The sequence below is a fragment of the Coregonus clupeaformis genome, chromosome 6 (genome assembly GCF_020615455.1).
Source record: "Coregonus clupeaformis isolate EN_2021a chromosome 6, ASM2061545v1, whole genome shotgun sequence".
NCBI lineage: Eukaryota > Metazoa > Chordata > Actinopteri > Salmoniformes > Salmonidae > Coregonus > Coregonus clupeaformis.
In genome coordinates this window covers 11,550,974-11,623,062 of record NC_059197.1, presented here as the reverse complement: position 1 = coordinate 11,623,062, position 72,089 = coordinate 11,550,974, and the positions used below count along the sequence as shown (strand labels likewise).

The following is a 72,089-nucleotide window of genomic DNA, read 5'->3' as shown; positions in this document are numbered from 1 at the left end:
TATTTTGCATCTTCAAAGTGGTAGGCATGTTGTGTAAATCAAATGACACAAACCATCAAAAAATCAATTTTAATTCCAGGTTGTAAGGCAACAAAATAGGAAAAATGCCAAGGGGGGTGAATACTTTCACAAGCCACTGTAAGTGATGGCACTACGGTCTGCAACACCTGGGTAGCATCTAGAATATCCACACACATCCATCCTCATTACAGACCAGTGCTACGGGAGTGTTTGGAATGGGTCATTTGGGCAGACGAGAGGAGAGCAGAGAAGAGTGTGGAGGCTATGGCTCATTTCTGCCAGGAAGCTTTATAACTTGAATTAATCTCCTCACTCCGCATCTCAGTGATGGGTACAGGCAAACCCATACACACACAAGTGCACACACACACACACACACACACACAAGTGACAAATTAGCAGTGGTTTACACAGGCATTAACACCAGGGAACATGTTTGACTGGCCATTAGGGGGGCAAATTCACTGTTAAAACTGCTACACTGCACAGGGTCTGCTCTCTTTTTCTCTCTCTCTCTCTCTCTCTCTCTCTTGATCTCCCTCAATCTGTGCATAATAATAATGACGGCAGATATTTATACCGGTTGTAAAGCGCTGGTAGAACATTCCTATGTCATAGCCTAGGGCAAGCCGTAGGTCAAACAAACACATGCACAATTCTATAAATCAGCACTGGTAAGGTCAGATATACCAGATAGTAAACTGACTGCATTCATGATTATCCAATGTGCATGGTGTTACTTATTTTTACATCAATGGGACTGGATTGGGTAACACTTTATTTTGATAGTCCATCTGTAGACGCTCAACAGACTATCAGTAACATTTCAACTTTCTACTAACCCTAACTCTAGCTCTAACACTAAACTTAACTCTAGCCGTAACCATAACCCTAACCCTTACCCTAACCCTTATTCTAAACCTAACCCTAACTGTAACTTGCTAACCTTAGCAAGCAGTTGCTTATCAACAGATATATGGATTTCACATGACTGGGAATACAGATATGCATCTGTTGGTCACAGATACCTTTAAAAAAAGGTAGGGGCGTGGATCAGAAAACCAGTCAGTATCTGGTGTGACCACCATTTGCCTCATGCAGCGCGACACATCTCTGTCGCATAGAGTTGATCAGGCTGTTGATTGTGGCCTGTGGAATGTTGTCCTACTCCTCTTCAATGGTTGCGCGAAGTTGCTGGATATTGGCGGGAACTGGAACACGCTGTCGTATACATCGATCCAGAGCATACCAAACATGCTCAATGGGTGACATGTCTGTTGAGTAAGCAGGCCATGAATGAACTGGGACAATTTCAGCTTCCAGGAATTGTGTACAGATCCTTGAGACATGGGGACATGCATTATCATGCTGAAACATGAGGTGATGGTGGTGGATGAATGGCACAACAATGGGCCTCAGGATCTCGTCACGGCATCTCTGTGCATTCAAATTGCCATAGATAAAATGCAATTGTGTTGGTTGTCCATAGCTTATGCCTGCCCATACCATAACCCCACCGCCACCATGGGGAACTCTGTTCACAATGTTGACATCAGCAAATTGTTCGCCCACACGAAGCCATCATACACGCTGTCTGTCATCTACCTGGTACAGTTGAAACCGGGATTCATCTGTGAAGAACACACTTCTCCAGCGTGCCAGTGGCCATCAAAGGTGAGCATTAACCCACTGAAGTCGGTTACGACGCCGAACTGCAGTCAGGTCAAGACCCTGGTGAGGACGACGAGCACACAGATGACCTTCCCTGAGACCGTTTCTGACTGTTTGTGCAGAAATTCTTCGGTTGTGCAAATCCACAGTTTCATCACCTGTCCGGTGGCTGGTCTCAGACGATCCCTCAGGTGCAGAAGCCGGATGTGGAGGTCCTGGGCTGGTGTGGTTACACGTGGGCTGCGGTTGTGAGGCCGGTTGAACGTACTACCATATTCTCTAAAACGACGTTGGAGGCGGCTTATCGTAGAGAAATTAACATTCTCTGGCAACAGCTCTGGAGGACATTCCTGCAGTCAGCATACCAATTGCACGCTCCCATTTAACTTGAGACATCTGTGGCATTGTGTGGCCTTTTATTGTCCCCAGCACAAGGTGCACCTGTGTAATGATCATGCTGTTTTGATCAGCTTCTTGATATGCCACACCTGTCAGGTGGATGGATTATCTTGGCAAAGGATAAATGCTCACTAACAGGGATGTAAACAAATTTGTGCACCAAATGTTTGATAAATTCGCTTTTTGTGCGTATGGAACATTTCGGGGATCTTTTATTTCAGCTCATTAAACATGGGACCAACACTTTACATGTTGCGTTTATATTTTTGTTCAGGATAGTTTGTTGATAGTATAACCATCTGTAGACCATCTTCAGATGGAAAATCCGGACTATCCAAATAAAGTGTATCCCTGGATTGTTTATAGGCTACCTTTGGTCAACAGCAATGGCCTAAATTCAACATAAATAGTCTCTATTAGAATATTCAAAGAAATGTACTACCTTAACCAAACCGCAACCCTTATTCCTAACACTAACCTTAAAGGGCGACTGCACTTCCTGATTCGGACTGATTTTAGATTTGATTCATTAAGAAATGCTAGTGGCTATGACTGAATTCTAACACGAGTTGGTTTCGGGGTGTGGTTTGATGTGGGAGTCTTGTGTGTTTGTTCGCAGGTGGGTAGAGTTAGAGAAATTATTTAGACAATTAGCTTCAGTCGGCTGGTGTGCGACCGTGGCAAATAAGCTTTTATTTTGGATAGGCTATCTCTGGGGCTAGTCAGGAACCGTCAATAAATTACACAATGTAAATGAGACAACCTTTTAGTTTTCTCATTAAATGCTTTCAATATTTAAATTTGAATTTCTACAATTTAAAGTTGGTTTGAGGTTTTTAGTTATTGAAATTGAGCTATTGTAATTTAAAAAATATTGTCCCATGTACACAGTGTAAATTACCGATGGTCCGTAACTAGCCGCATAGGGATATCCAAAATTAACCCACATTTACCACAGGCATTATGATCGAGTTGCCAAAGAGGCGAAGCAAGAGGGTTTACCCCACACAAAATCTGTCCATGTTAAGAGATCATTATTATTAAGTGAGGAGTTTTTGCATGGGGAGCAGTGAGAGAGTGTTGAATTTAGTCAAGATAAAAAGGAATCGCTATTTGATATGTGAGGCTTGATCTAATAGAAGTTTCTTAATGCTTAGGTTGTTACGAGTGTACTGATATAAGTGACATCCCGGCTATGGCTCATTTCTGCCAGGAAGCTTTATAACTTGAATTAATCTCCTCACTCCGCATCTCAGTGATGGGTACAGGCAAACCCATACACACACAAGTGCACACACACACACACACACAAGTGACAAATTAGCAGTGGTTTACACAGGCATTAACACCAGGGAACATGTTTGACTGGCCATTAGGGGGGCAAATTCACTGTTAAAACTGCTACACTGCACAGGGTCTGCTCTCTCTCTCTCTCTCTCTCTCTTAATCTCCCTCAATCTGTGCATAATAATAATGACGGCAGATATTTAAACAGGTTGTAAAGCGCTGGTAGAACATTCCTATGTCATAGCCTAGGGCAAGCCGTAGGTCAAACAAACACATGCACAATTCTATAAATCAGCACTGGTAAGGTCAGATATACCAGATAGTAAACTGACTGCATTCATGATTATCCAATGTGCATGGTGTTACTTATTTTTACATCAATGGGACTGGATTGGGTAACACTTTATTTTGATAGTCCATCTGTAGACGCTCAACAGACTATCAGTAACATTTCAACTTTCAACTAACCCTAACTCTAGCTCTAACACTAAACTTAACTCTAGCCGTAACCATAACCCTAACCCTTACCCTAACCCTAACCCTTATTCTAAACCTAACCCTAACTGTAGCTTGCTAACCTTAGCAAGCAGTTGCTTATCAACAGATATATGGATTTCACATGACTGGGAATACAGATATGCATCTGTTGGTCACAGATACCTTTAAACAAAGGTAGGGGCGTGGATCAGAAAACCAGTCAGTATCTGGTGTGACCACCATTTGCCTCATGCAGCGCGACACATCTCTGTCGCATAGAGTTGATCAGGCTGTTGATTGTGGCCTGTGGAATGTTGTCCTACTCCTCTTCAATGGTTGCGCGAAGTTGCTGGATATTGGCGGGAACTGGAACACGCTGTCGTATACATCGATCCAGAGCATACCAAACATGCGCAATGGGTGACATGTCTGGTGAGTAAGCAGGCCATGAATGAACTGGGACAATTTCAGCTTCCAGGAATTGTGTACAGATCCTTGAGACATGGGGACATGCATTATCATGCTGAAACATGAGGTGATGGTGGTGGATGAATGGCACAACAATGGGCCTCAGGATCTCGTCATGGCATCTCTGTGCATTCAAATTGCCATAGATAAAATGCAATTGTGTTGGTTGTCCATAGCTTATGCCTGCCCATACCATAACCCCACCGCCACCATGGGGAACTCTGTTCACAATGTTGACATCAGCAAACTGTTCGCCCACACGAAGCCATCATACACGCTGTCTGTCATCTACCTGGTACAGTTGAAACCGGGATTCACCTGTGAAGAACACACTTCTCCAGCGTGCCAGTGGCCATCAAAGGTGAGCATTAACCCACTGAAGTCGGTTACGACGCCGAACTGCAGTCAGGTCAAGACCCTGGTGAGGACGACGAGCACACAGATGACCTTCCCTGAGACCGTTTCTGACTGTTTGTGCAGAAATTCTTCGGTTGTGCAAATCCACAGTTTCATCACCTGTCCGGGTGGCTGGTCTCAGACGATCCCTCAGGTGCAGAAGCCGGATGTGGAGGTCCTGGGCTGGTGTGGTTACACGTGGGCTGCGGTTGTGAGGCCGGTTGAACGTACTACCATATTCTCTAAAACGACGTTGGAGGCGGCTTATCGTAGAGAAATTAACATTCTCTGGCAACAGCTCTGGAGGACATTCCTGCAGTCAGCATACCAATTGCACGCTCCCATTTAACTTGAGACATCTGTGGCATTGTGTGGCCTTTTATTGTCCCCAGCACAAGGTGCACCTGTGTAATGATCATGCTGTTTTGATCAGCTTCGATATGCCACACCTGTCAGGTGGATGGATTATCTTGGCAAAGGATAAATGCTCACTAACAGGGATGTAAACAAATTTGTGCACCAAATGTTTGATAAATTCGCTTTTTGTGTGTATGGAACATTTCGGGGATCTTTTATTTCAGCTCATTAAACATGGGACCAACACTTTACATGTTGCGTTTATATTTTTGTTCAGGATAGTTTGTTGATAGTATAACCATCTGTAAACCATCTTCAGATGGAAAATCCGGACTATCCAAATAAAGTGTATCCCTGGATTGTTTATAGGCTACCTTTGGTCAACAGCAATGGCCTAAATTCAACATAAATAGTCTCTATTAGAATATTCAAAGAAATGTACTACCTTAACCAAACCGCAACCCTTATTCCTAACACTAACCTTAAAGGGCGACTGCACTTCCTGATTCGGACTGATTTTAGATTTGATTCATTAAGAAATGCTAGTGGCCATGACTGAATTCTAACACGAGTTGGTTTCGGGGTGTGGTTTGATGTGGGAGTCTTGTGTGTTTGTTCGCAGGTGGGAAGAGTTAGAGAAATGATTTAGACAATTAGCTTCAGTCGGGTTGGTGAAGCGACCGTGGCAAATAAGCTTTTATTTTGGATAGGCTATCTCTGGGGCTAGTCAGGAACCGTCAATAAATTACACAATGTAAATGAGACAACCTTTTAGTTTTCTCATTAAATGCTTTCAATATTTAAATTTGAATTTCTACAATTTAAAGTTGGTTTGAGGTTTTTAGTTATTGAAATTGAGCTATTGTAATTTAAAAAATATTGTCCCATGTACACAGTGTAAATTACCGATGGTCCATAACTAGCCGCATAGGGATATCCAAAATTAACCCACATTTACCACAGGCATTATGATCGAGTTGCCAAAGAGGCGAAGCAAGAGGGTTTACCCCACACAAAATCTGTCCATGTTAAGAGATCATTATTATTAAGTGAGGAGTTTTTGCATGGGGAGCAGTGAGAGAGTGTTGAATTTAGTCACGATAAAAAGGAATCGCTATTTGATATGTGAGGCTTGATCTAATAGAAGTTTCTTAATGCTTAGGTTGTTACGAGTGTACTGATATAAGTGACATCCCGGCAACTTTGAGAAAATACACTTTATATCGGAGTTGTCCTTGTTGAAAATCGAGATGGTCTATGCATATTCATGAGGCTAGCATCTTACTCTCCATTCAATACAGGCGGTTGATGTCAACACCCCTCATCGAATATACAAAAAGTATTCAAATAACGAGATGTATCCACCAATCCAGAGGGGAATGGGCGGACAATGAATCCCACTGTTAGGGCGGAGATCCAAGCATTTTGTCATTTTATCAGCGAGGAAGAGGCGAAGTGACAAGGATAACTGGGCCCAAAATCTGTCTTCTCCAGCAGGTGGCGTTTATTCACATTTCTTTAGTTCACCAAGCGAGGAGTTTTGAGAGAGGTCAATGAGAGAGTGTCGAATTTGGTTAACAAAAAATGTAATGGCTTATTTGCTACGTGTAGCTTATTTGATGAAAATAAGTTTCATAATGCTTAGGTTGTTACGAGTGTACTAATATAAGTAGGACACATGACATGCCGGCAACTTTGAGAAAAAACACTTTATATCTGAGTTTTGCCTGTTGATGCAGCGCTCCTAGTGGCCGGGGACTTTAATGCAGGGAAACTTAAATCCGTTCTACCTAATTTCTACCAGCATGTCAAATGTGCAACCAGAGGGAAAAAACTCTAGACCACCTTTACTCCACACACAGAGACGCATACAAAGCTCTCCCTCGCCCTCCATTTGGCAAATCTGACCATAACTCTATCCTCCTGATTCCTGCTTATAAGCAAAAACTGAAGCAGGAAGCACCAGTGATTCGGTTAATAAAAAAGTGGTCAGATGACGCAGATGCCAAGCTACAGGACTGTTTTGCTAGCACAGACTGGAACATGTTCCGGGATTCTTCAGACAGCATTGAGGAGTACACCACATCAGTCACTGGCTTCATCAATAAGTGCATCGATGATGTCGCCCCACAGTGACCGTACGTACATACCCCCAACCAGAAGCCATGGATTACAGGCAACATCCGCACTGAGCTAAAGGGTAGAGCTGCCGCCAAGGAACGGGACTCTAACCCGAAGCTTATAAGAAATCCCGTATGACCTCCGACGAACCATCAAACAGGCAAAGAGTCAATACAGGTCTAAGATTGAATCATACTACACTGGCTCTGACGCTCGTCGGATGTGGCAGGGCTTGAAAACTATTACAGACTACAAAGGGAAGCACAGCCGCGAGCTGCCCAGTGACACAAGCCTACCAGACGAGCTAAACCACTTCTATGCTCGCTTCGAGGCAAGCAACACTGAAGCATGCATGAGAGCACCAGCTGTTCCGCGGACGACTATGTGATCACGCTCTCCGTAGCCGATGTGAGTAAGACTTTTAAGCAAGTCAACATTCACAAGGCCGCTGGGCCAGACGGATTACCAGGCGTGTACTCCGAGCATGTGCTGACCAACTGGCAAGTGTCTTCACTGACATTTTCAACATGTCCCTGACCGAGTCTGTAATACCAACATGTTTCAAGCAGACCACCATAGTCCCGTGCCCAAGAACTCTAAGATAACCTGCCTAAATGACTACCGACCCGTGGCACTGACGTCTGTAGCCATGAAGTGCTTTGAAAGACTGGTCATGGCTCACATCAACAGCATAATCCCAGAAACCCTAGACCCACTCCAATTTGCATACCGCCCCAACAGATCCACAGATGATGCAATCTCTATCGCACTCCACACTGCCCTTTCCCACCTGGACAAGAGGAACACCTACGTGAGAATGCTATTCATTGACTACAGCTCAGCATTCAACACCATAGTGCTAAGCTAAGGATCCTGGGACTAAACACCTCCCTCTGCAACTGGATCCTGGACTTCCTGACGGGCCGCCCCCAGGTGGTAAGGGTAGGTAACAACACATCTGCCACACTGATCCTCAACACGGGGGCCCCTCAGGGGTGCGTGCTCAGTCCCCTCCTGTACTCTCTGTTCACCCATGACTGCATGGCCAGGCACGACTCCAACACCATCATTAAGTTTGCCGACGACACAACAGTGGTAGGCCTGATCACCGACAACGATGAGACAGCCTATGGGAGGAGGTCAGAGATCTGGCCGTGTGGTGCCAGGACAACAACCTCTCCCTCAACGTGACCAAGACAAAGGAGATGATTGTGGACTACAGGAAAAAAAAGAGGACTGAGCACGCCCCCATTCTCATCGACGGGGCTGTAGTGGAACAGGTTGAGAGCTTCAAGTTCCTTGGTGTCCACATCACCAACGAACTATCATGGTCCAAGCACACAAGACAGTCGTGAAGAGGGCACGACAAAGCCTATTCCCCTCAGGAGACTAAAAAAGATTTGGCATGGGTCCTCAGATCCTCAAAAAATTCTACAGCTGCACCATCGAGAGCATCCTGACTGGTTGCATCACCGCCTGGTATGGCAACTGCTTGGCCTCTGACCGCAAGGCACTACAGAGGGTAGTGCGTCGGCCCAGTACATCACTGGGGCAAAGCTCCCTGCCATCCAAGACCTCTATACCAGGCGGTGTCAGAGGAAGGCCCTCAAAATTGTCAAAGACTCCAGCCACCCTAGTCACAGACTGTTCTCTCTGCTACCGCACGGCAAGCGGTACCCGGAGTGCCAAGTCTAGGTCCAAAAGACTTCTCAACAGCTTCTACCCACAAGCCATAAGACTCCTGAACAGCTAATCATGGCTACCCGGACTATTTGCACTGCCCCCCACCCCATCCTTTTTACGCTGCTGCTACTCTGTTAAGTATTTATGCATAGTCACTTTAACTCTACCCACATGTACATATTACCTCAACTACCTCAACTAGCCGGTGCCCCCGCATCATTGACTCTGCACCGTTACTCCCCTGTATATATAGCCTCCCTACTGTCACTTTATTTTACTTCTGCTCTTTGTTTTTCTCAACACTTTTTTTTTTTTTTTTGTTGTTTTATTCTTACTTTTTTTGTTTAAAATAAACGCACTGTTGGTTAAGGGCTGTAAGTAAGCATTTCACTGTAATGTCTGCACTTGTTGTATTCGGCGCATGTGACCAATAAAATTTGATTTGATTTGATTTGATTTGATACACACGTATCTGCCCTCTCATTGGCTAGAATGGTACCACCTGATCTTGCCTCCTCCCAACTGCCTTCAATTTTTGAAGGCATTTATTTTCATTGTTATAGCGGCCACTTAAGTATTTGGTCAATATAATAGATAATCTGTAATTATATCCAGTATCTCTGGTCGCATGCAGCTGCACTCCGAAATGATGGTTAATTGTGTGCTGCCAGCTGTGGGAAGGTTTGAAACAAACCCAACCTTAATTTTGTTTTGATGCAGTCACAACCACAAGTCTCATAAAACTCAGTTTTGGACGAGACTGACTTCATGACCAACATTATCCTATTTACAGTGCAATCGGAAAGTATTCAGACACCTTGACTTTTTCCACATTTTGTTACGTTACAGCCTTATTCTAAAATGTATTACATTGTTGTTGTTTTTCCTCATCAATCTACACACAATACCCCATTATGACAAAGTGAAAACAGGTTGTTAGAAATTTATGCAGATGTATTAAAAATAAAAAACAGAAATACCTTATTTACATAAGTATTCAGACCCTTTGCTATGAGACTCGAAATTGAGCTCAGGTGCATCCTGTTTCCATTGATCGTCCTTGAAATATTTCTACAACTTGATTGGAGTCCGCGTGTGGTAAATTTTGAATAGATTGAACTCTTTAGCCTGAATACCAAGCGTCACATCTGCAGGAAAACTGGCACCATTCCTACGGTGAAGCATGGTGATGGCAGCATCATGCTGTGGGGATGTTTTTCAGCGGCAGGGACTACGAGACTAGTCAGGATAGAAGGAAAGATGAATGGAGCAAAGTACAGAGAGATCCTTGATTAAAACCTGCTCCAGAACGCTCAGGACCTCAGACTGGGTTGAAGGTTCACCTTCCAACAGGACAACGACCCTAAGCACACAGCCAAGACAACGCAGGAGTGGCTTCGGGACAAGTCTCTCAATGTCCTTGAGTGGCCCAGCCAGAGCCCAGACTTGAACCCGATCGAACATCTCTGCAGAGATCTGAAAATAGCTGTGCAGCGACGCTCTCCATCCAACCTGACAGAGCTACAGAGAAGAATGGGAGACTCCCCAAATACAGTTGTGCCAAGCGTGTAGCGTCATACCCAAGAAGACTCGAGGCTGTAATCGCTGCCATTTTCTCAATTTCACTGTTCTTTCTCTCCCACTCCCCAGTAAGCTCCAACCTCTCCTTTTCCATCTATCCCTTTTCCATCTCTCATCCCTTCTTCTGTTGTCCATGCAGGCACAGAATCCTCCTCTTTTCTCATTCCAGAGCCTCTATCGCTTTCTTTCTCTCTCAGCTCAAGCATCCACTCCTCTGCTGCCTGCGTGCTCCTCCTCTTAATCTCCTTCTCCTTCATCCATCTTTCCCCCGTTGATCCCAGAGGCTTCGTAGGCCAGCCTTGGCCTTTGTCCATCTGCCCCTGTCTTCCGTCCAGGCTACTAGGGTCTGATTCCTCTCCTGGTCTGCTTTGGCCAAAGCTGTCTCCAAACCATTTCTTATGAGGTTCCATCCATTCCTCTCTCTCACCCTCTCCTTCTCCACCCTTTCATTCTCAGCTAACAGTCTCTTCTTGTTCTCCACTGTCACCTCCCATAACCACTGCACTTTCTCTCTGTTTGTCCAACACCTCTCGCTGCCTTTCATTCTCAGCTAGTGGGTTCGATTCCCACGGGGGGCCAGTATGAAAAATATAAAAAACAAAATAATGTATGCACTCACTAACTGTAAGTCGCTCTGGATAAGAGCGTCTGCTAAATGACTAAAATGTAATGTAAATGTGTTCTCCATGGTCAACTTCCCTATCTTGGCCAAGTGCATTGTTCTGCATTGTCACCTTTGTCATCTTGACTTCTATATTTTCTTTGTCTGCAACTAAGCTTTCTCTCAACATTTCTCTCTCTTTCATTCTAAGCTAACAGCTTAGTACTCTCCACTGTCACCTCTCCTAACGTGTCCAAGTTCAGTATGTTCTGAACCTTCAGCTTTGCCATCTTGAGCTCCATCTTTTTCTGTCTGACACTGTGCTTTCTCTCTGTTTCTCAAACAACTCTCTCTCTAGCTTCCATTGGTAGTGGTGTACCTCAATAGAAGCCTCAGTCTCCTGATCTGTCTCAGCAACTCTTCAATTAGCCTTTCTCTTTGCTCTGGTTCCACCCTCACCTTGTTGACTTCCTCCAACACCTCTCTCTGCAGCTTCCATCGGTTGTGGTCTACCTTGTTACAAGTCTCAATCTCCTTTCTCATTCTCAGCTTCCATTTCTCTTTGTCTTTCTTTCTGTCATTCCTCCCTCACCTTGTTGCCTTTCTCCATCTCACTGACCCCTCTCTGCATGGAGAAACATGTATTAATATGTATGAGAAATATGTATATATATATATATATATATATATATATATATATCACATATATATATACATATATATACACACACATATATATATATATATATATATATATATATATATATATATATATATATATATATATATATATATATATTCATATATTCAATTATTTCCTTAACTTTCTGACCATGCCAGATTTCAAACTTCAGTTACCCTCCTGATAATTCGTAAAATCTAGTAAATGCTAGTGAGTAGGCCTACTTTTACTGATTTACATAAAAGTCTGAAACATTTTTACACATTAAGGCTATTATTTTTTGACCAGCTGTTGGCCGGATTCAGTCTCCAGATTCAGTCTCACCTCTGCGAATTCTGTCCAATAACAAAGAGTTTAAAAAGTATACACTTGAGAAGTTATGGTTTAGTGAATGGATACAGTTTTTTTCGTTGGTCCTTCTGGTTGTTGTAACATTCTAGGGTTCTAATATTTAGCCAAGGAATGTAGCCTTATTGTTGCATCATAATGAGATTGGAATTGTGGCTTGAATTCTGTATTCTGGCCAAAAATCTCTGAATTCTAAACATTTTTAGAACGATATTTAAAACATTCTTAATGACCTTATACATGGAATGACACAATTCTAGCCCATGGATGAGGTATCAGATTAATAAATAATTCCTTCACAGGCAAAGAAATTAGGTCTATTTCAAATAGATTCAAAAGAAAAATGACTTTAAGTAATTAAATGTCTCAGATATGTTTTTGTTTTTTAAAATAGTTATATAGGCTATAGTACCCTATGGTTCGTCACTGGGCTTCTTGAAGGTGGTCTCCAGAGTGGTCCTTGTGATTCATCCATAGGCGGCCCTGCCTCTTAATGTTTTATTGGTAGTGTAATGGTTAGAGAAAAGAAAGCGGAAAAAGATTGTGCCATATGTAAATTATGAAACATTTGAAAACCTACCAAAATCACCTCGGAAAAACGGACGGTCTATGAAACATGTATAATTTCTAATAAATTATCTGACCTAAAGTAGTACATTTAACAATCTCGGAGACTGAGAGCGAGAAAGAATGAAAGTGTGAGAGAGAGAGAGAGAGAGAGAGAGAGAGAGAGAGAGAGAGAGAGTTTCCCATGCCAATAAAGCCCTTAAATTGAATTGAATTGAGAGAGAGAGAGAGAGAGAGAGAGAGAGAGAGAGAGAGAAAAGGCTACGCGTGGGCGAGACAGAGCGAGAGAGAGAGCAGAAAGTGACACACGCACTAACCACTTTATCATTAGCTGTCAGACAGATGCGTGCGACAGTCGGAGAATTTGAGTTTCAGAGGAAGGACATAATACTATAGCGTTTGCACTGTCGCTAACGGGGACTGTAGGATAGACTGATCAAAAAATAAGGAGTGGCAGTCGATATTTGTCGCAAGTTGAGAGCCGTCTGGTAAGAGTTGAGAGCTTGTTTCGTTCCTATACACAGTGTTTATTTATTACTCATGAATGTGAATATCGTTTGAACTGCCCTTACCTCGATTCTGGGTTCTATAGGCATAGATATACATTTTGCGCAATGGAGCCCTAAATAGTTGCATGTTTTCTTTAAAAATAGGACTTAGAACCGTTTTTATACCTTGGAGACTTTGGAAACTTTATAGAAGAGCAACAAGAGGAATTTTGGTGAACTCCACTGAATCACACTGACTCAGCAATGTCATCCCATTGGTCACAGATGTCAGTTCAAGGTCTAGTTTTGATTTACATTTGGTTGAGTTGTCAACTAACTTGAATTCAACCTAAATCAACAAAACATTTCATTGGATTTAGGTCAAAGGTTGGGTGAAAAAAAGACATAATTCCCTTATGTTGATGACTTTTTTCAAATCAAATCAGTTTTCCAGGTTGATTCAAGGTCATCAGATAAAATTATTGGGTTGAAATGATGTGGAAAGAACGTTGATTCAACCAGTTTTTGCCCAGTGGAATGGGTCCTAACACTTACCCTAGCCTCTTCTGCTGCCAAAAAAGGGTGACTTCAAGAGCTTGAGGGGGCACACCACAATACTTACAGCCTGACACACAGCACACACACACACACACACACACACACACCCACCCACACACACACATACACACACACACACACACACACACACACACACACACACACACACACACACACACACTGAACCTCCAGTCATGCTGTCGAACGAGAGCTGCGAGAACAGCACCCATATCCACACGAACGGGAACCCGGTGGTGAGCACAGTGATGTTCATCCTGGGGGTGATGGGGAACTTCATTGCCCTGGCCATCCTGGGGGTCCACCAGAAGGAGCGGCGCACCAAGTCCTCCGTCTTCTGCATCCTGGTGACGGGGCTGGCCCTGACAGACCTGCTGGGAACCTGCTTCCTTAGCCCCCTGGTGTTTGTGTGCTACGCCCGCCAGCGATCCCTGCTGGGGCTCACTGGGGACCAGGGACTCTGTGGCCTCTTCGCCTTTGCCATGACCTTCTTCGGCCTGGCCTCCATGCTGATCCTGTGTGCCATGGCCGTGGAGCGCTGCCTGGCCATCAGCCACCCCTATTTTTACTCCAAGTGTGTCCGACGCAGCTTCGCCAAGGTGGCCCTCCTGCTCATCTACATCTTCACCTGCGCCTTCTGTGTTTTGCCATTCTTTGGCTACGGCCGCCACAAGCAGTACTGCCCCGGCACGTGGTGCTTCATCAAGATGGAGGCGGCGGGCGAGGGGGCGGACGAGGAGAGGAAGGTTCTGGCGTTCTCGCTGTCCTACGCCTCGGTCATGGCGCTGCTGATCGTGGCAGTGTTTGTGTGCAACGGCTCGGTGATCGTCAGCCTGTGCCGGATGCACCGCAGCCAGATGACACGCCGTGGTTCGGTGGTGAACGGAGGGAGGAAGAGGAAGATGAGTCTGGGCTGGTTCGGACAGGGGGAGGAGGAGATGGACCACCTGATGCTGCTGGCCTCCATGACGGTCATCTTCGTTGTCTGCTCTTTGCCGCTCACAGTGAGTTGACCTCTGACCTCTCTATGTCTGACCCATATCCATGTGTGTTTGTTGTTGTGTGTGTTTGTTTATGTGTGTGCATGTTTATGTGTGCGTACGTGTGGCCCCTGGCTATGTGACACACGTTCTGTGACTTATCATCTGTGACTCAAACTCTCAGTGTGACTGTCACTGTATTTACTCACTTTTCCTGTGACTGACTGACCTCTTTCTTTGACTAACTCTAAGTCTTTGACTCTTTGCGTCTCTTCAATTGTCTTATCCTCTCTGTCTGGATCTCTCTGTATGTGATTCTGTCTGATACCTAGTCATGACCCTACAGTACACTGTCATACTGTAGCTATTAGACATTCAAAACCACTTCTCTCAGCTCCTGATCTCACTCTATGCACACATAATGTTAGCATTCTGTGTAAACAGAATGTTAGATCGCTTTGGTGTCTTGATATTGAAGTGAAAATAAGAACCGCATTGCTTTTGAGGAAGTATCAGATGTGGGAGAAACCATTATTCCAAGGAAACTGTTTCAAAAAATAAGCGGGGCCAGTCTCCTCTCCTATACTCCCATGGGGCCGTTCGTTATGACATATCCACCACCCAGAGAGGTTTATCCCTTGGTTGCGTAACCAGACAATCATTATTTGGATCGTAAATAAAACCGGCCGTTTATGTTTTGCTCCTCTAATTGAGAGGTGTGTGCTAAACCTGCCAGCCCTGGAGGACTGGATCTGGCCCCTCCCTTCCCAGAGGGCTGTGGGGCGGGTCTCTGCTTGGGCTCTCCCTACCTGTGGGTGCTGTTCACTGGGTTTGACACTGAGCTGGGGAGGCACCCTCCTGTCTCTGTCCCTTCTGGCTGTTACTACCACACAAACACACACATACTATATACACACGGACACACACATGGATACACAGACACACGGACATACATATGGACATTTGTTGAAATACTGATAATGTGAGGGTTGAAACCAAAACAATCTATGTTTTGCTGAAAGTCACTGGTTGAGTGTAAAGATATATGCCTGCTATCCTTGATTACACACTAAATAAGCTTGCCAGTTTCCTTTGATTTAAGTTCAATCATTGATTTGTGCTACTAAGTACAGTTGAGTAATGACATTCCAGATGCCAAAGTAGTTAAAGAGTAACTACAAGTAATGAGGGTAATTGACTGGAACGTCAACTGTTGCCCTTTTCTTTGAGTCATTCAAAACCAACTGTCTCCCTGAGGTCTCTCTGCTGCCTGTGGGTTATACACCATGATGAGACAGAAAGTTAATAGAGGTTTTGAAGGAACTCTCTTAATGCAATCTCAGTCAGGATCTGTGGTTGATACCTTAGGGAAATATAAAGGTACGTCCTGACTCCTGAGTCACTTCTTGGACCAGATGGTTTCCGCAACCCTCCAGCAATGATTTGGCATGCTTGTTCAAATTAAAATCTAACCAAATACTACTAAATGTGTTGATACAGTCAGTTTGATTCACATGCAGATGGTAAGAAAGATTCCCCTGCAGGTTGGGCCTGAGCCTGTGATACCTGATCAGGGCCGGCTCCAGGCGTAAGCGACATAAGCGGTCGCTTAGGGCCCCAGGCCGCTAGGGGGCCCACAACCCCCCCCAAAAAAATATATATTTATTTTTAGAAAAAAAAAAGGGAACTCAGTCTGGTTCTCAACTTACTGTTGAGAGTTAGAATAGTAGAATACACAAGGTGCAAGTTAGAAATTTGGTTGAGCGTCAGCAATTTTTCTCTTGTTATGTCGGTCACTGACAGTCAGTCAATTAGCCATGTCAGCTAAAAAAAATGTTGATTGGTAAGTTAGTCTAGCCAGCTATCTAAACTTGCAGTAATCATGGCCGAATACCGACCAGGCACGCAGAGCACGTACCCAAGGGCCCTGACCTTCAGGGGGCCCCCATTGATTTTGTTAGTCACTTTCATTCAGATATCATGGCAAAATGGAGGGGGGAGGGGGGGAGCGCCCCTGCCTAAGGGAAATCATTTAAGCCAGGACACATCCTGAGTGTCACATCGAGGCCGTTAATCTGGTGAATAATTGAATAGCCTGTTTATTAAGGAATCACCCAACTGACTGACTCATACACCACCTCCAACATGCCACACTGCCGGTGTGTGTGTGTGTCTGTGTGGTGTGTGTGAGGGGAGTGTATGTACTGTACGTGCGCACGTGTGTGTGTGTGTGTGCATGCGTGTGTATGTATGTGAATGTGAATATGAGTGTATGAGACCGAGGTAATGGAGGAGTGTGTACAGGATGAGATGAGTGCAGCTCAGCCCAGTGCATGTCAAGGCAGTAGTCTCTCTCTCCTCTCAGCTAAGCACAGCTGCTTGGCCTACAGCCCCAGCCTGTAGTTAGGATGTGGGGTTAGAGCGTAAGACTGCATGCCTTTCTGGAGTTGAAAGACTGTTGGAACATGATGGAAACCTGAGCAAGAGGACATGCAGGATGGAGGAAAGAAACGACTATAGTTTCTGTAATTCCCTCTTTAATATGGTAGAGTGGCAATAGGATAGAGAGTCTAGTTTACGTAATACGCTAACCACTTCTGTCAATACTGAGCACACATACACACAGTACAGACTCACAGGCACGCCGCCGTCTCTCTGTCCAGTTCTTATTAATGGAATGCAAACACAGTAATGTAACACTATACAGTAGAGCACAATGCTAGGCGCTGAAGAATAGATGCTTTTCTCTCAGCGGTCTGCTTTCAGCACCACCACAAGTAATGTAATCTAGTGAGGCTAGCTGGAACAAGTGAATGTGAGAGAGATGGAAAGAAGAGATAAATATGGTGCATTTGGCTGATAAGAGGAGGATGAGTTTGCTTTCAGTCTGTCTACTCTGCAAGGGATGGATGGCGTGAGGGAGGGAGGAGAGAGAGGTTGAAAACCAGAAAGAGAGAGAGAGAGATGAGGAGCCAGCTGAACTGATGCTGCTTGATACAGTGTAGGGCATTTCTGTATAAAAGGCTCCATGACCACTAACGTGAAGTTCATAGGAGCATATCAAATTTGGTGTCAAATGAAAGCTAAGAGTCTATTTAAAAAATAAAATAAAAGGCATATATCAATTATTCAACCATTTTCCATCCTAAAAATGTGGAATAAGGAAAGGCTTTCTGGTCAAACAGATGGAAAAGGGCTCTTGCCTTCTGTAAGTTTAAGAAATATTGCCTAGTGTCTTGTCATTCTGTCACCAAAAATAATGAAAGTTTACAGAAGTAACAAGTAAAGGTAGACATAACAATTAGTTCGTGTTTTTACGGAAAGCAATTTGGTTTATGATTTATTAAGTGATTAAAATGTGTCATTCTGTTTCCAAATCAGTAACAGAATGACAGCAACTGAATTGGCTACAATGGGAATTCACAGTTGGGTGACCTGCTACTATCCTCTCTTCCACTGGCATTCTGTTATGCTCAGCTCATAACTGTTTTCTTTCTCTTTCTGTCGCAGGGTGGTCAAAGCAAGAGTGTCTCTTCTCTCTCTCCAGTTAATGTTACCTCTCCTAGCTCTAACTGACACCTACCCATGAGCCCCTTTTCTTTCCATTTACTGTAACCAGACCTTTCACCCACTGAGCACCGACTGACACTGGACGTACATGAAGGTAGAAAAGTAGTCAGTAAAAAATTTGGTCAGTTAAAATCTGAACCAAACCAAAGCCCACTGAATCAACAATGTTTCCACGTCGTTTCAACAGTTTAATAAAATCAATATCATGTTGAATATATGTGGAAAACTGATTGGATTAGCGAAAAGTCATTAATATAAGGACATTTCGTATTTTTTTCACCCAACTTTTAACCTAAATCCAATGTCATATAGATTTTTTTTGTTGATTTCATGTTGAATTCACATTAGTTGACAACACAATCAAATGTAAATAACAATTTTTATTTCAACTGGTGTCTGTTTCACAAGTTTGGACAGCACAGTACAGAACAGTACAGTACAGTATAGAAAAGTAGAGTAGAGTATAGGTCAGTACAGTACAGTACAGTAAAGCACACTAGAGTAGAGTACAGTATCATTTACTGTATGGTACTGTACTGTACAATACAGTACTATACTCTACTCTACTGTGCTATGCTGTGTTGTGCTGTGCTGTACTGTATTCTACTGTGCTGGTCTGTGATGTCCACACTTGTGAAACATAGACGTTTATGATTGGTACAGATTTGGTCCAGTCCGGACCAACCAAATTTGGTCTTGTTTGGGGGCGGAGCTCATTAGAATAATAGCCAGTGTGTAGAATAATACCCAAACATGCAAAGGAGGATATTACATTTTTCTACCTTCATGTACCTATTCAGGATACATCACCATGAAGAGAATGACTTTCATAATTATGACCCATGATGCAATTCTGTTACCATCATTCTGTTATTGCAGGGGTGTTAAACTCATTCCATAGAGGGCCTAGTGTCTGCAGGTTTTTGTTTTTTCTTTTCAAGACCTAGACAACCAGGTGAGGGGCGTTCTTTACTAATTAGTGACCTTAATTCATCAATCAAGTACAAGGGAGGAGCAAAAACCCGCAGACTCTTGGCCCTCCTTGGAATGAGTTTGACAGGTGTTATCGGATGTTAATCCACTTCACTTACTGTAGTTCAATAACCAAAAGTGATTTTTTCTAACTTAAGGTGTCATATCATAGCTGACGCCCCATTCTTTCTGCAGACATCTTTGAATCTTAATTCGGAGTAAATATAGATATTTAACAGAATTTTTGGAAAACGCGGTCACATAAAAAACTGAGGGAGATTTTACCGTCATTCTGTAACCAAACTTTCCATCTGTACTGTTCTTTGAGTAAATTTATTTTTGGAAAGTTTTCAGTGGAAATTGTTCAAAGTAGTCCCTGTGCATAGAGTTGTATGGTTTGTTTAACTTTGCAATACAGTGAAAAATAGGAGTCCCAGCTTAATTCTGTTATTGTGCACTAGTTTCTGCGTGTAATAGTGGTTAGAATCAGTCTTGTTCCCCAACAGTAAATTTAATCCAGACAGAAAATGTGGTTGTTTAATTAACATTACAGGCTCAGACCAATGATGATGGAGTCTGTAGGTTTTTATAATATTTGCTTTGTGGTTTACTGAGGAGGGACTTTTTCAGGTGTGAAAAGGTGAAAGGTACAACAATATATGACATAACAGGACTGCAGACATTGCACCAGCTGACACAGTCAGCAGCTGCGTGCAGTATGGTAATTTGCTAGGCCTCTCAGCGCTGTTCATATGGCCTTCAATTCCCTTTCACCCTGCTTGATTTACATCCTGCATGTGGTTGTGTAAAGCGTTTGTGACACAGAGCAGAATAGATTGGTATCATTAAACGATCGCCCTTGCCGCTCTGAGGGCTATTGTATGTCACTGTGGCTGATCTATCACACCAAGATGTGATGGCGTTTTGGGAGAAGGTTGTGTTTGTATGTAATACATCTGTCTGATGTGTATAAGAGCTGAAGTCCTGTTCACTGATGAACAATCGATGGTCTGAGTCTTTTATCGATCTGATTGTAAATGTCATTGGTCATTTACAGTGCCTTACAAAAGTATTCAGACCCCTTTGATTTCTTCACATTTTATTGTGTTAGAAAGTGGGATTAAATGGATTTAATTGTGATTTTTGGTCAACTATATACACAAAATACTCTAATTTTAAAGTGGAAGATTTTTTTGATAAAAAAAAAGATTACTAAAAAAATGAAAAGCATAAAATATAGTCGTTACATAAGTATTCAGCCACTTTGCTTAAACTAGCCTAAATTAGTTCAGGTGTAAAATGTTGCTTAACAAATCACATAAAAAGCTCACTCTGTGTGAAATAATAGGGGTTGACATGATTTTTAAATGCTATATATGGAATTGTTTTAAGAACTTCATACCCAGGATCATTTTGCTATTTGATTTAGAATTTTAAGACCGCTTGAAGTATCCCCCAAAAAATATTTGATGAAAATGTTTATTTGACCTTATTGCTATTATCCCATATAAACACATTGAATAACAGATTCACTACATGGAACAACAGATATAATCTTAAGGAAGTTTGTTCTGAAGTGTCTGTCCTATATCTGAGCGATATAAGAAACATCAGGAAACATTTGTATTTAACCCCTTATTTTTGGCACTAAACAGTCTCCATATACAGTTGAAGTCGGAATACATTTAAACTCAGTTTTTCACAATTCCTGACATTTAATCCTAGTAAAAATTCCCTGTCTTAGGTCAGTTAGGATCACCACTTTATTTTAAGAATGTGAAATGTCAGAATAATAGTAGAGAGAATGATTTATTTCAACTTTTATTTCTTTCATCACATTCCCAGTGGGTCAGAAGTTTACATACTCTCAATTAGTATTTGGTAGCATTGCCTTTATATTGTTTAACTTGGGTCAAACGTTTCGGGTAGCCTTCCACAAGCGTCCCACAACAAGTTGGGTGAATGTTGGCCCATTCCTCCTGACAGAGCTGGTGTAACTGAGTTAGGTTTGTAGGCGTCCTTGCTCACACACGCTTTTTCAGTTCTGCCCACAAATGTTCTATAGGATTGAAGTCAGGGCTTTGTGATGGCCACTCCAATACCTTGACTTTGTTGTCCTTAAGCCATTTTGCCACAACTTTGGAAGTATGCTTGGGGTCATTGTCCATTTGGAAGACCCATTTGTGACCAAGCTTTAACTTCCTGACTGATGTCTTGAGATGTTGCTTCAATATATCCACATAATTTTCCTTCCTCATGATGCCATCAATTTTGTGAAGTGCACCAGTCCCTCCTGCAGCAAAGCATCCCCACAGCATGATGCTGCCACCCCTGTGCTTCATGGTTAGGATGGTGTTCTTCGGCTTGCAAGCATTCCCCTTTTTCCTCCGAACATAACGATGGTCATTATGGCCAAACAGTTCTATTTTTGTTTCATCAGACCAGAGGACATTTCTCCAAAAAGTATGATCTTTGTCCCCATGTGCAGTTGCAAACTGTAGTCTTGCTTTTTTATTACATTTACATTTTAGTCTTATCCAGAGCGACTTACATGGCGGTTTTGGAGCAGTAGCTTCTTCCTTGCTGAGCGGCCTTTCAGGTTATGTCGATATAGGACTCGTTTTACTGTGGATATAGATACTTTTGTACCTGTTTCCTCCAGCATCTTCACAAGGTCCTTTGCTGTTGTTCTGGGATTGATTTGCACTTTTCGTACCAAAGTACGTTCATCTCTAGGAGACAGAAGGCGTCTCCTTCCTGAGCGGTATGACGGCTGCGTGGTTCCATGATGTTTATACTTGCATACTATTGATTGTACAGATGAACGTGGTACCTTCAGGCATTTGGAAATTGCTCCCAAGGATGAACCAGACTTGTGGAGGTCTACAATTTTTGTTCTGAGGTCTTGGCTGATTTGTTTAGATTTTCCCATGATGTCAAGCAAAGACGCACTGAGTTTGAAGGTAGGCCTTGAAATACATCCACAGGTACACCTCCCATTGACTCAAAATATGTCAATTAGCCTATCAGAAGCTTCTAAAGCCATGACATCATTTTCTGGAATTTTCCAAGCTGTTTAAAGGCACAGTCAACTTAGTGTATGTAAACTTCTGACCCACTGGAATTGTGATACAGTGAATTATAAGTGAAATAATCTGTCTGTAAACAATTGTTGGAAAAATTACTTGTGTCATGCACAAAGTAGATGTCCTAACCGACTTGCCAAAACAATAGTTTGTTAACAAGAACAAGAAACTTCAGACTTCAACTGTATACTTACATACATTTTTTCAACTGACACCGGGCGACCTTCAGACGAGTATTGTGAGGCCTGTGGGCAACCTAGAGCAAAATAACATATTAGTGTGTAGCCCAAAAGGTTTGGATGCTACAGACAGAAGTTAGCAGATTGGCTGTACCGACTTCAGACGAGTCCCAAGACATCTGTGGGGGTTGTAGAGCAAAATACCATTGTGTTCGTGAGAGTCTCATCTTTCCATAGAGGGGTCATAATAGTTTGTAGGCCAAACCGTTCGGACGCTACAGGAGATTTTGTGAGAAGACCGATTTTCGGGATGTCTCATGGTCTGACAAACACCGCTCTAGCTCTGTCCTCTTTCACCGTGGATGTGGTGGATTGAGATGCATTCAATGCAAAAAAAACAGATATCTGTAGCTTACAGTGCATTCAGAAAGTATTCAGACCCCTTCACCTTTTCCACATTTTGTTACGTTACAGCCTTATTCTAAAATTGATGAAATTGTTGTTGTTGTTGTTTTTTTACACACAATACCCCATAATGAGAAAGCAAAAACTGGTTTTTAGAAATGTTTGCAAATTTATATATATAAAAAAAAAAACTGAAATATTAAATGTACATAAGGATTCGGACCCTTTACTCAGTACTCTGTTGAAGCATTTAGGGAGATTCTCCCATTCTTCTCTGCAGATCCTCTCAAGCTCTGTCAGGTTGGATGGGGAGCGTCACTGCACAGCTATATTCAGGTCTCTCCAGAGAGATGTTCGATCGGGTTAAAGTCCGGGCTCTGGCTTGGCCACTCAAGGACATTGAGAGACTTGTCCAGAAGCCATTCCTGCGTTGTCTTGGCTGTGTGCTTAGGGTCGTTGTCCTGTTGGAAGGTGAACCCTCGCCCCAGTCTGAGATCCTGAGCGCTCTGGAGCAGGTTTTAATCAAGGATCTCTCTGTACTTTGCTCCGTTCATCTCTCCCTCGATCCTGACTAGTCTCCCAGTCCTTGCCGCTGAAAAACATCCCTTCAGCATGATGCTGCCACCAACATGCTTCCCCGTAGGGATGTTATTGGCCAGGTGATGAGCGGTGCCTGGTTTCCTCCAGATGTGACGCTTGGCATTCAGGCCAAAGAGTTCAATCTTGGTTTCATCAGACCAGAGAATCTTGTTTCTCATGGTCTGAGAGTGCTTTAGGTGCCTTTTGGCAAACTCCAAGCGGGCTATCATGTGCCTTTTACTGAGGTGTGGCTTCCGTCTGGCCACTCTACCATAAAAGCCTGATTGGTGGAGTGCTGCAGAGATGGTTGTCCTTCTGGAAGATTCTCCCATCTCCACAGAGGAACTCAGGAGCTCTGTCAGAGTCACCATCGGGTTCTTGGTCATCTCCCTGACCAAGACCCTTCTTCCCAGATTGCTCAGTTTGGCCGGGCGGCCAGCTCTAGGAAGAGTCTTGGTGGTTCCAAACTTCCTCCATTTAAGAATGATGGAGGCCACTGTGTTCTTGGGGACCTTCAATTCTAAAAAGCTGTTTTCGCTTTGTCATTATGGGGTATTGTGTGTAGATTGATGAGGGAAAAAATTATTTTATCAATTTTAGAATATGGCTGTAACATAACAATGTGGAAAAAATGAAGTGGTCTGAATACTTTACGAATCCACTGTAAACTGACAGATTTTTATGGGGATTTTTTAATAATGTTAATTAGATTTCTGTGGAGGGGCGGACATCGACTCTAGGGTGTTAGAGATGCACTATGGAGAAATCGCTCTGCCATTTCCTGGTTGTTACAATTCTAATACTTTGCCTAATTTCAGTTTATTTGACAAAACAAGCAAGTATAGTGTAGAAAATCGTTCTACCATCTAAACCGCTGTGAAATATATTTTCCATAACCAAAAACATTGTATTTTCAACTGTTTGAAGCTGGTGTACAAAACCGAAGTAAAAGGTGCAAAAACTAAACTTAAGAATGGTAAGCATAGAAATAACGCATATTGAACAGATCTACCACTGCTTAGACTTGCTTTCAATGTAAATGACAGATTTATAACTCACATTTCTATGTATATTTGGTCAGGTCGCCCAAAAAGTAACATATTGCAGCTTTAGAAATACTATGGCAAGACTTGAAAATTGCTGTCTAGCCATGATCCCCAACATCTTGATAGAGCTTGAAGAATTTTGAAAAGAATAATAGGCAATTATTGCACAATCCAGGTGTGCAAAGCTCTTAGAGACTTACCCAAGAAGACTCACAGCTGTAATCGCTGCCAAAGGTGTTTCTAACACGTATGGACTCAGGGAGCTGAATACTTATGCAAGGACTCTATTTTATTTATATATATTTTATTAATATTTTTAAAATTTGACATTACATGTATTTTGTGTAGATTGTCTATAGCAAATTACAATTAAATCAATTTTAATCCCACTTCGTAACACAATAAAATGTGAATACCCTTGCAAGGCACTGTAGATGTAATAGGAGGGGGCTGAGACATACAGTGCCTAGTGAAAGTTTACACTCCCCTTGCACAGTCTTCACATTTTGCTGCCTTAGACCAAAATATGTATTAAATTAGATTATTTATTTTTTCAGATGAACACAACCTACTCCACATTTGTGAAGGAAAAATGAAGGAACAATTATAGAACATTTTCCAAATTAATAATAATAATAAAAAAAAAAAAGATGTCTTGATTGCGAATGTCTTCCCACCCCAGAGTTAATACTTGGTGGAAGCACTTTTGGCAGCCATTACAGCTGTAAATGATTTTGAATAAGATTCTTCCAACTTTGCACAACTCTCAGGGCAACATATATACATTTGTTTTTGTAAAAATTGCTCAAGCTCAGTAAGTTTGGTTGGGAGTCATTGATGGACAACAATATTCAAACTTTGTCTCTGATTTTCAAGCAGACTTAAGTCAAGACTGAGACTCGACCATTCAGGAACATTCAACACCTCTTGGAGTAGCCATTCTGGTGTGTCTTTGGCATTAAAGTGTGTGTAATTGTCCTGCTGAAAAATATACCAGGGTTAGGTATCCAGAAGACCGTGGCAGGGTTTCCTCTAACTTCTTATTTGAGCTTTCATATTTATTTTGATAAACTCCCCAGTCCCTGCCGGTGACAAGCATACCCATAACATGATGCTGCCACCACAATACTTGAAAATACAGAGGCTCAACAACATTGCTTTCACTCCAAATTGATGTCCTGTATGACAAAGTCAAAAGAAGGACGCCTGTGTTGAAAAAGCCACTCCAAATCATAATTTCTGGTTGCCACAAGGCAGTTAAGTAATACTGCAAGACAACATGGCAAAAAAATAAACTTTTTGGCCTAAATTAAAAAGTACTGGCTCCAGTACAACACAGAGTGAAACCCTCTGTATTTTTCAAGTATTGTGGTAGCAGCATTATGTTATGGGTATGCTTGTCACCAGAAGGCACTGGGTAGTATGTCATGATCAAAATAAATATGAAAGGAGTAAGAGCCCAGGTAAAATGTTAGCGGAAATGCTGCCTCAGTCTTCTCAATACCTAAACCTGGGATAGAGTTTTCTTTTTCAGCGGGACAATTGCAAAAAAAATAGGCCAAAGACACACCAGAATGGCTTCTCAAAGAGATGTTGAGTGCTCCTGTATGATCCAGTCTAAGAGTTGTGCAAAGTTGGTGGAATCTTATTCAAAATGATTCACAGCTGTAATTGCTGCCTAAGGTGCTTCCACAACGTATTAACTCTGGGGTGTGAATACATACCCCACTGGGCACAAACTGGTTAAGTCAATGCTGTTTCAGCGTAATTTGTCACTGTATTGTGACGTGGAATCTATGTGGAAAATATATTGGGTTTTTAAAAAGTCATCAACGTAAATTTCACCCACAGGATTATGTCATCATGATAACCAATTTTCAACATAGACAAACCTTGTATAACATATGTTGAATTTGTACCTTTGAAACAATTTCAGATAATATCCACTATGAGAAAAAAATTATAGGCTGGGAAGTACCTCCTGCTGGAGTGTTGATCACCTATCTACAGCTATCTTTTTGATCTCCCATCCAAGGTTTTAACCCAGCCCTGCTTTGACATTTCTCACTATTACCAAAGTGCTATCGTGAGAATGATTGTTGAGAAATCGCCACTTCATCAATTCACTGTTGCAATCAAAGTCATTGCAAATGGTAGGTTCAACAGAGCAAAGGAAATGTAACCATACCTTTTCCATCATATATCATCAATGGTGCTATTTAGGGCTATAGCATTTCGGGAAGCCATTAACAGCTATTGTTTAAATTCAGCACAGGATTAAACAAAAAATAGACAATACATATAGGCCTAGGGTTTCAAGCTTTGGTTGATTTCAAATGGAATTTACAAGTTAATATAAAATATGTTGGATTCACGTCTCCATCTCAACCAAAAATGTAAGTTAAAGAATAGGACTAAATCAAATGAAACTTCATTGAAAGTACATTTAAAGTTTGATTTGATTTAGTCCCATTCATAAACGTAGATGTTTGGTTGAAATGGAGACGTGAATCCAACATATAAATTATTAATTTCTAGAAAAACTGGAATTAAAGCCAGATTCAGTGGCACAGAGGGAACTATCCAAGCAAAAGATACATCTGCTTCAAATGTTTACATTTGGTTGCACTGACAACCAAACAATATTCAAAATCACTTTTGCAATACAGTAAATAGCCTATGATCTTGTTAACAAATTATATGTTGGATTCACTTCTTCATCTCAACCAAAAATTAAAGTTATAGAATAGGATTAAGCCAGTGGCTCAGATGGAACTATCCAAGCAGTAGATACTTCTCCTTTAAATGTTAATATTTGGTTGTGTTGTCAACCAAATACAACCAAATTCAATATTACCTTTGTAATAAAGTAAAGAGTCTAAAGTTAAGGCTATCTTACAGACTAATATAACAGTATTTATTTAACCTTAAAATGAGTAACACATCATGGCTACATTGTGAGGTTACTGTAACAATAAATGTATTTTTAAGTAATCATAGATCTTATGCATGTTCAAGATAGCATGCAAAGTTCTCAAGACTTTGGAAATTTGCACAAATGCTATAAAAATCTGAAACAGCATTGATCACTTGTACTATGTACTTTAATATAATCTCAACTGCAATCCAGGTCATTTGGTTGTGCTATTAGATGAAGCACATTGACAATTTTATAAAGAAACAAAATATCTGACATTGTATTCCCATTTGAACTTTGTTGTGCTTTTTACATGGTTAAAAGCACAGTGATAAGACATTTAGGTGACATCTAAACCAAAAATCTGACATAGATTTTCCATTGGAATTTGGTTGTGGTTATACAGGGGGGAAAACAAGTATTTAGTCAGCCACCAATTGTGCAAGTTCTCCCACTTAAAAAGATGAGAGAGGCCTGTAATTTTCATCATAGGTACACGTCAACTATGACAGACAAATTGAGAAAAAAAAATCCAGAAAATCACTTGGAGGGATTTTAATGATTTTATTTGCAAATTATGGTGGAAAATAAGTATTTGGTCACCTACAAACAAGCAAGATTTCTGGCTCTCACAGACCTGTAACTTCTTCTTTAAGAGGCTCCTCTGTCCTCCACTCGTTACCTGTATTAATGGCACCTGTTTGAACTTGATATCAGTATAAAAGACACCTGTCCACAACCTCAAACAGTCACACTCCAAACTCCACTATGGCCAAGACCAAAGAACTGTCAAAGGACACCAGAAACAAAATTGTAGACCTGCACCAGGCTGGGAAGACTGAATCTGCAATAGGTAAGCAGCTTGGTTTGAATAAATCAACTGTGGGAAAAACACTACAGTGAATTCTATAGTATTTATACCATAGTATACTATAGTATTTTTTTCATGTGGGTGAAGCAGCAATCTGGGCACTTCAGGTTACTCATCAATACAGAGGTCAAAAGAGGGCAGGGTTGAAATTAGGAAAGAGGGATGTGGGATCAGTGATTCTACTAGGCACTTCCATAACACTTTAGTGTACAGTAAGCACAAAATTGTTGAAATGTTAACATTGGCACCCACATACGCAAAACAGCTATCCACATCGATCCAAACCACCATTTATGGGCCCGGCCAAAATATGCTTTGGTTGAAGGACTCAGGTTCTAGATTGACATTTCGTACTTTGCCTTGCTCAGCAGTACAATATTGACCTGTTTTTCTGCAATGATATATCTGTGACCTCCATAACGTTCAAAGGATAATGGTAAAGGCTTTTGTAATGTTCCAGTGATTGGACAGCCATTGAGGCTAGCTTACCTTGTTCATGGGTGCCAGCATGAGAAATGTCCTTCTCTTTAACTCTGGAAATCACAATGTAATCACATGAACTAAGCAGATCCCGACTGTGGGATCTGAGTGGGAAAGAAGTCAAAACTTTGGGCAAAGATTAGCTTGTAAAGTGAGGAGAGCTGTACTCTGGTAATGTATTGCCAACTGGCCTTAGAAAGGCATTCACCTCTCAATAATAGCTAGTGTAGCATTTGTGGGGAGAAGTCATCCAATCATCCATCCATATTAAAGTTCAGGCCTTACTGGATGGAGAGAATACTGTAAAGGGGAGAGTGAGTGAAACACTTAGACAAGCCAGAGCCTCCATTTAGTCCCAGGTGCTCTAGGCAGGGCTTATAGAAATAGATCACCCTATTGTCAGGCTCATCCAGGTCTCTGGTGGAAAGGTCAGTGTATAGTGATATAAAGCCAGCCTTTGTGACCTGAACAATGAGAATTCCGTCTCTGAATGAATTAGGAATCACACACACCAGTGTAGCAGGGTCTCTGTGCCTGTCTCCATCCTCTAGATCTAGTAGTAATTGCTGTGTCCAAAGGATCCCAGGCCCAGCTGTTATCTTTAAATGCTGTTATGTTATGTCTCAGTGAAACACAATGTTCTGTTTAGTCTTAATACCTAACTGCTAACAGACAACTGGTTCAGAAGGGGTTTGGCAGTGCACAGACTCAGCCACCACAGATGTGGTGATGTTTGGTGCGTCACATTTTCCACCTGCCCCAGTACTCGCACTTCCAACGTGTGGCACAGAGAGGGATTAACGCAAACGTATCACAGGAGCAGGAAGGATACTGTATATCCTGCAGGATGTGTCCACCCACCCATCCTTTGTCGTTGGCATCAAGAAAATGATTGCCAGTGGTGAATAGGTGCAGGAAGATCTTGAACAGATGTTGCAAAGTGAGAGAGAAAGAGAGGGAAACTGAGGTTTGGGGAGGGAGAAGAAGAGACAGAGGGAGAGAGAGAGATGGCAGAACAGGATGGAGCTCAATCCTTCTTCCTCCTCTCTGAGATCACAATCACCTTAAAGGCATCCTCATTAGGAAAAGAGAAAGATAGAGTAATGGAGGAAGGACTAATTTATCTGAGAGAGGGGGAAGAAATAGATGAGACAAACAAATAATTTCCCTTGACATCCCCAAGCTGTTGTTTTCTGAGAGAGGGCCATAGGGCCACAGGGATCAACCCAATTATGTGTTTCATTGACCCAGTCAGTCACCCTAATGGCAAATATCACTCCATAGATTTCGCTCAGGTTTTCAACGCTGAGTTGAATGTCATTGAGAGAACAAAAAAAAGCATCTGTAATCTCATTACAATATTTTTGCTGGTACTGTAACTGATTACGGTTCCATTTTTTTGGTAATCAGAATACATGTAACTGATTACATCTAATCAGTTAGTCCCCAACACTGTGTGCAAATGGCTCACTTCTGACTCCCGACAGTCTCCACTTCGGGCCCTTTAATATGTATGCATTCTGCAATGTGCTTCTCTAGCCCTTGGCGGACTGTCTCCATATTGTGAGATTCCTGAAAACACTTCTATAGTGCATAGAGCTGTTTTAGATTAAACGTGTCAGATGGAAATCGATAGAGGTGATCGAGGGACACTCTCCAAACCCGTAACCGTAAACCTAACCCTAAAACTCAGACGTCACCATGATGCCACACTGTTAGTCCTATTGACTTCTGGTAGCCCTGCGTCTTCATTAAGATGTGGAGCAATCAGCTGAAGTCTTGCATGCTGATCAATTGATGGCTCGGGACTCATTTGTTAAATTATTTACTGATTGCACTAACAGGGGGTCCTTACCAGCTGGTGGTTTATTTGGGGTATAGATTGATTTACTGGTCTGGTGGAAGATGGAGTTACAGAGAAGTGGCTGTGTTTACAGAGGTTAATCATAAGTATTCAGACCCTTTGCTATGAGACTCGATATTGAGCTCAGGTTCATCCTGTTTCCATTGATCATCCTTGAGTCCACCTGTGGTAAATTCAATTGATTGGACATGATTTGGAAAGGCCTACACCTGTCTATATAAGGTCCCACAGTTGACAGTGCATGTCAGAGCAAGCCATGAGGTCGAAGGAATTGTCCGTAGAGCTCCGAGACAGGATTCTGTTGAGGCACAGATCTGGGGAAGGGTACCAAAAAATGTCTGCTGCATTGAAGGTCCCCAAGAACACAGTGCATTCCATCATTCTTAAATGGAAGAAGTTTGCAACCACCAAGACTCTTCCTAGAGCTGGCCGCCCGGCCTAACTGAGCAATCGGGAGAGAAAGGCCTTGGTCAGGTAGGTGACCAAGAACCCGATGGTCACTCTGACAGAGCTCTAGAGTTCCTCTGTAGAGATGGGAGAACCTTCCAGAAGGACAACCATCTCTGCAAACTCCACCAATCAGGCCTTTATGGTAGAGTGGCCAGACGGAAGCCACTCCTCAGTAAAAGGCACATGACAGCCCGCTTGGAGTTTGCCAAAAGGCACCTAAAGTCTCTCAGACCATGAGAAACAAGATTCTCTGGTCTGATGAAACCAAGATTGAACTCTTTGGCCTGAATGCCAAGCGTCATATCTGGAGGACGAGTGGCGGAGTGGTCTAAGGCACTGCATCGCAGTGCTAGCTGTGCCACTAGAGATCCTGGTTCGAATCCAGGCTCTCTCGTAGCCGGCCGCGACCGGGAGACCCATGGGGCGGCGCACAATTCGTCCAGGGTAGGGGAGGGAATGGCCAGCAGGGATGTAGCTCAGTTGGTAGAGCATGGCATTTGCAACGCCAGGGTTGTGGGTTTGATTCCCACGGGGGGCCAGTATGAAAAATGATGTATGCACTCACTAACTGTAAGTCACTCTGGATAAGAGCGTCTGCTAAATTACTAAAATGTAATGTAAATGGAGGAAACTTGGCACCATCTCTATGGTGAAGCATGGTGGTGTCAGCATCATGCTGTGGGGATGTTTTTCAGCAAAAAGGACTGGGAGACTAGTCAGGATCGAGGCAAAGATGAACGGAGCAAAGAGATCAGATACAGAGAGATCCTTGATGAAAACCTGTTCCAGAGCGCTCAGGACCTCAGACTGGGGTGAAGGTTCACCTTCCAACAGGACAACGACCCTAAGCACACAGCCATGACCACACAGGAGTGGCTTCGGGACAAGTCTCTGAATGTCCTTGAGTGGCCCAGCCAGAGCCCCGACTGGAACCAGATCAAACATCTCTGGAGAGACCTGAAAATAGCTGTGCAGCAACGCTCCCCATCCAACCTCACAGACCTTGAGAGGATCAGCAGAGGAGAATGGGAGAAACTCCCCAAATACAGTTGTGCTAAGCTTGTAGCGTCATAACCAAGAAGACTCGATGCTGTAATCGCTGCCAAAAGTGCTTCAACAAAGTACTGAGTAAAGGGTCTGAATACTTATGTAAATGTGATATTTCCATTTTTTCCATTTCAATAAATTAGCAACAATTTCTAAAAACCTGTGTGTAGATTGATGAGGAAAAAAAACAATTTAATCAATTTTAGAATAAGGCTGTAACGTAACAAAATGTGGAAAAAGTAAAGGGACACTTTAAAGGGACACTTTTCAGGTCCCAAATTATTGGCACTCTTTAAAAAGAGTGCATAAAATTAATAACACAAATATTGAGCAAATTGTATGCAAAAACATGTTTATGAATGCAGTTGGTCAGATAAAGACTTTTTGTTGCACAAGTAATACAAAACAAACATGTAAAAAAGATAGAGGTCAAAATTATTGCCACCCCTGTTTTCAATACTCCGGCTTCCTCCCGTTGTGAGGATGAGACCAATTGGAAAACACATTGGGAGGGATCTTAGACCAGGGCTTCTCAAACTTTTTGGGGCCGGGGACCCCTTTTCATCAGGGACCCCCTCATAATCAGAACACCACCTGAGTGACATAAAAATACTATACAAGGAGTTTTACTTTGCCTTTGGCAGTGCATGGCCGGACTAACCAAGTCTCGGGCCCTGGGGAGGATTTTGTTTTCAATTTTCAAGCTAATTTCTTGCAATTCAACACATATTTTCTTGGGGCAGAGAGACCTTTTCTTGTTGCAGCTCTAAAGCTAATATCCTGTATTTCTACACATTTTGCCATTATTAGAGAGAAAATAAATCAGTTTTAAAGATGAAATTACAGTGCATTTATGTAAAAAAAGAAGAAAAAAAAACATTTTAAGGGAATACAAGAAGTATTGAGTTGAACAATTGATAATTGGTGGAGTACTGTTGATACCAATATCCTAGTGAGCCTCCCAGGTCCATGTTGCCCAGGGTTAAGAACATAAATTGTAGATTCAAGGAGATACACTGCCTTCAGAAAGTATTCACACCCCTTGACTTTTTCCACATTTGGTTGTGTTATGGCTATGGCTATGATTAAATTGATATTTGTTGGCACTGGCCAACACACAATACCCCATAATGTCAAAGTGGAATTATGCTATTCGAAATTGTTAACAAATTAATTTAAAATGAAATGCTGAAATGTCTTGAGTCAATAAGTATTCAACCCCTTTGTTATTGCAAGTCAAAATAAGTTGAGGAGTAAAAATGTGCTTAACAAGTCACATAATAAATTGAATGGATTAATTGCTTTGACACATTTTTTGCAGTATTACCACAGAGTTTCTAAACCCAGAGGCGCAACATCGCGAGACATCGGGGAACACTTGCGAAACAGACCAAACAGTCCAGTTTGGGGTTTGAGAAGTCAATGAGAGTGAAACATTCTTCCTTAGTTGTTCATTTTCACAAACACAACCTAGATTCGAGCCAATGTCTTAAGTGGTTGAACATGTTATTACTCCAATCTGGTGAAAGTGACAAACTGACACGTTTTCATTTTTGTCAAAAACAACTTTATATCAAAGGAGTGCCTTTGATTTGATGGCCTGCACATGCGCAGTTCAGCGCTACACTCTTAGAAAAAAAGGTGCTATCTAGAAACAAAAAAGGGATTTTCGACTGTCCCAATAGGAGAACCCATTGAAGAACCGCTTTTGGTTCCAGGTAGAACCCTTTCTGTTCCAGGTAGAACCCTATTGGGTTCCATGTAGAACCCTTTCCAAAGAAAGCTGTTAAGAAGCCTTTTGGAGATAGACTTGGCGCTCCGGTGCCGCTTGCCCCTTTTTTTCACGTAGTCTACGATCATCTCCTTTGTCTTGATCATGTTGAGGGAGAGGTTGTTATCCTGGCACCACACTGCCAGGTCTCTAACCTCCTCCCTATAGGCTGTCTCATCGTTGTCGGTGATCAGGCCTACCATTGCTGTGTCGTCGGCAAACTTAATGATGGTGTTGGAGTCATGCTTGGCCATGCAGTCACGGGTGAACAGGGAGTACAGGAGGGGACTAAGCACGCTCCCCTGAGGAGCCCCTGTGTTGAGGATCAGTGTGGCAGATGTGTTGTTACCTACCCTTACCACCTGGGGAGGGCCCATCAGGAAGTCCAGGATCCAGTTGCAGAGGGAGGTGTTTAGTCCCAGGGTCCTTAGCTTAGTGATGAGCTTTGTGGGCACTATGGTGTTGAACGCTGAGCTGTAGTCAAAAAATAGCATTCTCCCGTAGGTGTTCATTTTGTCCAGGTGGGAAAGGGCAGTGTGGAGTGCAATAGAGATTGCATAATCTGTGGATCTGTTGGGGCTGTATGCAAATTGGAGTGAGTATAGGGTTTCTGGGATAATGATGTTGATTTGAGCCATGACAAGCCTTTCAAAGCACATCATGGCTACAGACGTGAGTGCTACGGGTCGGTAGTCATTTAGGCAGTGTTCTTGGGCACAGGGACTATGGTGGTCTGCTTGAAACATGTTGATATTACAGACTCAGTCAGGGACAGGTTGAAAATGTCAGTGAAGACACTTGCCAGTTAGTCAGCGCATGCTCGGAGGACACATCCTGGTAATCCGTCTGGCCCTGCGGTCTTGTGAATGTTGACCTGTTTAAAGGTCTTACTCACATCGGCTACGGAGAGCGTGATCACACAGTCATCCGGAACAGCTGATGCTCTCATGCATGCTTCAGTGTTGTTTGCCTCGAAGCGAGCATAGAAGTAATTTAACTCATCTGGTAGGCTCGTGTCACTGAGCAGCTCGCGGCTGTGCTTCCTTTTGTAGTCTGTAATAGTTTGCAAGCCCTGCCACATCCGACGAGTGTCGGAGCCGGTGTAGTACGATTTATTCTTAGTCCTGTATTGACGCTTTGCCTGTTTGATGGTTTGTCGGAGGGCATAGCGGATTTCTTATAAGCGTCCGGGATAGAGTCCCGCTCCTTGAAAGCGGCAGCTCTACCCTTTAGCTCAGTGCGGATGTTGCCTGTAATCCATGGCTTCTGGTTGGGGTATGTACGTACGGTCACTGAGGGGACGAGGTCATCGATGCACTTATTGATGAAGCCAGTGACTGATGTGGTGTACTCCTCCATGCCATCGGAAGAATCCCGGAACATATTCCAGTCTGTGCTAGCAAAACAGTCCTGTAGCTTAGCATCTGCGTCATCTGACCACTTATTTAATGACAGAGTCACTGGTGCTTCCTGCTTTAGTTTTTGCTTGTAAGCAGGAATCAGGAGGATAGAATTATGGTCAGATTTACCAAATGGAAGGCGAGGGAGAGCTTTGTACGCGTCTCTGTGTGTGGAGTAAAGGTGGTCTAGAGTGTTTTTTTAGGTAAAACGGATTTAAGTTTCCCTGCATTAAAGTCCCCGGCCACTAGGAGCGCCGCTCATTCAGTGCGGTCTTAGTGCCAGCATCGGTTTATGGTGGTAAATATACAGCTACGAAATGTATAGACGAAAACTCTCTTGGTAAATAGTGTGGTCTACAGCTTATCATGAGATACTCTACTTTAGGCGAGCAAAACCTCCTTAATATTAGCTTTCGTGCACCAGCTGTTGTTTACAAATATACACAGACCGCCACCCCTTGTCTTACAGGAGGCAGCTGTTCTATCTTGCCGATGCAGCGTAAACCCCGCCAGCTGTATGTTATCCATGTCGTCGTTCAGCCACCACTTAGTGAAACATGATATTACAGTTTTTAATGTCGCGTTGGTAGGATATTCATGATCGTAGCTTGTCTATTTTGTTAGCCAATGATTGTACGTTGGCTAATCGGACTGATGGTAGAGGCAGATTACCCACTCGCCATCGGATCCTTACAAAGCACCCCGACCTACGTCCCCGATGTCTCTTTGTCCTGCGAATGACAGGGATTTGGGCCTTGTCAGGTGTCTGAAGTAAATCCTTCAAATCCGACTCATTAAAAAAAATATTCGTCCAGTACGAGGTGAGTAATCGCTGTCCTGATATCCAGAAGCTCTTTTACGTCATAAGAGACGGTGGCAGAAACAATATGTACAAAGTAAGTTACAAATTACGCGAATAAACACACACAATAGCACAATTGGTTAGGAGCCCATAAAACGGCAGCCATATCCTCCGGCGCCATTATTATCTATCACAGCCATTAAACTCTGTAACTGTTTTAAAGTCACCATTGGCCTCATTGTGAAATTCCTGAGCGGTTTCGTTATTCTCCGGCAACTGAGTTGTGAAGAACGCCTGTATTTTTGTAGTAACTGGGTGTATTGATCCAAAGTGTAATTAATAACTTCACCATGCTCAAAGGGATATTCAGTGTCTGCTTTTTTTTACCCATCTACCAATAGGTGCCCTTCTTTGGGAAGCATTGGAAAACCTCCCTGGTCTTTGTGGTCGAATCTGTGTTTGAAATTCATTGCTCAACTGAGGGACCTTACAGATAATTGTATGTGTGGGGTACAGCGATGAGGTAGTCATGTTAAACACTTTAAACAGTCCTTAACGATTACAAGCAAACCCATAACATGATGCAGCCACCAATATGCTTGAAAATATAGAAAGTGGTGCTCAGTAATGTGTTGTATTGGATTTGTCCCAAACATAACAATTTGTATTCAGGACAAGAAGTTAATTGTTTTGCCACATTTTTTTGCAGTATTACTTTAGTGCCTTGTTGCAAACAGGATGCATGGAATACTTCTTCCTTCTTTTCACTCTGTCAGTTAGGTTAGTATTGTGGAGTAACTACAATGTTGTTGATCCATCCTGAGTTTTCTCCTATCACAGCCATTAAACTCTGTAACTGTTTTAAAGTCACCATTGGCCTCATGTTGAAATCCATGAGCTTCCTTTCCAGCAACTGAGTTAGGAAGGACGCCTGTATCTTTGTAGTGACTGGTTGTATTGATACTAGCTGCCCAAGCTAAAGCTCTTCATAGACCCGTCCCTGCTGTGTGTGATGCAAGTCCAGCTTAGTGTTGCAGGCTAGTGTGGGAGATGAAGTGTAGCTTTATGGATGAGATTAGGGGACATTTTATGACAGATGGGGAGTTTCATAGCACTTCATCTGACTATGCTGCTCAAATGATTGAGAGTGTGAAATCTCCCTCCTACTCTTTAGTTTCCCACACAGAAACCCATCACTCAATTTCTATGCTCCTTTTATTCTCCTTTGGCTCATACACATTTTTCCAGAGCCTTTTGTTCATCCATCAAAACAGAGGTTGTTAGCACAGTCGTCTGCACCTTGAAGCACCACACCTGTGAGGATTTGTCCCTGTGTTTACCTTTACTGGTATTTGACTGCAATAAGAACAGTACGACAGCAGAATCCTGGTTCAAACTAGTGTGTAGAGGAGGGTGCAGCAGGACAGACGGTTGATTTTGTCAAAGAGTGGGGGACAAAGACTGTGAGAGGGTTTAGAAGAGATACGGCATACACAGAGAGAGGAAGAAAGTCAAGTTAGAGGGATTCAGAGGTTAGAGAGAGAGTGAGTGAGATGGTAACAGTTAAGAAGGAGCACAGCTGGTTTGTGTAGAGTCCACAGTGGCAGCTGCTGGCATAAAGTGATGACCTCATAGTCTCATCCAGGAAGCAGTCATCAATCAGATCTGACACTGAATTATTTTTCTGTACCGTCACCTGTTTTCCCGACTGAGAGAAAAAAGCATGAGCATCTGTTTGGCCACCACCAAGGGCTTCTATTTGATGCTGCACTTTGTTGTGGCTGTAGACTTTTAACTTTTGTGGGAACTCAACTCGTCACAGGTGGGAGGACATTTTGACAGCGTGCAAAACTAAGATTCACCTTGGTGCAGACAAGAACAGTCAATGTTTACAGTAGTAAAAAAAAGCCCTACGACAGGATATACAGCGGTAGGTGTAGAGCAATAGGCCACTTGTATGAGGTGTTGGTTCACCCTCCTTATCCCAGGACATGCACATATAGAAGTGAAATACTGCACACACACATTAAACAAACCCTATAACTAACCCAGGAGTCATGTGGCCAAGTCACGTGAACCACTGCTATAAAGCAGCATGCAATACTGTCTGATATGGACAACTTCTGGGTTTTGAGTTCACTGCAGTACAGACCTTGTTGCAGTTAGCTTTTTCTTTTTACCGCGAGTTACTGCGAGCATTTCTCTGTTAGGAAATAATCCAGGTTTCTCTGAATTATTGGCGAAAGTGTGGGAAGTTTTGTGGATTTCCTTGGATTTCCTCACACCCTTGTAAAGGGAAATGGGAATTGTAACAGTCAAACAGAGTCATAATGATTCACCATGTGAAGAGTTCATTTCCAAAACGCTATTTTCAAAAATGTTTCACATTTATGTTTTTTTCATCAGAAGTGATTGCTTATGGGTACCTTCATGTGTGTCAAAAAATATAATTTTTCTCAGATATTTTATTTATATCTTTTAGATGTGTATGAAATGTGTTTTTTTGCAAAACGCTATACATCCTTATTGGTTACCTGGAACGGAATGTTTGCATCCTGTATATTTGACTGTGATATGTGGTTGTCTCACCTAGCTATTTTAAGATGAATGCACTTACTGTAAGTCACTCTGGATAAGAGCATCTGCTAAACGACTAAAATGTCAAATGTAAATGTACAATTTTTATATTGATGTCACAAATGTATAATTTGTACATTTCTTTATAAAAAATGTAGTTATTTATTACATTTGACTGTGTAAAACTGAGCAGTACTACTTATTTCTCTGAGAGTGAGGCAGATATATAGTATTTTGCAAAAAAAAGCATTATTATTTGTCTCTCTGAAAGTGAAAGATTTTAAACAAATACATGTCTGTCATTGAACAACCCCATGCCATGATTAGATAGTGAAAAATGAACCAATCTCTTTCATAATTTCTTTAAACAATAAAAGCTAATTTACCAACATTTCTGAAAATGGACATATAGTGTTTTTGAATGAAACTCTTCATGTCCTATTGGAATATTGAGTTATATGTCTTGACCGCTAGACCAAGAGGAAATTCGCCATTATCAAAGGACTACTTCATCACAGACTATGAGCCTGACTCATGTCCGTAACACTTACACCCTTGTAAAAAGACATAGGAATTCCAACAGTCAATCAGTCATAATGATTCACCATGGCATGTCCTATTGGAATATTGGCTTAAAAGAAATTCCCCAGCTACAAATATTATGTCATTTCCGAGTTCAATATTAGGTTTTAAGTTTCCCTGCATTTAGTAAACAAGCATACCATTAAAACATAGATGGACCCGGTCCATTAATCCTATATCGTAAAACCAGCAGGGAATACTGTGCCCTTTATTTTCATCTCTTACATTGTACATGCAGATTTATTTAATGGCTGTTTAGGGAGTGTTTCTATTAAATCTCTGTTTATTAAATCTCTCTGATCATTGTAGAAGTATTGGTTCATGTGGCGAACACATGTTCCGCCCGTAGAACGCTCAGAGCTAGAGAATGCAGACAGCGGGGACTGCACGATTCTAATAATTGGAACCATGCAACCAGGAACCCATAGCGGAATCTGCGTCTTTGGGTTTTAGGGACCACAGACCCATAGTTGTTGTTTACTACTACACTCCAGCTAAAAACCCTCTCACCCCCTTACACATCCCATTACTGGCCTTGCCAAAACTGCTGCTATGTGCCCCCTCCCCCTGAAAGGAGCCAAGGGACCATCATTCAGTTCCCTTGAAATTCAACTTAATTATGAGATACTAATTTTTATGTTGCTAAATACATAGCAATAAACAACCAAGCATAGTTGCTCTAACATGAGACTGTTGGTTTCAGTTGGTTTCAAGCTAAATCCCTTCAGGGATGTGTGTGGCTGTGGCTGTGGCTGTATTTAAAGGGAAGGTTTAGTAAAACCATCAGTAATGAAGAGGTCCAGAGGGTAATGGGTGGGCATTGCAGAGGACATGTCCCTGAGTTCTCAACAATTCCTTTCATAGCCATCCCACAGGGCACACACTGGATGAATCAACGTTGTTTCCACGTCATTTCAATGAAATTACGTTGAACCAATGTGGAATAGACGTTGAATTGACGTCTGTGCCCAGTGGGATGTCATCTATGTGACAGATGGAGACTGTGATCAGGTTTTTACACCAGCATCAGGTTAATGACACCAGGTTTGTTCCTGTGTACCTGCTGTGTGTTAATCAGTAACTGTGTGTTTGGATCACACTTTATGTCCCTGATCAATCACCTCAGGTGTCCACTGTGTGTATGTGTGTGCATGTGAAGGAGGAAAGTTATAGGTCTGTGTGTTTGTTTTAGTGTGTGACAGTCAATGTGTGTATCATTCTGGTCCACACTCACCCTTATGCCCTCCATGTGTCATCATTATATGGGGCGGCGCACAATTGGCCCAGCGTCGTCCAAGTTAGGGGAGGGTTTGGCCGGCAGGGATGGCGTTTGCAATGCCAGGGTTGTGGGTTCGATTCCCATGGGGGGCCAGTATGAAAAAAATAATGTATGCACTCACTAACTGTAAGTCGCTCTGGATAAGAGCGTCTGCTAAATGACTAAAATGTAAAATGTAAATGTGTGTGTGTGAGTTCACCTGAGATGCCCCTGTACTCCAGCACAGCACCTGTGTGCTGCCAGCTCCACCCAGCTGATAAGCCTTGCACAATCCAGAAGGGCTCATAGGAGCAGAAGCCTGTTTATCCTGTTTCTGTAGAGTGAGGCAGCTTGATGTACAAGTACACCCCCCCTTGAAATATTTTCCTTCCACAAAATGGTAGTTAAAACCTTTTACTGCAGTGGGCTAAATCAGGGTCACACAGTGTTTATTGGTAGTCTTAAACAAATCTACTTGGAAACAAAAGTATACAACTCATAGTTATAGGCTTAAAAAAAAGAAGACACCTGTACCATGCCAGATGTAGAGTTGAAATGTATTACACTTTGAGTTTGTATCCCAATATCACACTTTATATACATCACAGAAGACTGGAATATACTGTACCGGTCATTAAAAATATTCAAGCGAGTAGACCGCTGATTGGCCAGCTCATCCTCTTCTAGACCGCTGATTGGTGAATGGCGCCGGAGGCGATGGCTGCCATTTTACGGGCTCCTAACCAATTGTGCTATTTTGTGTGTTTTTTCGCATTGTTTGTAACTTATTTTGTACATAATGTTGCTGCTACCGTCGCTTATGACCGAAAAGAGCTTCTGGATATCAGAACAGCGATTACTCACCTCGAACTGGACAAATATTTTTTCTTTAATGAGTCTGATGTGAAGGATATACTGTTGTTCCCGGACCAGGCCCAAATCCCCGTCATTCGCATGAAGAAAAGACGGAGATACAGGAGGAGCAGATCTGGGTGCCTTGTGAGAATTCATCGGCGAGTGGGTAACCCGCCTCTACCATCTGTTCTATTGGCCAACGTGCAATCACTGGAGAATAAACTGGATGAGCTCCGTTCGAGACTATCCTACCAACTGGACATTAAAAACTGTTTTATAAACTGGGTGGTTCGAGCCCTGAATGCTGATTGGCTGACAGCTGTGGTATATGAGACAGTGTACCATGGGTATGTCAAAATATGTATTTTTACTGCTGTAATTACTTTAGTAACCAGTTTATAATAGCAATAAGGCACCACAGGGGTTTGTGGTATATGGCCAATATACCACGGCTAATGGCTGTATCCAGGCGCTCCACGATGCGTCGTGCCTACGAACAGCCCTTAGCCATGGTATATTGGCCATATACCACACCCCCACGTGCCTTATTGCTTAAATATCTTATGTTTCACCAAGTCGTAGCTGAACGACGACACAGATAATATACAGTTGGCTGGGTTTTCCGTGCATCGGCAGGACAGAACAGCTACGTCCGGTAAGACAAGGGGTGGTGGTGTGTGTCTATTTGTCAATAACAGCTGGTGCGCAATGTCTAATATTAAAGAAGTCTCGAGGTATTGCTCGCCTGAGGTAGAGTACCTCATGATAAGCTATTGACCAAACCATCTACCAAGAGAGTTTTCACTCCACACACAGAGACGCGTACAAAGCTCTCCCTCGCCCTCCATTTGGCAAATCTGACCATAATTATATCCTCCTGATTCCTGCTTACAAGCAAAAACTAAAGCAGGAAGTACCAGTGACTCACTCAATACGGAAGTGGTCAGATGATGTGGATGCTACACTACAGGACTGTTTTGCTAGCACAGACTGGAATATGTTCCGGGATTCTTCCGATGGCATTGAGGAGTACACCACATCAGTGACTGGCTTCATCAATAAGTGCATCGATGACGTCGTCCCCTCAGTGACCGTACGTACCCCAACCAGAAGTCATGGATTACAGGCAACATCCGCACCGAGCTAAAGGCTAGAGCTGCTGCTTTCAAGGAGTGGGACACTAATCCGGACGCTTATAAGAAATCCTGCTATGCCCTCAGACGAACCATCAAACAGGGCAGAGTATGCCCCCATTCACATCGACGGGGCTGTAGTGGAGCGGGTCGAGAGCTTAAAATTCCTTGGTGTCCACATCACCATCAAACTATCATGGTCCAAACACACCAAGACAGTCGTGAAGAGGGCACTACAGCGTCTTTTCCCCCTCAGCAGACTGAAAATATTCGGAATGTGTTGCCAGATCCACAAAAAGTTCTGCAACTGCACCATCGAGAGCATCCTGACCGGTTCCATCAACGCCTGGTATGGCAACTGCTCGGCATCCGACCGTAAGGCTCTACAGAGGGTAGTGCGTTGTCACGCTCGTCATATATAGAGGAGGACCAAGGCGCAGCGTTGAAGGCGAACATATTTATTTATAGACTGATCACACGATCAAAACAACAAAACGATGACGTCACAGTCAATGGTAATACACAAACCAAATACGAACAAGAAACCACACCAAATGAATGCCAAACGGCTACCTAAGTATGACTCCCAATCAGAGACAACGAGCTACAGCCGTCTCTGATTGGGAGCCACCCTGGCCAACATAGATATACAAACCCAGAAAGTGAAACCTAGAACACACATAGACTATACACACCCTGGCTCAACATATTAGAGTCCCCAGAGCCAGGGCGTGACAGTACCCCCTAAAGGCGCGGACTCGACCGCGCCCCACCAAATACCACAGGGGAGGGACCGGGTGGGCACTCCGCTTAGGCGGCGGATCCGGCTCCGGGCCTGAACCCCGCTCCCTCTCCAACCCCCCAAAGTACCCCTGGTCCGGGTCTGGCCCCGCTGGCCGGAGCTGGACTGCACACTGGTGGAGCGGATTGCTCTAGCTCCGGCGTGAAGCATCTGACCGGTGCCGGACCAGCCACCGGTGGAACAGGCACGGGCCGTGCCGGACTGACGCACGCATACCACTGGCTTGGTGTGGGGAGCAGGAGCGGGCCGAGCCGGGCTGTCGAGCGCACCCCTGACTTGGTGCGGGGAACAGGCACGGGCCGTGCCGGACTGACGACGCACACCACTGGCTTGGTGTGGGGAGCAGGAGCGGGCCGAGCCGGGCTGTCGGGCGCACCCCTGACTTGGTGCGGGGAGCAGGAACGGGCCGAGCCGGGCTGACGGAGCGCACCACTGACTTGGTGCGGGGAGCAGGAACGGGCCGAGCCGGGCTGATGAGCGCACCACTGACTTGGTGCGGGAGCAGGAACGGGCCGAGCCGGGCTGACGAAGCGCACCACTGACTTGGTGCGGGGAGCAGGAACGGGCCGAGCCGGGCTGACGGGCGCACCACTGACTTGGTGCGGGGAGCAGGAACGGGCCGAGCCGGGCTGACGAGCGCACCACTGACTTGGTGCGGGGAGCAGGAACGGGCCGAGCCGGGCTGACGGGCGCACCACTGACTTGGTGCGGGGAGCAGGAACGGGCCGAGCCGGGCTGACGGGAGCGCACCACTGACTTGGTGCGGGGAGCAGGAACGGGCCGAGCCGGGCTGACGGGCGCACCACTGACTTGGTGCGGGAGCAGGAACGGGCCGAGCCGGGCTGACGAGCGCACCACTGACTTGGTGCGGGGAGCAGGAACGGGCCGGACCGTACTGGGGACACACACCACTGGTCCCTACGCAGGGATCTGGAATGGGCCGGACCGGACTGGTAACACACCCCAGTACCTCTCACCGTGCCTCTACACCTTCCACCCCCTCTTCGACCAGTGGCCCCCGTAACCTGGCGGCCTCCTCTGCCAACCCGCTGGGCCGCTCTGCCGCGGTCTCCTGCTGGCCCGTCGTCCACGGCGTTAGCCCCCCCTAAAAATTTTCTGGGCGTCTCTCCTACCCGTGGACCAGGTCTCCATGTCCCTCGCCAGCCTTTCGCCCTTCTGCCTCAATGTCAAGCCCTTCTCTTCCTCACTCGGCTTGACCCAGTCGAGGAGGCGAAGGAAATCTGCTAGAGATCTCCCTGGCGATGGCTCCTGGACACGCTGCTTGGTCAAGTCTTGGTGGTTTCTTCTGTCACGCTCGTCATATATAGAGGAGGACCAAGGCGCAGCGTTGAAGGCGAACATATTTATTTATAGACTGATCACACGATCAAAACAACAAAACGATGACGTGACAGTCAATGGTAATACACAAACCAAATACGAACAAGAAACCACACCAAATGAATGCCAAACGGCTACCTAAGTATGACTCCCAATCAGAGACAACGAGCTACAGCCGTCTCTGATTGGGAGCCACCCTGGCCAACATAGATATACAAACCCAGAAAGTGAAACCTAGAACACACATAGACTATACACACCCTGGCTCAACATATTAGAGTCCCCAGAGCCAGGGCGTGACATGCGTACTGCCCAGTACATCACTGGGGCCAAGCTTCCTGCAATCTAGGACCTATATACTAGACAGTGTCAGAGGAAGGCCCAAAATAATTGTCAAAGACTCCAGTCACCCATGTCACAGATTGTTCTCTCTGCTATCACACGGCAAGCAGTACCGGAGTGCCAAGTCTAGGTCCAAAAGGCTCCTTAACAGCTTCTACCCCTAAGCCATAGGACTGCTGAACAATTCATCAAATGGCTACCCAGACTATTTTTACACTGCTGCTACTCACTGTTCATTATCTATGCATAGTCACTTTAGCCCTACCTACATGTACAAATTACCTCGACTTACCTGAATCCCCGCACATTGACTTGGTACCAGTACCCCCTGTATATAGCCTCGTTATTGTTATTTTATTTTTTACTTTTTTGTTTTATGTTTTGCTTAATTTTATTTAGCAAATATTTTCTGAACTCTATTTTCTTAAAACTGCATTGTTGTTTAAGGGCTTGTAAGTAATTATTCCAAGGTAAGGCCTCCACCTGTTATAGTCGGCGCATGTGACAAATACAATTTGATTTGATTTGATTTTGGCCAGCTCATCCTCCTCAGAAGTATGACATCATGAGGAAATAGCAAGCATTTTTTAAATGAGGTGGGGTTTTTGAAGTGTTTTTTCTCCAATTTATGCTTTGGCAACAAATACAAGTATAGGACGGGTCAACAACATTATTTGAGTATGTGTTAACAGAATATACACATTGTGCCAATATAGTAATTGGTCCTGTTGAATCAACGTTGTTTCCATGTCATCTCAATTAAATTACTTTCAACTAACGTGGAATAGATAGAGATGGCGCCGTGCTCCTAGCTCCTAGTCAACATTGCAGTATTTTGTTTTTTTATGTGTTATTTCTTACATTATTAGCCCAAGATTTTTTTTCTGTTATTACATACAAACGGGAAGAACTTTTGGATATCAGAGCAGCTGTAACTCACCAGCATTACCAGCATTACGACCAGGAATACGACTTTCCCGAATCGTATCCTTTGTTTGTACCCCCCAGGGAAATTGAACTGATCCCAGAGGCTGACCCAAAACATCGGCAGCGGAGAAGAAGTATTCGGAGTGGTCTTCTAGTCCGACTCAGGAGGCGGGCACACCACCCACCGCTTCCGAGTATATTACTCGCTAATGTTCAGTCTCTGGATAATAAAGTTGATGAGCTCCGGGCGAGGATTTCCTTCCAGAGAGACATTAGCGATTGTAACATACTCTGTTTCACGGAAACATGGCTCTCTCGCGATATACTGTCTAAGTCTGTACAGCCAGTTGGGTTCTCAGTTCATCACACAGACAGGAATAAATATCTCTCTGGGAAGAAGAAGGGCGGGGGTGTTTGTTTCATGATAACATACAGGAACTCAAGTCCTTTTGTTCACCCGACCTAGAACACTTCACAATCAAGTGCCAACCGTATTACATCCCAAGAGAATTATCTTCGGTTATAGTCACAGCCGTGTATATTCCCCATCAAACCGATACCACGACTGCCCTCAAAGAACTCCACCGGACTTTATGCAAACTGGAAACCACATATCCTGAGGCTGCATTCATTGTTGCTGGGGATTTTAACAAAGCAAATTTGAGAAAAACGCTACCGATGTTCTATCAACACATTGATTGTAGTACTTGCGCTGCTAAAACACTCAACCACTGCTACTCCAACTTCCGGGATGCCTACAAGGCCCTCCCCTGCCCTCCCTTCAGCAAATCTGATCACGACTCCAACAGGAAGTACCCCTGCCAAGGTCTATTCTACGCTGGTCTGACCAATTGGAATCCACACTTCAAGATTGTTTTGATCACGTGGACTGGGATATGTTCCGGGTAGCCTTCAATAATAACATAGACATATACACTGGTACGGTGACAGAGTTTATCAGGAAGTGTATAGGAGATGTTGTACCCACTGTGACTATTAAAACCTACCCTAACCAGAAACCGAGGATAGATGGCAGCATTCACGCAAAACTGAAAGCGCGAACCACCGCATTTAACCATGGCAAAGTGACTGGGAATATGGCCGAATACAAACAGTGTAGTTATTCTCTCCGCAAGGCAATCAAACAGGCAAAACGTCAGTATAGAGACAAAGTGGAGTCGCAATTCAACGGCTCAGACACGAGACGTATGTGACAGGGTCTACAGACAATCACGGACTACAAAGGGAAGACCAGCCACATCGCAGACACCGACGTCTTGCTTCCGGACAAGCTAAACACCTTCTTCGCCCGCTTTGAGGATAGTGCCATCGATGAGGCCTGCTACCAAGTACTGTGGGCTCTCCTTCTCCATGGCCATCGTGAGTAAGACATTCAAGCGTGTTAACCCTCGCATGGCTGCCGGCCCAGATGGCATCCCTAGCCGCGTCCTCAGACCATGCGCAGACCAGCTGGCTGGAGTGTTTACGGACATATTCAATCTCTCCCTATCCCAGTCTGCTGTCCCCACTGGGGGCCCACAAGGGTGCGTGCTCAGCCCCCTCCTGTACTCCCTGTTCACCCATGACTGCGTGGCCACATACGCCTCCAACTCAATCATCAAGTTTGCAGACGACACAACAGTAGTAGGCCTGATTACCAACAATGACAAGACAGCCTACAGGGAGGAGGTGAGGGCCCTAGGAGTGTGGGGCCAGGAAAATAACATCTCACTCAACGTCAACAAAACAAAGGAGCTGATCGTAGACTTCAGGAAACAGCAGAGGGAGCACCCCCCTATCCACATCGACGGGACCACAGTGGAGAAGGTGAAAACCTTCAAGTTCCTCGGCGTACACCTCACTGACAAACTGGAATGGTCCACTCACACAGACAGTGTGGTGAAGAAGACGCAACAGCGCCTCGTCAACTTCAGGAGGCTAAAGAAATTTGGCTTGGCACCTAAAACCCTCACAACTTTTACAGATGCACAATTGAGAGCATCCTGTTGGGCTGTATCACCGCCTGGTATGGCAACTGCACCACCTGCAACCACAGGGCTCTCCAGAGGGTGGTGCGGTCTGCCCAACACATCACCGTGGGAAGATTATAATGCCCTCCAGGACACTTAGAGCACCCGATGTCACAGGAAGGCCAAAAAGATCATCAAGGACAACAACCACCCGAGCCACTGCCTGTTCACCCCGCTATCATCCAGAAGGCAAGGTCAGTACAGGTGCATCAAAGCTGGGACCGAGAGACTGAAAAACAGCTTCTATCTCAAGGCCATCAGACTGTTAAATAGCCATCACAAGCACATAGACTTGAAATCACTGGCCATTTTAATAATGGAACACTAGTCACTTATAATGTTTACATATCTTGCATTACTCATCTCATATGTATATACTGTATTCTATTCTGTTCTACTGTATCTTAGTCTATGCCGCTCTGACATTGCTCGTCCGAATATTTATATATTCTTAATTCCATTCCTTTACTCTAGATGAGTGTGTATTGTGTGTATTGTTGTGAATTTGTTAGATATTACTTGTTAGATATTACTGCACTGTTGGAGCTAGAAACACAAGCATTTTGCTACACCCACAATGACATCTGCTAAACACATGGCTGTGACCAATAAAATTTGATTTGATTTGAATACACGTTGAATTTACATCTGTGCGCAGTTGGTGAAAGCATTTCCTCACTTTTACAGGGTGAAATTCTGACTCGTTTTTCTGTGAATATAGACTGCACATACTATCCTCTTAGTGTTGATAAGACAGAGAGGACATGGAGGAGTAGAGGTAATTGGATACTAAACCAAAGCACAGAGACAATATATCCCAGTTAAAGGGGAAGCAGTCTACCACATACAGTGAGGGAAAAAAGTATTTGATCCCCTGCGGATTATGTAAGTTTGCCCACTGACAAAGACATGATCAGTATATCATTTTAATGGTAGGTTTATTTGAACAGTGAGAGACAGAATAACAACAAAAAAATCCAGAAAAACGCATGTCAAAAATGTTATTAATTGATTTGCATTTTAATGAGGGAAATAAGTATTTGACCCCTCTGCAAAACATGATTTAGTACTTGGTGGCAAAACACTTGTTGGCAATCACAGAGGTCAGACATTTCTTGTAGTTGGCCACCAGGTTTGCACAGATCTCAGGAGGGATTTTGTCCCACTCCTCCCATCCATAACCCATTTTCAATGCCCTGGCTGAGGGAGGGAGGTTCTCACCCAAGATTTGACGGTACATGGCCCCGTCCATCGTCCCTTTGATGCGATGAAGTTGTCCTGTCCCCTTAGCAGAAAAAACTCCCCCAAAGCATAATGTTTCCACCTCAATGTTTGACGGTGGGGATGGTGTTCTTGGGGTCATAGGCAGTATTCCTCCTCCTCCAAACATGGCGAGTTGAGTTGATGCCAAAGAGCTCGATTTTGGTCTCATCTGACCACAACGCTTTCACCCAGTTCTCCTCTGAATCATTCAGATGTTCATTGGCAAACTTCAGACGGGCCTGTATATGTGCTTTCTTGAGCAGTGGGACCTTGCGGGCGCTGCAGGATTTCAGTCCTTCACGGCGTAGTGTGTTACCAATTGTTTTCTTTGTGACTATGGTCCCAGCTGCCTTGAGATCATTGACAAGATCCTCCCGTGTAATTCTGGGCTGATTCCTCACCGTTCTCATGATCATTGCAACTCCACGAGGTGATATCTTGCATGCAGCCCCAGGCCGAGGGAGATTGACAGTTATTTTGTGTTTCTTCCATTTGTGAATAATCCCACCAATTGTTGTCACCTTCTCACCAAGCTGCTTGGCGATGGTCTTGTAGCCCATTCCAGCCTTGTGTAGGTCTACAATCTTGTCTCTGACATCCTTGGAGAGCTCTTTGGTCTTGGCCATGGTGGAGATGGCTGATTGATTGCTTCTGTGGACAGGTGTCGTTTATACAGGTAACAAACTGAGATTAAGTGTGCTCCTAATCTCAGCTCGTTACCTGTATAAAAGACACCTGGGAGCCAGAAATCTTTCTGATTGAGAGGGGGTCAAATACTTATTTCCCTCATTAAAATGCAAATCAATTTATTAAAAAAATTATAGCGTTTTTCTGGATTTTTTTGTTGTTATTCTGTCTCTCACTGTTCAAATAAACCTACCATTAAAATGATAGACTGATCATTTCTTTGTCAGTGGGCAAACGTACAAAATCAGCAGGGGATCAAATACTTTTTTCCCTCACTGTATGGTTGTTTTTCATGCTCTGTCTCTCCCCCATCACTGCGCCTTGGCAAATTATTGAGTCGATTACTTACTTACTTACTTTATTGTCCCCATGGGGAAATTTTGTTGCAGTGTCATGTACACATTTAAAGTGGCGTTAAATACAAAACAAGATTGACAATACAACTTTCAATAACAGTCACGCACCAATAAAAGTAAGAAATAAGAAATAAAACATTTAAAACATTTAAAACAAAGACTAGCCTGCTGGCCTTACGGGGTCAATGGGAACATTTGCCCGAGCTATTTAAGAGGGATATCACACCTGGCACAAATGATTGTCTCGTTCTATTTTTCCTGCTGAGGGGTGCCCTATACCTACGCCCAGAGGGGAGTAATTCAAAGTCCAGGTACAGGGGGTGACTTGGGTCTAAAATGATTTTGTGAGCCTTACGGAGGGCCCTGACCTTAAAGATCTCATCCAGGCCTGTCTGTTTGACTCCAAGTACCTTACTTGCTGTGGTAATAATCCTTCTCAGCATGTTTCTCTGACTGACTGATTATGTATTCTGCATACCACAACAAATGGCCTGCCAAGCCCTAAAGCCTTGTTCTGTCTCTCACACTTTCCCTCTTCATAGCGGTTCTTTGTTTACATTTGTAGCTGTCTCTAATTTGAGCGAACATGTGAAACAGCTGTAAAGTTTACTCATCAATTAGTTGTAGGGAAAACTCTTTGTTACTCCACGACCAGCCCAATGCCAACACAAACTCAGGAAGACTGTAGCACATGTTTTGGAGCAGCCCTGTCACTGAGGCAGTCAGTGGGTGGCTGTTGCAGTTGCTATATTGAAGAAGCCTAATGGTAACCCTGGTTCGTGTTCAGTAGCGAGAAAACGTTTTGAAACTGAGTGAAACGGGGAGGTGCTACCAGAACTACTCAAATAAGAAACAACCATTTTCATTTTCTGTTGCAGAACATTTCAAAACATTTTGCTACGGTGTGTCCTACTTAACACACCCCTATATTAGCCCTGTTTGTAGTAGTGTGTTGAGGTGATGTGGAGGGACAAGTTTGGTGTGTTCTGGAAGCCATTAGTCATGGAAAATCCTAACGAAAGTCTACATGTCAGGGCTTGTGAAGTGGGTACAGTGACAGATTGTGATGTAACAAACTCTTCACATACTACCTGCCTTTCTCAGAATGCCAACAGTTGTAATAGCAAAAGACATGCAAAGACATGTACCTGCTAGGTAATCACAGTTGTGACAGTCAGAAATCAGCACCACAGGGTTTACTATCTATAGAGATTCTATGCTACAGAGGAAGGGACTCTGGGGAACGGTCTGGTGTTCCTCTGTGACCCCTCAAAATATTTATATTTCTGCTATTTCCTGCCAGGTTTCTTCTAGTCTAATTTGGGCACAAAACTGGAGAAAGCATTTTCAATCACAAAACAAACATGAGCGTTTTTATTGGACAACCTTCCTCCGTGTGTTAAAATGTTTTCTCCCGTTTTCCCTCTGTTGGGGTGTCCTGGTCACTCCTGGTCTGTTCTTGTCCCTTCCGGTCTCTGTCTGTCTGTCCTAGTCCCACCCTGTGTAGCTGGAGTAGATGGGCTATGATCTCTGTCTCATTTCCCTCATCCTCTGTGACTCAGTCAGACTTCCCTCCTCCTTCCTTCTGGATGTGATTTGTGCCTCAGCGTTCTCCCATTATCATCGTCCTGTGAGTGAAGGAGTATTTCAGGAAAACAATAGACAGCAGTTTTTAGGAAGATGAAAGTTGCTCTGATCATCAGATCTGAAAAACCCCTGAGAAGATCAAATGGCAAACACCTACCCAGCCTATTGCTGAAACCTTCTACTGACATTGCAACATGTCCTATACAGTGCCTTGCTAAAGTATTCATCCCCCTTGGCGTTTTTCCTATTTTGTTGCATTACAACCTGTAATTTAAATGGATTTTTATTTGGATTTCATGTAATGGACATACACAAAATAGTCCAAATTGGTGAAGTGAAATGAAAAAACATTCAAAAAAATAAATAACGGAAAAGTGGTGCACGCATATATATTCACCCCCTTTGCTATGAAGCCCCTAAATAAGATCTGGTGCAACCAATTACCTTCAGAAGTCACATAATTAGTTAAATAAAGTCCACCTGTGTGCAATCTAAGTGTCACATGATCTGTCACATGATCTCAGTATACAGTTGAAGTCGGAAGTTTACATCTTAGCCAAATACATTTTAACTCAGTTTTTCACATTTCCTGACATTTAATCCTAGTAAAAATTCCCTGTCTTAGATCAGTTAGGATCACAACTTTATTTTAAGAATGTGAAATGTCAGAATAATAGTAGAGAGAATGATTTATTTCAGCTTTTATTTCTTTCATCACATTCCCAGTGGGTCAGAAGTTTACATACACTCAATTAGTATTTGGTAGCATTGCCTTTAAATTGTTTAACTTGGGTCAAACGTTTCGGGTAGCCTTCCATAAGCTTCCCACAATAAGTTGGGTGAATTTTGGCCCATTCCTCCTGACAGAGCTGGTGTAACTGAGTCAGGTTTTTAGGCCTCCTTGCTCGCACATCCTTTTTCAGTTCTGCCCATACATTTTCTATAGAATTGAGGTCAGGGCTTTGTGATGACCACTCCAATACTTTTACTTTGTTGTCCTTAAGCCATTTTGCCACAACTTTGGAAGTATGCTTGGGGTCATTGTCCATTTGGAAGACCCATTTGTGACCAAGCTTTAACTTCCTGACTGATGTCTTGAGAAGTTGCTTCAATATATCCACATAATGTTCCTTCCTCATGATGCCATCTATTTTGTGAAGTGCACCAGTCCCTCCTACAGCAAAGCACCCCCACAGCATGATGCTGCCACCCCCGTGCTTCACGGTTGGGATGGTGTTCTTCGGCTTGCAAGCCTTCCCCTTTTTCCTCCAAACATAACGATGGTCATTATGGCCAAACAGTTCTATTTTTGTTTCATCAGACCAGAGTGTGCAGTTGCAAACCGTAGTCTGGCTATTTTATGGAGGTTTTGGAGCAGTGGCTTCTTCTTTGCTGAGCGGCCTTTCAGGTTATGTCGATATAGGACTCGTTTTACTGTGGTGATAGATACTTTTGTACCTGTTTCCTCCAGCATCTTCACAAGGTCCTTTGCTGTTGTTCTGTGATTGATTTGCACTTTTCGCACCAAAGTACGTTCATCTCTAGGAGACAGAACACGTCTCCTACCTGAGTGGTATGATGGCTGCGTGGTCCCATGGTGTTTATACTTGCGTACTATTGTTTGTACAGATTAACGTGGTACCTTCAGGCGTTTGGAAATTGCTCCCAAGGATGAACCAGACATGTGGAGGTCTACCATTTTTTTTCTGAGGTCTTGGCTGATTTCTTTTAATTTTCCCATGATGTCAAGCAAAGAGGCACTGAGTTTGAAGGTAGGCCTTGAAATACATCCACAGGTACACCTCCAATTGACCCAAATGATGTCAATTAGCCTATCAGAAGCTTCTAAAGCCATGACATCATTTTCTGGAATTTTCCAAGCTGTTTAAAGGCACAGTCAACTTAGTGTATGGAAACTTCAGAACCACTGGAATTGTGATACAGTGAATTATAAGTGAAATAATCTGTCTGTAAACAATTGTTGGAAAAATTACTTGTGTCATGCACAAAGTAGATGTCCTAAACGACTTGCCAAAACTATAGTTTGTTAACAAGAAATTTGTGGAGTGGTTGAAAAACCAGTTTTAATGACTCCAACCTAAGTGTATGTAAACTTCCGACTTCAACTGTATATACACCTGTTCTGAAACGCCCCAGAGTCTATAACACCACTAAGCAAGGGGCACCACCAAGCAAGCGGCACTATGAAGATCATGAAGCTCTCCAAACAGGTCAGGGACAAAGTTATGGAGAAGTACAGATCAGGGTTGGGTTATAAAAAAAAATCAGAAACTTTGAACATCCCACGGAGCACCATTAAATCCATTATAAAAAAATTGAAAGAATATGGCACCACAACAAATCTGCCAAGAGAGGGCCGCCCACCAAAACTCACAGACCAGACAAGGAGGGCATTAATCAGAGAGGCAACAAAGAGACCAAAGATAACCCTGAAGGAGCTGCAAAGCTCCACAGTGGAGATTGGAGTATCTGTCCATAGGACCACTTTAAGCCGTACACTCCACAGAGCTGGGCTTTACGGAAGAGTGGCCAGAAAAAAAGCCATCGCTTAAAGAAAAAAATAAGCAAACACGTTTGGTTTGCCAAAAGGCATGTGGGAGACTCCCCAAACATATGGAAGAAGGTACTCTGGTCAGATGAGACTCAAATTGAGCTTTTTGGCCATCAAGGAAAACGCTATGTCTGGCGCAAACCTAACACCTCTCATCACCCCGAGAACACCATCCCAACAGTGAAGCATGGTGGTGGCAGCATCATGCTGTGGGGATGTTTTTCATCGTCAGGGACTGGGAAACTCATCAGAATTGAAGGAATGATGGATGGCGCTAAATACAGGGAAATTCTTGAAGGAAACCTGTTTCAGTCTTCCAGAGATTTGAGACTGGGACAGAGGTTCACCTTCCAGCAGGACAATGAACCTAAGCATACTGCTAAAGCAACACTTGAGTGGTTTAAGGGGAAACATTTAAATGTCTTGGAATGGCCTAGTCAAAGCCCAGACCTCAATCCAATTGAGAATCTTCGGTATGACTTAAAGATTGCTGTACACCAGCGGAACCCACACAACTTTAAGGAGCTGGAGCAGTGGCTGGATGTGCCGAGCTTATAGAGACATACCCCAATAGACTTGCAGCTGTAATTGCTGCAAAAGGTGGCTCTACAAAGTATTATTATTATTATTATTATTATTATTATATTATTATTGACTTTGGGGGGGTGAATAGTTATGCACGTTCAAGTTTTCTGTTTTTTTTTGTCTTATTTCTTGTTTGTTTCACAATAAAAAGTAATTTGCATCTTCAAAGTGGTAGGCATGTTGTGTAAATCAAATGATACAAACCCCCAAAAAATCTAATTTAATTCCAGGTTGTAAGGCAACAAAATAGGAAAAATGCCAAGGGGGGTGAATACTTTCGCAAGCCACTGTACGTTCTTATGGTACACCCAGTCTTCCTCATTCGCCACCATAATGACATGTGCTAAAGTTTCTCTTCCTCTTTAATGTCCTTTTTTACAACACCTTCCTCAGTTCCCCTTAGTGGTAACAAAAGAGAACAGGAGCGTTCTGGCTTTCTGAAGGGGAGAGTGTAAGCAGACCAAGGTACGATTGAGAGAAAGTGGAAGTGGAAGGAGAGGAGAGAGGGATGAGCTTGTGAGAGGAGATCATGATAATGGCAACAATAAAAAACAGGAGATCATAACAGAGGAGAGAGGATGGAGAGACTTGTAAGGAGGGAAGAGATGGGGAATGAAGCAGAGTGAGAGAGGGGGATTAGAGAATAGGGGAGAAGAAAGAGAGCGGGAACTGAAAGAAGATAAACACAATAAGAGGGGTTAGTCTGAGTGGGTGGAAAGATGTCAAAGCCAAGCTGTCACACCACTCCTAACTCACTGAGAGTGATATCACATCTGTGTGAGTGTGAGAGCGGTTGCGTGCATATATGTTCCCAGGGCTAGAAAAACAAGACTTAAGTAGATGTTTTCAAAAACATTGTGATGGGAGAAAACATGGGTCTATAAAGTCAGTGAAAGTGTCATATTTACTGGAAAACACCTGTTCCTTGTTACTTCAATATGCATCTGTTAGAAAGACTGCGTAACAATGATTTATCATACAAGGATAATTATCCAATAATTATCAACAATATGCAGATAGTTGCCAAGAAAGCACAGGATGACAATGGAGCTTGATTGCGGTTTCCTAATTGGGTTGAGTCATAATAATCTGTGATGAGCTGAAGGAGAATGCTCTCCCTCCCTCTCTCCCTCTTTCTGAAGTTGCCCTTTGACTGAGGAGATATCGACCTTGTATTAGCTCTGGTCTGCGATGGCCAGTATCTGTATTATTGCCAGGTTCAGTAGAGTTATGAACAGACCACAGGCACTGATGGGATATTTGTGCTGGCGCCTGCCTGATCGATATTGTGCCTACCTCTATAACTGTGCCCCTCCTTAGAGCATAATACTCTTTCCAGTAAGGGTACATTAGAGGCTATATACACCCTCCACTTTAACAGGTCATCCATGTATCGTGTAGTTGGATACTTAAATAAAGCTTTAGTTCCTTGCTGGTGTATACACAGCAGGTCCAGTCCCCACCTGGGGATTGAGCCTTCCGGGTAATAACTCTCCTATTGTTACCAGTCAATACACAGAAGCCTGCAGAGCACGTGTTAAGTCTAATGGCTGCATTGTACTCTCTATAGCCTTTGGCCTTTCTAACACACACACACACATGCATACACACATGCACGCACACACACACATATATACATATACACACACAATGATTCCCCAGACAGATGACAAAAGGATTGTGTAGACTGGTTCTAATTTTGATGGACAGACGGAATGTATTGACAGACCAAGTGATTCCACAGATAGAATGCACATACACACAGATCGCACATGCACGTTGTCTGAGAGCTAGACGTCTAGACATTTTCCTCCATAATCGTTTTGCTATGGGGAATAGGGTTAAAAAGGGTATTGATCATACAAAGTCCAGCTACCTTCCCCACCCACCCACCCACACACACAACATTTTCTCAGTACTAAGTAGATAAAAACTCTCAGGCAATCAGGCTTCCTAGAATAGTGTATAGAAAGACCCCCATGGACCACCATAGATTAATGGCCACTGTATAAGAATAAGTCTCCCCTGAATGAGCCAGTCTCCAAGCTTGGGGAACGCCTGCGTTGATGCAAAAGTTAGCCCTTGTTTGTGACCTTTCAGCCTGCATTCAAAGGATGGACCGTAATAACAGGCTGAGGAAAGGAGGGAAGTGAGAGAGTCACAGATCTAATAGAGATCAAAGACAATGTGGTGACTGATAAGTCTAACGAGTGAGGAAAGATGGAGACAGAGATGACACCAACTGTGTATCAAACCTGGTTTTCTGGTTGTGTCAATGCTGCATTTGCCCACTGAGCTACTGACAGTGACACCATGGTGTCATACCTTGGTCTATAACCTCTTCTACAAACACAGGAAAGTCACTCTGTCTTATCATTAGACTGCAAACTAACACAGTATCATCCAGACTTTAGTCACAAAAAGATACATGAAAACAGGAAGTGGTACTCTGCGTGGTTGCTTTCACAGAGAGTTGCATGTCATACAAAAAGTAAGAATGATGCGGTCTCTCATTGTGATCTCTCTCTCTCTCTCTCTCTCTCTCTCTCTCTCTCTCTCTCTCTCTCTCTCTCTCTCTCTCTCTCTCTCTCTCTCTCTCTCTCTCTCTCTCTCTCTCTCTCTCTCTCTCTCTCTCTCTCTCTCTGGGATCCACTGCTTTGCTGTCTCTGAGGTGGACAGACACATAACTTTATCCTCCCATTGAAACAGGATCTGAGGGGAAGGGGAGTAACAGTCCTTCAGGAGCCAAGATGGAGACTAATAGGCCACTATGGACGTCCATTATGGGGCCTGTTTCCTGATCGCAAAGGCCATCACCAGCACCAAATGGCCTATAATGTGTCCATGCCTCCCTGATTTGCCCCCACACAGACAGACTGTACCCAGGTAGATGCATCCTTAGCTGTCTGTGGGGTTGTATGTGTGTTTTATTATTCTTGTATATGCCTTTTCCTACTGATGGATCGTCCCCCCCCAGACTGCCCTGCTGCAATCTGTCACAGAGCCTTATAAACCACACACATTCAGCAGTATGGAGCATGTTTAACGAGTAGCTGATGCCTCTCATCTATTCTGCGTTCCAAACCCACACTCAGTGACAGTGCCCGTGATTTGTGTCCCTTTTAAAGGATACCAGGTCTGCCCAGAGGACCATATGTGGCAGGGTGGCAAGCAGAAGGTGGCAGCAGAAGCAGTGTTGTTCGTGAGATGTTTTGGCAACGTGTAACAACAAACACCATCTTAAGCTTTTTTCACAGTACACATCCAAATCACATTTCCTGCATTTTCTTTCCTTTTTCATGATTGTGTTTTTTTGTATATTCTTCTGTGTGTTTCCTAGGTTCCTGCCTTGAATGTATAATTGCTTGGTCTTATAATGCAGGGCTCCTTAAAAAAAGAGACCTCAATGGGACTCCCCTACCCAAATAAAGTTTACAAATAAAATTAAATATGAGTTGACAATCACTAGGTGTGTGTCAGTATGTCTGATGTGTGACATCCCACCCAGACACTGTCACCATAAAACTGTTTTTATTATGTATTAATCTATCACTGTTAAACAGGTTCCCAGTTTGTAACCATCATTCTTAGAAGCCTTGTAATGCCAACAATGGACAGGCTGTAATATACTAGTCTGGCTGTCACCAGCTCTCCAAGTCACGGCTCGCTGAGTAGTCAACAGGGTCGCACGTCAGCCTGGGTAGTAATATATGCCATTTACCAGACACTTTTATCCTGAGTGACTTACAGTCATGCATGCATACATATTTTACAAATGGGTGGTCCTGGGAATCAAAGCCACTATCCTGGCATAGCAAAGTGCCATGCTCTACCAACTGAGCTACAGAGGACCACAATGGTCAGCCTGTACAGTATAAGGCCTCTTAACTTCTCTACTGTCTTGGAAGCTGTGTGTCTGACCCTTACTGCCGCTGTTCAGACTCTGAGAACAGCCCATATAACATATACCTCCTCTAACTCAGCCTGGGGCTACAGTAATGGCAGTAATTTTACATTGACGTCATTTATCAGACGCTCTTATCCAGAGCGACTTACAGTTAGTGAGTGCATACGTTTTCCATACTGGCCCACCGTGGGAATCGAACCCACAACCCTGGCGTTGCAAGCGCCATGCTCTACCAACTGAGCTACAGGAGGCACGGTAGATTTACTTCACTATCCCTCAGTGTGCTACATTGGATGACACATATTTCACCCCTAGGCCATCCTTTCATCCTTCCATCCTTTCATCTTTTCACTGTGAATGAATAAGTGACATTGCAGCCCTGCACCAAGCCATGGGACCAACAGCTGAATCAGGGAAAACATGTTGCGTTTATAATTGATCCTCCACTCCTATGAATGCAATGAATTATAATAGCTGTGGTCCCATATAGCCATCATTAGTCCTTAATTAGGAAGCTTTCCTGCACAGTGGAGTTTGTCAGCTTTGAAGAGGAAGAAAGGGTCCTAGTGAGAGGGAAGACAGGCTATGCTCTCTCTCTCTGTGTGTGTGTGTGTGTGTGTGGGGGGGGGTTGGTTCTTCTATCCTTGTTGGGACCTAAAATCCCCAAAGGTCCCCACAAGGATAGTAAAGGACAAAGGCTATTTTAAGCTTAGGGGTTAGGTTTAGGTTTAGGTTTAGGGTTAGGGTAAAGGGTTAGTGGTTAGGTTTAGTGTTAGGAGTTAGGTTTAGGGTCTGGGTTAGGGTTACGGGTTAGGGTCATGGTAGGTTTAGCATTAAGGGTTTGAGAAAATAGGATTTTGAATGGAAATACATTTTAGGTCCCCACGAGGATAGAAAAACATAACGTGTGTGTGTGTGTGTGTGTGTGTGTGTGATGAGGTGTCCTCAAATGTACAGTGACTCTTTCGACAACATCAGTTGTGCAATGTGAGGATTCACTTCCCTCCAAAAGGCATTACTACATTTCTACAGAAACATCAGTTCAATGTGTATAATAATAATAATAATATAATAATATGCCATTTAGCAGACGCTTTTATCCAAAGCGACTTACAGTCATGCGTGCATACATTTTTTGTGTATGGGTGGTCCCGGGGATCGAACCCACTACCTTGGCGTTACAAGCGCCGTGCTCTACCAGCTGAGCTACAGAGGACCACGGTGTCTGTGGTTGTGGCGATATGGCAATGCAAATACAGTGTTTGCACAATGTTCTCCGCCTTTTGATAATCTCCAATGTCTGTTAGTGCATTACAGGACATTGTGTCTGTTTTGGCTTGTTAGCCCATGGTGGAGAGGAGAGAGCGCAGTGCTGCTCCTGCTCCCTCCTGGATGGTGATTTGGCACGGCTCAGGCCTGTAATGGTCTCTGGGCTGCTCCCACTCCGTCTTTGGGTTATTACTTTTCACTCCCAGGCCTTAGCAACAGGGAAACATTTACGCTGTGACACAATAACACTCAATCAGGCCATGTAATCAATTATGGGACTGTTTGTTGAATATATCACAGGAAATAAGGGATTGGAATGGGGTGGCTGAGATGCTTTCTGTGCCAGCTGCTCTCTGTGGCCAGTATACCTCGGTCTGTCTGTCTGTTTGTCCGCCTGTCTGCCTGTCTTTCTGTCTGCCTGGCTTATTCCGTACTGTCCTGTCATGTGTCCTGTCATGTGATGGTATTTTATACAAGTGTCTTGTCCTTACTCCTCTCTTTCTCTCTCTTTCTCCCGCCCCCTTAACACTCTCTCCACCACCCCATAGTGTCCAGCACTAGATTTTTCTGTATCTCTCCCTACACATAAGACGTATTTTACATTTTATGTTGACCAGGAATAGTAGCTGCTGCATGTGCAATAGCTACTGGGGATCCTAATAAACTAAACTCCTCAATATCTAACTCTCTCTCTCTCTCTCTGTCTCTCCTCCTCAGATTGCCGGTTTCGCCAATGCCATCGAGCCGGTGGGTGACGACCAGGAGAACCTGCTGGCGTTCCGTTTCCAGGCCCTCAACCCCATCGTGGACCCCTGGGTGTTCATCATCTTCCGCAAGTCCGTGTTCCGCCACCTCCGCTCGCTGCTGCGCTGCCACTTCACTGGGGGAGCGGTGAAGAACACGGCCCACTGCACCTTCTCCTTACCCCCTGACGACCACAGGGAGTCTCCCAACCCCTCGCCCTCCGTATCCCTGCAGCCCAAGCTATACTCCAGCCAGCCCCTCTGATGTGGGGGGGGGGACCCGTGGCAGGAAAGAGGATGGGAGTTAGGGATGGATGGATGTGGGACAGCAGACAATGGGGGAAGGGGTTCCGAATAGAGGGTTTGGAGAATTAACTTTATTGACCAAAAGACGGCAAAGGAGTGGATAAAGTGAGTGATTGTGCCTCCAAACACACTGAAAACTCAAAAACTCAAAGCAACTGAAATGGACAGAAGCTCCTGCTCTGAACTGAATGTATGCAGGAGAGGACCACTAAGAGAGATTCATTATGGACAACCATCCCTGGAAGGGCAAAGGTCAGGGCAAAGAGCTCTCTGCCGACGTACAATGCCTTCAGAAAGTATTCATACCCCTTGACTTATTCCACTTTTTGTTGTGTTACAGCCTGAATGCCAAATTGATTAAATATATTTTAATTCTCACCCATCTACACACAATACCCCATAATGACAAAGTGAAAATATGTTTTTAGAAATGTTTGCAAATTTATTGAAAATGAAATACAGAAATATTACATTTACATAAGTATTCACACCCCTGAGTCAATACATGTTAGAATCACCTTTGACGGTGATTACAGCTGAGTCTTTCTGGGTAAATCTCTAAGAGCTTTGCACACCTGGATTGTACAGTATTTGCACATTCTTATTTTCAAAATTCTTCAAACTCTGTCAAGTTGGTTGTTGATCATTGCTAGACAGCCATTTTCAAGTCTTGCCATATATTTTCAAGCCGATTTAAGTCAAAACTGTAACTAGGCCACTCGGGAACATTCAATGTCATCTTGGTAAGCTACTCCAGTGTATATTTGGCCTTGTGTTTTAGGTTATTGTCCTGCTGAAAGGTTAATTTGTCTCCCAGTATCTGTTGGAAAGCAGACTGAACAAGATTTTCCTCTAGGATTTTGCCTGTGCTTAGCTCTATTCCGTTTATTTCTATCCTAAAACAAATCCCTAGTCCTTGCCGATGACAAGCATACCCATAACATGATGTAACCACCACCATGCTTGAAAATATGAAGAGTGATACTCAGTGATGTGTTATGTTGGATTTTCCCCAAACATAACGCTTTGTATTCAGGACATAAAGTTAATTTCTTTGCCATATTTTTTGCAGTTTTACTTTAGTGCCTTATTGCAAACAGGATGCATGTTTTGGAATATTTGTTATTCTGTACAGGCTTCCTTCTTTTCACTCTGTCATTAAGGTTAGTATTGTGGAGTAACTACAATGTTGTTGATCCATCCTCAGTTTTCTCCTATCACAGCCATTTTTTTGTACCCATCTACCAATAGGTGCCCTTCGCTGTGAGGCATTGGAAAACCCTTGTCTTTGTGGTTGAATCTGTGTTTGAAATTCAATGCTCGACTAAGGGACCTTACAGATAATTGTATGTGTGTGGTAAAAGTCATGTTAAACACTATTATTGCACGCAGAGTGAGTCCATGCAACTTATTATGTGACTTGTTAAGCACATTTTTACTCCTGAATTTATTTAGGCTTGCCATAACAAAGGGTTTGAATACTTATTGACTCAAGACATTTAAGTGTTTCATTTGTAATTCATTTGTAAACATTTGTAAAAACATCATTCATTTTCAATTCAGGCTGAAACACAACAAAATGTGGAAAAAGTCAAGGGGTGTGAATAGTTTATGAAGGCACTGTATATACCCACACAGTGAAGCCCGTGAAAAGAAATGCACTAATGTAGGTCTTGTGTCCAGGTATCACTGGACACCATTTCCAAACTGGGGAGAGAATGTTCCTGTTAAAAGATCTACTAATCTTTCCGTTAGCTTACCAAAGATGGTATGGTGGTGTCCACTTTTACTAGCTTATGGAATTTAGATTTCCTCACTTCCTGAATTATTTCACATCTTGTAAATGTACAAAACGATACATCAAAAACAGACAGTATGCCCTGGCATATGCCCAAGGCAATCAGGTCATTAACTTCAAATGACATTCACAACCGTGTAGTAAATCAACATGCAGGAATGAGTAAGATGTGATTTGTTATGCTGTGTTTTAGTGACAACCTCTTTGCCCTCTTAGCTCTTAAAATGGCTCTTTGATCTGTCACATAATTGAAGTGTGGGATGCAGGTCACAGCTAGCCTCGTACGAACCATTTTGATTGGATCCGTGTAGTGAAACAGAATGCAAGCTTGTGAGATCAGAATGGTTCGTACGAGGCTAGGTCACTGCAGGTCACCTTCATACAACATGATGGCTTCTTCTTCTGGGGGACCAGTATGAAAATGTATGCACTCACTAACTGTAAGTCACTCTGGATAAGAGCGTCTGCTAAATGACTAAAAATGTAAATGTAAATGTATGCATGTCCCCTGGATCTATGGTCAAGTTTTAATGAAGATCAATCTCTTTATCTTCATTAAGGATGAATGGATCATGGATCCTATGCATGTGCATGTGACATGTCTTAAATCCATGTCTCAGTTTCCAGACCTTTACATCCAACACTTCAGTCATCAATACGCTGTTGTAGGTCATCACAGCTAGAGTGTATTATTGGCTCATTGAGAACGACCTGTGTCTATGGAGCTATTCTGTTGTACAATATATTGCATGGACATTCCTCACCCAAGAGAGTACCTCTCGTTCTCATCAAGCTAATTAATTTGACCTATATTGTCACAGCAAAATAACCCTGCAGCAACAGGATTTGAATGTTTAGTTCATAATGTTGCTTGATCGGTGGTTAGGATATTAGCTGGCCAAAAGTAGGCTACATGAAAAGTGCAATACTGTTAATATAACCGTGTGTTAGTGTGGGTTTTCTGTGAATTTATGTAAATCACGATGCTCATCTGCATTTAATGCAGTGCAGTGATCAAATTAAGATCTTACATCTGTATGAGTCTGTTTGAATGTAGTCAATATAAGAACTGCTCCTGTATCTGTAGTTCTGTCGTTGGAAAAGCTCACAAAACGATGTTTGAAGTTGTTGCTTTTTTTGTCCACTTTCTCCCCCGTCACTATGGCTGCGGTTACACAGGCAGCCCAATTCTGATATTTTCTCATCAGATATTTTTCGGCACTGATCTGATTGCTGCCTGTGTAAACGCAGCCTCTGATAGTGATTGCATGAAGAGTGCTGCGTTTGTGTTTGCTTGTTGTAAGTCCTTTTTGTGTACGTTACTATGTGTTCTCTCAGTTGTGTTGTATGGATGTTTTGTGGTGTTTGTGAATGTGAGTGTGTTGTGTTTCGTGGTGTGTTGTAGTGGTTTGTTTCCGGAGATATGATGTGCCACGTGCCCAGTGTTGCTTCTTGCACTTGAGAATATACGGTATCAGATACGTTCTTGCCGTATTGGGATCAATTGTAACAAATGTAATATAAGTGAATACATGTTACAGACATGTTATGTATAGGTTGCTGTACATGTTCCTATGTAAAAATATTAAAATGCAAAATAAAGATTGAAAGTATATGGTGTGAGTTACTTTCCACATGTATGTCTTAATCTGTGATGATGGGCAAGTGGAGGGAACGTTATATGCTGTGTGGCCATACAGAAATGAAACATGGAAAATATACTGTATGTCTTGTAGAATTCACAAAGCTTGAAGACTGTATGCCTATATGTTTACAGATAAAGGAAACCCGAACAAGACAAGATAAACAGGAAATTGGTTTAGTTGGGGTTTAGACAATACAGCTGCTTTGACCTTGCCAGTCAGTCACACACATAAAATGGCATCTGGGAGATAATGACATGAATGTTTACGATTCTTAGAAATATAGATCAAACTTTGACTAGGGAAATGCCATTTAGCACCAAATCAACTTCTATGGTTTACAGTAAGTATAAATATGCGGTCATAAAGTATTCATAAAACTTCACTTCCCCATATGCCATCTCAAAAGATTGCATAAGAAGCAGGCAGAGCATATAGGAAAGGTAGTTACAGTATAGTATAACAATGACACAGTATATAACCTACTAAAAATAGGTCATTAAAAGACAGAACTGACAGTATAGAGTTAGCACAGACCACAGCATACCTCACCAGAAGGACTATCATCTGAATGAGAACAGGAAACATACCCAACACATACCATAGATTATGTCACCACAAAGCCTACTCCTTTACCAAAGCCTTACCGGAAAAAACTTGAACATGAGTAGGAAGTAGAGCAACTTTACTGACACATTAAACTGATGTAGATGCTTAATTTCCCAGCAGTGTTTGTGTGCATGCGTGCACGTGTGCATGCATGCGTAAGAGAAAGGGAGAGAACTAGTTTACAAGCCACAAGCACTTTATGCTCATACATAAAACAGCAACAAATTCCATATATCATATTCCCATGTAATGTGATTCCAGTAAGTGGTTGAAGATGGTCCTTCATTTGTAAAATAACTTTTCATGGTCATACAATAGCTACATGTATTCACCACTAAGAGCCAACGCTCTGATACCATCAAAGCATTCTGCCTGTCTTCATGGTCTTTCATTATCATCATTATCACGAAGACTTTGTCGAACGAATGCTCCTTAAGTAATGTGAATGTTATTTGTACAGGCTATTCACATAGCTGATACTTCATGTAACCACTCTGGTTTAGTAGTGTGTTGTGTGCTCAAGTCTGTAGAACCAGCAGGCCTGTCCTTTGAGACAGTAGCATTCCAGATACTCATTTGACGCAGGTCTCTACAGATGATTAGATCTTGCGATGTCTGGAGAAGTGTTTTACATCTCAGGAATTTCATTAACATAATATAACGATTCTATAAACAAATATGTGTCTGAAATGCAGTGCCCAGGTCCATCGGCAGTGTTACAATATTTTCTAAATGCGTCCTCCCTTCATTGAGGTCATCACTGATGTATCACAATACTTTTATTAATTTAGTCATGACAAGTCAATGATTAAAAATGAATGCCATGTAGCGTTTATCCAAATCGACTTACATATACAGTGGGGAGAACAAGTATTTGATACACTGCCGATTTTGCAGGTTTTCCTACTTACAAAGCATGTAGAGGTCTGTAATTTTTATCATAGGTACACTTATGTCATGCATCAAATACTTATGTCATGCAATAAAATGCAAATTAATTACTTAAAAATCATACAATGTAATTTTCTGGATTTTTGTTTTAGATTCCGTCTCTCACAGTTGAAGTGTACCTATGATAAAAATTACAGACCTCTACATGCTTTGTAAGTAGGAAAACCTGCAAAATCGGCAGTGTATCAAATACTTGTTCTCCCCACTGTAGGTGGTCCCAGAATTGAACCCACTATCCTGGTGGGCATTGCAAGCACCATGCTTTACCAACTGGGCTACAGAGGATCAGAAGGATGGAAGGATGCTTGGCTCTAGTTTTGGAACAGCGGCCTGGTCTGTTGTACAGACAGGAAGCCCATCACTCTGGTTATCTGTGATTCACCAGAGTCTTGACAGTGATGGATCTTTATCTGAAGCAGAGCACTAATGAACAGCCGTCCTGGCCCTCACTGAGGTTGTAATTAAAAGTGTTCCTTGATTAACCAGAGGGAAATAGAATGGACGAACAGAACAGGGAGTGATGAACTGAGATGAACCAGACTGATACGTAGCAGCATACACTTCGACATGAGTATTTTCTTGTTCTTTCATTGTCTGTCTTTTTTTTAAATTTTCTTTCTTCCTCAGAACTCGCAGTCTTTCTCACATTTTAATTACAGTGGGTGAACTTCCCCACTTAATCTGTCAGTAACCCTGACCCTCACCTGAGACCTTCAGTCTACATCTTTCCCTTTCCTCCTGATAAATTGTATTGTGAAACAGTGATCATACTTTGACCTCTGACCTCCTCAGCTTGGGGGTGTGTTAAGAGATACAAAGACTAAGGGCTTGATTCAATCTGTAGCACTGAAGATCCGCGCTACAGCGCAATTTAAATTTAAAGGCAATGTTTCCGCATTCGCGGAGACTGCATTCATGGTAAACGCTACATATGTCGGGTCAATCGGAAATTACCTTTACATTTCAAGCATGCTATAGAGCTGAACTTCGGCAATATGGATTGAATCGCACCCTAATGTGTCATTGTGTGACATCGCAAAGGAAGCCTTAGAGTCTTTGAAAAGGGTCGTAAGTACAATGTTAGATTCTATGGGGAATTCTCGTCAGAAATCACTCCATTGTATTTGTATTTGTATTTATTATGGATCCCAATTAGCTGCTGCCAAGGCAGCAGCTACTCTTCTTTGGGTCCGGCAAAATTAAGGCAGTTATACAATTTTAAAAACATTACAACACATTCATAACAGATTTCACAACACACTGTGTGCCCTCAGGCCACTACTCCACTACCACATATCTACAATACAAAATCCATGTGTACGTGTGTGTATAGTGCGTATGTTATCGTGTGTGCGTATGCATGAATAAAGATTCAAAAAAGTAAGGGGCCTAGACAGCTGCCCTTTGAAATTCCTGATTCTACCTGGATTATGTTGGAGAGGCTTCCATTAAAGAACACCCTCTGTGTTATGTTAGACAGGTAACTCTTTATCCACAATATAGCAGGGGATGTAAAGCCATAACACATACATTTTTTATGTAAAAAGCAGCCCCCACAATCTTTTTATCATCAATTTCTCTCAACCAATCATCAGTCATTTTTGTAAGTGCTGTGTTTGTTGAATGACCTTCCCTATAAGCGTGCTGAAAGTCTGTTGTTAATTTGTTTACTGTAAAAAAAAAATCAAAAACTTTACTAAGGGTTGCAGATTGGTTGGCTATTTGAGCTAGTAAAGGGAGCTTAACTATTCTTAGGAAGCGGAATGACTTTTGCTTCCCTCCAGGCCTGAGGGCACACACTTTCTAGTAGGCTTAAATTGAAGATATGGTAAAAAGGAGTGGCAATATCGTCCGCTATTATCCTCAGGTCTTTTCCATCCAAGTTGTTAGAACCCGGTGGCTTGTCATTGTTGATAGACAACAATAATTGTTTCACCTCTTCCACACTAACTTTACGGAATTCAAAATTACAATGCTTGTCTTTTGTAATTTGGTCAGATATACTTGGATGTGTAGTGTTAGTGTTTGTTGCTGGCATGTCATGCCTAAGTTTGCTAATCTTGCCAAAGTAGTTGGCAATATCAGTCGGTTTTGTGATGAATGAGCCATCTGAGTCAATGAATGATGGAGCTGAGTTTGCCTTTTTTCCCAAATTTCATTGAAGGTGCTCCAAAGCTTTTTACTATCGTTATTTATGTCATTTATATTTGTTTCATAGTGTAGTTTCTTCTTCTTTTTATTCAGTTTAGTCACATGATTTCTCAATTTGCAGTACGTTTGCCAATCGGTTGTGCAGCCAGACTTGTTTGCCATTCCTTTTGCCTCATCCCTCTCAACCATACCATTTTTCAATTCCTCATCAATCCACAGGGATTTAACAGTTTTTACAGTCATTTTCTAAATGGGTGCATGCTTATTAGTAACTGGGATAAGCAATTTCATAAATGTGTCAAGCGCAGCGTCTGTTTGCCGCTCATTACACACCATTGACCAACAAATATTATTTACATCAACAACATAGGAATCACTACAAAACTTATTGTATGACCTCTTATACACTATATTAGGCCCAGCCTGTGGAACTTTGGTTTTCCTAGATATGGCTACTATATTGTGATCATTACATCCGATGGATCTGGATACTGCTTTCAAGCACATTTCTGCAGCATTAGTAAAGATTTGATCAATACATGTTGATTATTTCATTCCTGTGCTGTTTGTAACTACCCTGGTAGGTTGACTGATAACCTGAACCAGGTTGCAGGCACTGGTTACAGTTTGAAGCTTTTTCTTGAGTGGGCAGCTTGATGAAAGCCAGTCAATATTTAAAATCACCCAGAAAATATACCTCTCTGTGGATATCACATACATTATCAAGCATTTCACCCATGTTATCCAGATACTGACTGTTAGCACTTGGTGGTCTAAAGCAGCTTCCCACAAGAATACACTTTAGGTGAGGCAGATGATTCCTGTAGCCATATTACTTCAACAGTATTTAACATGAGATCCTCTCTAAGCTTTACAGGAATGTGGTTCTGAATATAAAACAGCAACATCTCCACCACTGGCATTTCTGTAAATGTTATAACCTTATATTGCTACCACTGTATCATCAAAGGTATTATCTAAGTGAGTTTCAGGGATAGTCAAAATATGAATGACATCTGTTACTAGTGATTTATTTATTTCATTAACCTTGTTTCTTAAGCTACATATGTTTTCTGGGATGCTTGCTTGTTTTCATTGCTTTACTGGGAAGCTTAGCAGAAATAGACATTCATTGACTTATTGATTAACAGGGAATTTATGTTGAAAGAACATTTACCAAAGTGTGATTTTCAAACAGCAGTTTTCTAAGTGTTATTACATGGGGAGCCCCTTGTCTATGTCTTTTATTGATCAAAAGGCCATGATCCTCCGAGTATGACTCACTTTTAATCTGATTTCACATAAGATCCTCATTTTCAGAGTGAACATCCTGTGTTCTAATAACACCAAAATTATTGTTATACTTTATCATTGCGGCTATTTCCAGATTCATTTTCAAAACCACTGGACATTTTTGACAGGAATGAGAATCACACTAGTTTTCTACTTTTACACATAGATATCATACCTCATTGCTGATTAGACACTTTTGATCGAGAATACAAAATCAAACACTGATATCCTGACTTGAGGACAATACAGTCTTACTCTCTGTGCAACATGCTTGTTACCTAATTTACCAAAGGTGATGTGTTTAATAGAGACGGTGTTCCATTCCAGGAAATTACAGTTCTGGCAATGACCCATGGCATAATTAGAATGACCATCAGCGATAATAAGTCAACCTACAGTGAAAGGTAGGCATCTGTTTTCTGTAACTTGGAACAGAGGACATCACTCCTTTCAGTGCATAGAGGCTAGACACTTCCCTTAACAAAGAGCTTTTTGGTTAAAGGGCATAAGCAAACAGGAAAATGCTCATCCAGAGACGGCGCTCCTAGTGGCCAGGGACTTTAATGCAGGGACACTCACATCTGTTTGACGTTATTTTTTTTTCTACCAGCATGTTAAATGTGCAACCAGAGGAAAAAAGACTCAACCTTTACTCCACACACAGAGATGTGTACAAAGCTCTCCCTCACCCTCCATTTGACAAATCTGACCATAACGCTATCCTCCTGAATCCTGCTTACAAGCAAAAACGAAAGCAGGAAGCAAAAGTGACTCGTCAATAAAGAAATGGTCAGATGGTCAAATGACCTTCAATGCCTTACAACACTCCTTCCGTAGCCTCCAACTGCTCTTAAACGCTAGTAAAACTAAATGCATGCTCTTCAATCGAACGCTGCTTGCACCCGCCCGCTCGACTAGAATCACTACTCTCGGCGGGTCTGACTTAAAATATGTGGACAACTACAAATACCTAGGTGTCTGGTTAGACCGTAAACTCTCCTTCCAGACTCACATTAAGCATCTCCAATCCAAAGTTAAATCTAGAATCGGCTTTCTATTTCGCAACAAAGCCTCCTTCACTCATGCTGCCAAACATGCCCTCGTAAAACTGACTATCCTACCGATCCTTGACTTCGGCAATGTCATTTACAAAATAGCCTCCAACACTCTACTCAGCAAATTGGATGTAGTCTATCACATTGCCATCCGTTTTGTCACTATAGCCCCATATACTACCCACTATTGTGACCTGTACGCTCTCGTTGGCTGGCCCTCACTACATATTCGTCACCAAACCCACTGGCTCCAGGTCATCTATAAATCACTGTTAGGCAAATCCCTGCCTTATCTTAGCTCATTGGTCACCATAGCAACACCCACCCGTAGTATGCGCTCCAGCAGGTATATCTCACTGGTCATCCCCATAGCCAACACCTCCTTTGGCCGTCATTCCTTCCAGTTCTCTGCTGCCAATGACTGGAACGAACTGCATAAATCTCTGAAGATGGAGACTCTTTTCGCCCTCACTAACTTTAAGCATCAGTTGTCAGAGCAGCTTACCGATCACTGCACCTGTACACAGCCTATCTGTAATTAGCCCACCCAACTACCTCATCCCCATATTGTTATTTATTTTGCTCATTTGCACCCCAGTATCTCTATTTGCACATCATCTTCTGCACATCTATCACTCCAGTGTTAATACTAAATTGTAATTATTTTGCTCTATGGCCTATTTATTGCCTTACCTCCATAACTTACTACATTTGCACACACTGTATATAGATTTTATATTGTGTTTTTGACTGTACGTTTTTGTTTATCCCATATGTAACTCTGTATTGTTGTTGTTTTTATCGCACTACTTTGCTTCATCTTGGCCAGGTCGCAGTTGTAAATGAGAACTTGTTCTCAATTGGCTTACCTGGTTAAATAAAGGTTAAATAAAAAAAATAAAAAAAATGCTAAGCTACAGGACTGTTTTGCTAGCACAGACTGGAATAAATTCCGGGATTCTTCAGATAGCATTGAGGAGTACACCACATCAGTCACCGGATTCATCAATAAGTGCATTGATGACGTCGTCCCCACAGTGACTGAATGTACATATCCCAACCAGAAGCCATGGATTACAGGCAACATCCGTACTGAGTTAAAGGGTAGAGCTGCCGCTTTCAAGGAGTGTGACTCTAACCCGGATGCTTATAAGAAATCCCGCTATACCCTCCGACGAACCAAACAGGCAAAGCATCAATACAGGACTAAGATTGAATCGTACTACACCGGATCCGACGCTCGTCGGATGTGGCAGGGCTTGCAAACCATTACAGACTACAATGGGAAGCACAGCCGCAAGCTGCCCAGTGACACGAGCCTACCA

The 72,089-nt window shown here is 42.9% G+C and overlaps 1 protein-coding gene across 1 annotated transcript; it reads left to right on the top strand.

The window, feature by feature from the left end:
* The first annotated feature begins 13,845 nt into the window (after positions 1-13,845).
* Positions 13,846-61,605, top strand: LOC121568243 (prostacyclin receptor-like). Its single transcript, XM_041878798.2, has 2 exons — positions 13,846-14,727; positions 60,933-61,605. Exons 1-2 carry the CDS (start codon positions 13,900-13,902, stop codon positions 61,221-61,223), a joined length of 1,119 nt encoding a protein of 372 aa, XP_041734732.1. The 5' UTR covers positions 13,846-13,899; the 3' UTR covers positions 61,224-61,605.
* Positions 61,606-72,089: the final 10,484 nt, after the last annotated feature.

What these genes read in the sequence shown, in the direction of transcription:
- LOC121568243 (XM_041878798.2), top strand. Translation starts at nt 13,900, where the DNA reads ATGCTGTCGAACGAGAGCTGCGAGAACAGCACCCATATCCACACGAAC. An exon ending in TCTGCTCTTTGCCGCTCACA is followed by an intron (nt 14,728 to 60,932) that starts GTGAGTTGACCT and finishes TCTCCTCCTCAG; the next exon opens with ATTGCCGGTTTCGCCAATGC.